Genomic DNA, 72,089 nt, shown 5'->3' on the forward strand with positions numbered 1-72,089 from the left:
GTTCAAAATTTTAACTTCAGAAAAATGTAAACTCAATTAAGGAGATGTAAACAAGGAGAAGTAGTGACTTTTAGCTTTGAAAAAGAAGAAAAACAATGATTGCTGCAAAATCGGATGCCCCTTACATGTATTACAAAAAATATCCGATTTACCTACGAATAATATCCACGAATCTGAATTAGTGGGTAATTCAATATTACCGACAAATATTATCCACGGATCTAGATCGTAGGTAAATTCAGTATTACCTACAAATACTATCCACAAATATGATTTCGTAAGTAAATTCAAATTTACCTATAGATTATTATCCACATATCTCCATCTGTAGGTCAATTTTACATTATTCACAAATTTTACCCACAAATCTATATCTAAAAGTAAATTCAATATTATTATTAATTATATTATAAATATTTTTATTAACAATATTAATATATTAAGAATATAAATAATCTTTATAGTTTTGATAATATAAATAATATTATTAATAATAATTATATATAATATTAAAAATATTATTATAATATAAATAACCATAAAATGATAACTAATACTCATAAAAAATAACTATATATAAAAAACATAACTATTAAGTTTGCATACTATTAATAATATAAAATTAATAATATTAATAATATAAAATTAATAATATTAATAATATAAAATTAATACTATTAATATTATAAAATTAATACTATTAATATTATAAAATTAATATTATTAATATTATAAAATTATTAATATTATTATTAATAACATTAATTAATGATATTAATAATATTAATGATATTATTAATGATATTAATAATATTCATTAATGATATTATTGATATTAATAATATTCGTTAATGATATTAATAATATTCATTAATGATATTAATAATATTCATTAATAATATTAATAATAATATTAATGATATTAATAATATATAATCATATTGATAATATTTAACAATATTGATAATATTTAACAATATTGATAATATTTAACAATATTAATAATATTTAATATTATTTATAATACTTAATAACATTTAATAATATTAATAATGTAATATCCCTATATTTTTCCACATAAAAAAAATAAAATTATATAAAATATTAAAATAAATATATAAACATAAAAAAAAAAATTCACAACTCTTTCTTAAAATGTTTCAAAACATTTTAGCTTCATAAAACTTTAAATATTTACAAAAATAATCATTAAAACATATGCTCACAAAGAAATAAAATTTTTCATCTGAGAAGCTATGTCACCTGCAACATCTAACATCATCTGCTCCCGTGTAAATACACGATCAGATAAAGAAACAACATAAACAAATAATAGGGTAAGCTAGCTATATAAAACAATAAAATTTCAATTTGATATCAGACTTCCACTGATACATATGACATAGACACTTGACTCTACTTTCGGAAGACTCGTGCGATGACTTAGACTCAAAGATTTGCACCTGCCATACTATATCACTGTGAAATCCACATAGCTATGCGCATAAATAATCTCAATATCATCTCTCTCCTAGTATGACAGGGTTAACTCATATAATAGGTCAAGTTAGTTATCTTTCAAACAACTTACCCATTCATACACTACAAGAAAATCATGAAATAGAAACCAATTTTTAGAAACCAAAATAATTAGTTGCAATAGTAACTAAATTAGAGACCATTTTAGAAACTAAACAAAATTTGGTTTCTAAATTAGTTTCTATTATTGTTAAATAGTTTCTAAATTGGTATCTAATTAACAACCAAGGTTTTTGCTACCAAATTTAGAAACTAAATAATTGGTAGTTAAAACCTTAGTTGTTAATTAGATACTAATTTAGAAACTATTTAACAATAATAGAAAATAATAGAAACTAATTTAGAAACCAATTTTTTTTTTAGTTTCTAAAACGGTCTCTATTTTAGTTCCTATTGCAACTAATTATTTTGGTCTCTAAAAATTGGTTTCATGATTTTCTTGTAGTGATGTGAACCTCTTTCGACTCTCACCACCTGAATAACGTCATCTATATGATTCCATTATCTCAGTAGAGTCAAGATATCTCCTTCTAGATGAATCCCTAGTCAATGCACATCCTAAATAATCTTAACACGGTATTTCCTTTCCTGAAAATACTATGTCTTGATCTTACTTTCACATCATTGCACACTTCATTTAACACATCAATACACCATACAATCATAACATATAATTTAAACTTTCTAACAATCCAAATATATCCAAAAAGTTATTTAACAATAATAATCCAAAATAAACTATGCTAAAATAATAATAACAATAATATATATATATATATATAATTGGAATGATCGAAAATATTTTAGTGTGAGCTAAATGACACCAGAGTGCATCTCGTACTTTTGGATTGATCGAAAATAGTTTAGTGTGAGCTAAATGACACCAGAGTGCACCCAGTACTTTTGGATTGATCGAAAATAGTTTAGTTTGATCTAAATGACACCAGAGAGCACCCGTAAATTTTGGATTGATCGAAAATAGTTTAGTTTGATCTAAATGACACTAGAGAGCACCCATAAATTTTGGATTGATCGAAAATATTTTAGTTTGATCTAAATGAAACCAGAGAGCACCCATAAATTTTGGATTGATCGAAAATAGTTTAGTTTGATCTAAATGAAACCAGAGAGCACCCATAAATTTTGGATTGATCGAAAATAGTTTAGTTTGATCTAAATGACACCAGAGTGTACCCAAAAATAACAAAGTCCATGTTATAGCTGAAAATTACTCTAAATCAACATCAAACAACCAATAATCAACAACATTATAATTTTATAACAACAACCATATATCAAATTTCACATTCAAATCTCAGTCAATTTCTAATATACTTAAAACAAACAATCCTGGAAGAAAGTTTGAGACTGGTCACCACGTAACCCTCACACCCAGATCTTCTAGCCTAATGTTCTATTGGAAATTAAGGCTAACTTCCCTTACCTTAAATTTAACAGATATTCGCTAAGAGCTCCAAATCCACCAAGAACTTAAAGGTAACTTAACCTGTACAACAAAGTTCTAATAAAAAATCTAACTATATCATTAGGACCCTGAGCTAACCGAGATTAACCCTGAAGTTAAAAGGGTCACATTCAAAGTAAAGACCAAAAACAACCTAACAAGTTCAAAATTTGACTCAAAGAGAAGAGCAAAAATGAACTTACTCTATCTGAGATTCTTATCGGGCAGTCTTGTAGTATTCACTGTCAGGAGTCTTATGGTGAACTCCAATCGTCGAACTGATGAGCGAGGAAATCAAAATCTTAGAGAGAAGGGAGAGGAAAGGAAAAAGAATTTTCTAGAGAGATGGTGGTTCTTTTTAAAATGAAACCTGAATAACTAAATTTCTATTTATATTCTCTTTTAAATTTAATAATAAAATATTCAGGTGTTATTTTAATTGTACCACTTCTACTCTAAGACTATTTTTTTTCAATCCTTACAAATAATATTAACAATAATATTACTAATAATAATATTAGTATTATGAATACTATTATTATAATAATTAATAATATTATTAATTTGAATAATAATAAAATTAATAATATGAATGATATGAAATATATGAATAATATTAATAATTTTTATATTATTAATATTGATAATCATACTTCTAACGGTGTAAAAAAAAGAGCCAAAGACACCCCTCGACACATACATTGTCTTTTCTCTCTGTCCATCTCTCCCAACTTCTCTTCTCTCCCAAATTCTCTTATCTCTTAATTTTCTCTCCCAATTTTCATCTATTTTAGAATCTGATTGCACCATACTGGAGCTAAGGAACATTTCTACCCGATCAGATTTTTAAACAGAGTAAGTTCATTTTTGCTCTAAAGATCCTTTATTATCTATTTTTCCTTAGGATATAGTCATCAATTTTGATGGGGTCAGTTGAGAAGAGTAATTCTCTCAACTTATTCTACTATATATTGAATTTTTGTTCTGTTTCGATAACTTGCATTAGACCCTTATATCTTGAAGCCCATCCAAACCGAGGGGATAAAATTCTATAAGCTGCTTGTAAACCAAGCAATTAAGGTAAGAGAAACTAACTTTAATTTTTAATAGTACCCTGGACTAGAAGATTTGGATATGGAGAGGATGTGGTCCCAATATTCAATTTCTCTTCCAAGGATGTTGTTTGTTTATATATTGTGTTGTTTGTTTATATATTATTTAAAACTTGTAGAAATATTAGATTTTGATGGTTTAGTATTTTAACTGTTTTTTTTTGTTAAATAGACTTTTGAATATTGTGGATCGCGTTTTTGAATAATATTGTGTGATGAAAACACTATGAATTTGAAGTCATACATTTGGGATAATGTATGGACTGATGTTTGTTTGTGTATTAAGTAATGATGTCCATGTGGTAACAGAGATCTCCGAACTTCATTGATGATCTAAGTCACATAGACTAAGATATTAGGTGGTGAGAAGATCATGGGGAGCTCATGCACTCCGTGACATATGAGATGCACGGCTTGAGCTGTATTGAACTTACCTTGATCCTTTCTCTTGGGTTTGCTAGTAATCTAAGTCTTAGGTATTGGATCAGGTTTTAGTCTCTGGTAAGTACTGGAAATAAGATTGCAACAAAGGTTAATTTACTCAGGTGCGGGGTTACGGTCAGAAACGGTTTGTGCAGTTTTTGCGAGGAAAGAAAGGAGGAATATTTTCATTTGTTTTTTTATTGTAGGTTATCTTGGTTGACGTGGAACATTTGTTATGCGTGGTTAGGTATTACGACGGTTGTTCCTTTTCATGCTTTCTCACACTTTTTGCAGTTCAGGTTGAGTAATGCTCCGGAGTCGATAAATCTTGGCTTAGGTAATATATGGATAGCAATGGTCAGTGAAATTTGCCGTCATAGAAATAAGATAGTTTTTAATGAGGGAGTTCTAGACTTGTCTGAAATCTTTTCTTTGGCTCAGTTGAAGGTTTGGGGTTGGCTCACGTCTAAATTTCCCTCAGCTAGTTTTTTGTTTTCTGATTGGTTTCTTGCCCCTTTGGTTTGTTTGTATTCGCTTTAGTGGGATGTCGGAGGAAGTTTCTGCCAGGTTATGTCAGGAGCTGCTTTGTTTTTTAGATGTTTCAAAGGTGTTATGCAGTTAGGCTGCTCATACCTTTTTGTATAAGGGTTGAATCACTCCTGAAGTGGTTTTTGTGTGTGTGTGTGTGTATATATATATATATATATATATATATATATTCTTGATTTCTGATAAAAAAAAAAGTCTTTGGTAAGACTTACTTAATACAGGTCTTCCGAAAGGCGCCAATTGTTATTCTGTTTGTTGAATATCCTCGATGTGTATATCTATGTGAAATCTATGTGATTGTTTTAAGTTGGGTTTTGAAGAAGATTGAATAATTTAGAAATTGATCAACGTAATTTGGTTTTATCTTTTGATTTATAAAAAATTATTTTCACTAGCTTACCCTTGTTTTTCTTGTTGTGTTGTGAACTACGATGATTGTACTATGTACATGAGCAGATGATCATATAGGTGTCGGAGGTTCTAGAGGGCTTTAGGATGGATTTTTGAACCTTATATTATAAACATTTGTATTTTTATAAGTCGTACTCTTGTAATAGAAATATTTTGATAAACTTCAAGTTTGTATAGAGACCGATATAACTTTATTTTCTGGGGTGTTACAATACTAATAAGTATAATAATAATTATAATATGACAACAAAACTTGATTGGTATAATGCTTAAAACTTATTTGATTATTCAAGGGACTTAGTTGAGTCCCACTCACCGGTACTAAATGTACGTGATTCAATGTAGTCTCTAAATTTTTTAGTTTCTAAATTAGTATCTAATTTAATCAATATAATGACTAATTATTTTTTGTTTCTAAATTTAGTTACTATTCAATGATTTTCTTGTAATGGTAATTATCTAGCTTAAGTGTGATCATGTTTAAAAAAAAGAAAAAAATGTATGAGAAAATGAAAAAAAAAAATTCATATTTAGGTTTGACATGGCAAAACTTTTGTAAGAATAATCATATCTATCTATAAAGAAAGGCATAAAACAGGGAGAGGAGGAGGTAAAGAAGGAAAATGGGTTTTGAAAAATATATAGCCTTTCTTTTCTTCAAAAGTTTGTCTCCCAAAGGTTTGTTGGAGCTAGATGTGACTTTCATACTCTTCTTCCACATTTTATTAAATATTTTTCTGAGAAAAAATTAACTTTTCAATACTTTTCTTCCTTTCACATTATTTTGCTTTATGTAAATCTCCTTTGTTTCCTCTTTTTTACCTTTTTCTCACTTCATTTTTTTTATTTATAAGGATAAGTACGTATACACATAGGGTTTGCATAGGGTACGTCTCCAGTTATATTCAGTGCATGTCCTGTGCCTCTCACATTCTCACCTGCTCATATGTACTAGTATCATGCTACAAATTTTAATTATTTTTTAACATTAATTAGGTGTTTAAAGTTGTAATTATTTTTTTATCAATAAAAATAAATAAAATAATATAGATTACTTGATGGATGTTTCAACCCTATTATAATTACAAGAGAAAGTCCAATCAAAATTGTAATTATTCAATATCTTTAAAATTATTAGTTATTACCTGTATTTAACCAGAAAATTTCAACTTTTTTTCATCAGTGTTTAAATTATAAAAAATATTTCAACCACTACAAGAAAATCATCAAATAAAAACCAATTTTTAGATACCAAAATGATTAGTTGCAATAGTAACTAAAGTAACTAAATTAGAAACCATTTTATAAACTAAAAAAATTGATTTCTAAATTAGTTTCTATTATTGTTAAATAGTTTCTAAATTGGTATCTAATTAGCTACCAAGGTTTTAACTATCAAAGTTTTTCTACCTTGGTAGCTAATTAGATACCAATTTAAAAATCATTTAACAATAATAGAAACTAATTTAGAAATCAAAAATTTATTTAATAAATAAAAAAAATAATAAGAAATAACTATCCACCATCCTAAAGTTGTTTATTCATACACTTTACTATAAATAAACCTATTAAAAAATAGAATGATAGTGTATAACTCAGTTACCATTGCATAATCCTACAATTAGGCATATATGTTTGACTTCCAACTCATTATATCAGGATCTAAAGGCATAAAAGATCTTAAAGCACAAAAATCTCTCCCAAGACAGAATTGCAACACTTATAAACTTCAACTTTGTGCTTTGCAATCTAATACTTAATTATTATTCTGCTCTTGAAAATAAAGGTATCTATCATATGCATACCAATCCATTAATTAAAAATGATTTATTATTCACCACCAAGAAAACTATTGGTTATTGTTGAAAACCTTGGTTTAGATATAATTGCAACAAATTGTACTTGTTTGAAACGTGTGCTAGGTGTGTTTGAATTTGAGAGTGATTTGAAGTTATATCATATGCACAGTTGAAGACAGCGAATATATACAAAGACAGAGAGGGAAGACAAGGAAAGCAGATATAAGTAGTTTGGGATTCTCAATCTAATCTCATGAATGTCACATCATTTATTTTATTTTTTAAAAATAAATAATAAAATAAAGTAAAAAACATGATTTGTTTATCTTGCTACATCTGAATGAGAATTGAAATGAAAATCTTAAATAAGAAAATTGAAGAGATGTTATTATGATAATGGTGTTGTAATTTGTGTAGAAGTAGGAAAGGAATTCACAGCTGTGTAAAGTGTAAGAAGTAAACAAAAAGGTTGAAAATGGAAGATGAACCTGACACCTGTTGTTTTCGTTGTCAACCCTAACATTCTATTGGTGGCCATGTTTTGACAGGTAAAGATTCTCTTAAAGATATAGACAATTCGTAGATCAATCACACACTGTAATTTTTTCTTTCAAATCACACCTTGTGTTATCAACATTCTTCTTACATTTGTTATTGTTATTAAACTAATTCATGCAACATTTTGAAATTTCCAATCACTCAAAAAGAAACATTTGGAGGATGTAAAGGAATATATAAACTTTTGTGACTAGTAGATTTACTAGGTAGATTAAAGACCTGTAGCAGGAAAAGTATAATTAATTTATTGTAATTAAAATAAGCAAGCTTAATTACAAATGATGAAAATATTTAATAATTAATTTATTATGATAATATTACTGTTTTTTACGCTATAAAAGAAAAAGAGTTTACCATGTAACCCTATCTTTTAGGTTTTTAAGTGGAAAGTTAGTATCATACTTATGCTAAGTAGAAATGACAATAGAACAAAGAATATGTACACATTTGGGTGCAAAAAAAATTAGGTTATAACAATTAATTGTCCTATGTAGATCCATATAATGTAAGTTTGTTTTAGTTTCTATTTTTTCTTTCATATAGAACATAAACTTTGAAATGCTCCATTTTTTTATTCTTTTTCAAGTCATTTCTCTTAAGGTATAAGAGTGTTACAGTGTTGATATATACTATTCTAGATAGGTGCTGGTAAAAATTAAAAAAAAAAAAAAAACTATTCTATGATAGGCACAAGTATATGCAAAAAAAAAAAATTCTAAATACTATTACCAAAATATTTTTTACTACTACTATTCTATTATAAACACAAGTGTTAAACTATCATTTCTTTCTTATTCATTGTATACTCTCTCCTCCTTTAACAAGTACAGATATATATTATATATATTTACTTTATTTTAAAAAAATTATAATTAAAATATCTTTTAACACTTTACTACTATCTTACTTATAAGATATTTAATTTTCTATTTTGATAGAAAAAATACACCATAATTTTAACATTTTATGTTCATAAAATATAACAAGTTCTATTAAATAATTTCTCTCCTGAAATATCAGTTTCAAATATATTTTTGTATTTTTTAAAAATATACATGTTACTAATTTATTTTATATTTATTATATTTTTTTTATAATAAATTTTTTCAAATAAAAGGTCATTTTCAACCATTTTATGTATCACATCACTAACACCAAATTTTGATTAGATGTTTTATCACTTTCAAAATGTTTACTTTTTCTGAATGTCTTGAAATCTTAGGCGTCACATGAGTGTAGGATAACTCGAGAAATTAAATTTATTTGAGTAAACATACATTATTAAATATTTAGAAAAATTTAATGGTGGTATTTAAATTAAATAAACTGTATATTTTAGTCTTTAATTTATTTTAACAATGTTTAATCGGATGGACAAAATAAAAAATAAAGAGGATATATATGTAATATCCATTTTCTAATTATATTTAATGCCCATTAATTATTATTTAAAAGTTTTAAATACAATATTAATTGTTTCATAGCTTAATCATTATGATTTTTTGAATGTTTAGATAGGGTGAAAGAGAAAATGAAAGATAAAAGTTACTTTAAATAAATGAAAGTTAAAATAATCTTTCCCTTCCCTTTTCTTCTCTGTCTAATAAGTAAAAAAGGTACTTTTCATTTTTAATTTATATTACCTTTTATTTCTTCTCTTGAAACTAATCAGGGAAATCATATCTATAGCATTTATATGAAAGAAAAAATACATACAATTGAGCAGACATGTAGAGTGGTGAAATTAGATTTTTCATTTTTTTGCCATGAATGATCAAAGAAAAGAATGCATGATAAAACACATTTTTTTTTTTGCTAATGTAAAAAAAAAATAGAATAAACATTTTCACTATTTTATTTCTGTTTATACAGTACTTATAACGTTTTATGATTTATTGATATGGTGTGACTTTATATGCTTTTTACCGTAATTTTTGTTGTTATTAACAGTGCCACTAAAAATTAGGGTAGGGTCTAACCTGACATTATTATTTTTATATTAATTTAGAATAATTTGATATAAATTTCCCCGTATTCTAAGCAGGGTGATATGATTGCCCTCATGGGTTGAATGTTTTACTTTTCCAGAACAAAAGTCAGTCAAAGTGATAATTTGTCAAAAATTGTAGAATGTGTCTATCAACTTATACACATACATTATTGCTTTTATAAAGCACTATGAAAATTACAATGGACAAAATATATAATCCTTTTTTTTAAATCACATCATCAAGTCCTTCTTGTCTCCCCATTCCTCCCTTTCCTTTCTCACAAGTCATAACCCTAATTTCCAATTTTAAGTTCAATTTTCCTCAAATAAATGTTTTCTAACTAAAGCCAAATAATTGTCTTCAAATCAACATTTAAAGATAGAGCTTAATTACTGTGCAGATCTCCAAGACCTGATTATTTGCTTCAAAATGCAATTATATTAATTTTTAGCCATTATAAAAAAAAAAGTGCAATGCATAACTTTGTTCAAACAGGGTAGGTGTCATTAAAGAGACAAAATTTTGTTCTAAATATTAAAAGTAGTTATGTATTGAAATTCAAACTTTAAAACTAATGATTAAGTGGAAGAATTGATGGAGATATTTTTAGTAGGATATTTATTTGATTTTATGTGTTATATGGATAGAAAGAAGGAGAATGGGTTGAAAAGATGAAGTTTTGGTATAGGAAAATAGTGATGGAAAAGTGGGGTAATAAAACACATGTGTAAACAAATGTAGCATGTTAGAGCAAAAAAGGGAAAACATGGAATTAAAGGGGTTAATATTATGTGAGTGGAGTAGAGGGTAATAAAAGTGGTGGAATTAGGTGACAAGATTGGGGGCCTAGGAAGGATTATTCTAAAATGTAAACAAAAAAGGGTTAGTGCAAAGCTGTCCCTGGAAGGAAGTAGTATTATAATCAATTGGTAATAAAATATGATTGCATATAAAGTAAAGTGGAAAACTCAAAAAAAAAAAAAAAAAAAAAAAAAAAAAGTAGATAAAGAAACATAGAGGTGATGGGGGAAAAGGAAAAGGAAAAAGAAGGCACATTTTGGTAATACTTCCCCTCCTTTATCTTTCTTTAGCTTTATTTTTATTTAAAGAAAGTTGAGTGATGAGGAATCCATGTCCTCCAAGCACTTGCAGACAAAATGAGCTTCAGAGAAGAGCAAAAGCACACTTAGCTTTACGACCCAGAAAAGGAGATTTCAAACAACATAAGTCTAGCTTAGGAAATTGCGTGGTTAGTAACCCAACCCCATTCCATTTCTCTCTCATAACTCTTCCTCTTACCCCTACCTAGCTACCTTTGCTCCTTGTGTTGCTCTCTATATTTAGTGGGGGAACTTGGCTTCAGGGTGCAACCACAACCCCACATCTTCCTTCTTTCCCTCTCAAAACCACACACAAACCCCACTATTATTAGCCACACCTTAATCCCCCTACGTTTAGCCCATTGGTTTGCTTGTTTTATGCCAATTCAGTAGGGTTTTTGTGGGGCTTTCAACCCCATTTGATTATGACTTAGTTCCATCCTCTATATCATCTCCCCCACCCTCCATATATACTACCTCCATCCCCTTCACTCTTACTCTCTACTACTCTCATCCCATCCTCCAATCTCTCTTTTTCTCCCTTTCTCTCCCCCTCCCTCCCTCCACATTCATCTTCCTCCCATCAACCATCTATACACCTACCTTTCATCATCATCCATCATGTATTAATCATATGGCTAGGTCTATTACTTTGCAAGCTCCTTCTACTCTCAAACACTCTTTTTTATGTATCATACATACACTCATGCATCATACATGCCTTCCTTATCCTTAGGATTTGGTGAGGCTAATTAGAGCTTAGTTAGAGGAGAAACTTGATTTTGTGCATGTATGTGTTTAATTACCCACATGCATCTTATTATTAATTAAGCAATTGATGTTTGTTTGTCGCATCATGCATACATATGTGTATGTGCCTGGCTCCCTGTATGCCATTTGCAGAGCTCATCGAAGCATCAATGACCTCCGTGGATGGCGTATGAGGAGCCAAGCATATTCCATGTAGATACATGGAGAGGATCATGATCAAGTTTAAATTTATGTGGGTAAAAGAGCATGAACAATAGTATGAGGTTGAGTTGTTTTGTTTGATAGTTGTTTTTCCTTTGGTTTGTTATTTTAATCATGAATTGTACCGACTATTGGAGGTCATATATACAGTCTATATATACATATAGGCCAATTATTCAAGAAAAGCACGGCATTGTCATTTTCAAAGGCACAGGTTGTGCTTCCTCAGGACTGAACAAAGGTACATCTTTTTTTATCTTCCTTTTTCATCATTGCAAAAACCTTGAATCGAAGAGATTTTTCTAGGGTTCTTGCGAGTGATGCATATGTGATCTGCAGAGTGTTAAGTTGGGGAAACATATTCCCTCATTTACCAGCTGGGGGCTCACATGTGGGTGTATTTTTTATTTTTCTTTTCTTTTCTCTTTTTCTTTGCATTCAATTTGATAATCATTTCACTCCACTTGAAAAGAGGGCATGGGAAAACAGCAAGAACCCCAAGTTACCGTAAATTATAACTATTCCTGACAATTAACATGGAAGTTATAAAAAAATTTACTTCCTCACCCTTCTTGTTACCATGCTTGTCTGTCTCATGGACATTTCATATGACCTCTGATTATACCAACAATAGCCTCAAAAGAAGCAACACTGTGTCATATAGTATACAGTTACACACAGTCATCTATTCATATGATTATTCTAATTATTTTATTTTAATAGCCTTTAGCCATTAAATATATTTATATATATGGAAGAAAATTGCTAGCTACATAATCTCTGCTAGTTTTTTTCCAAGATAATCATAGTTAGCTTAATATGATTCCTTACATTAACAAGGGCCTAAAAGTAAGCACTGCTCATCTCCTGAAGAACAAATTTTAATTCATTCTACTTTCTTCAGGGTAAATTTCTTACATTAATAAGGGCTGTTTATGATTTGAGGGTATATTTTTAATGGATGTCAAATTAATCCTAGATAAAATCAGGCTTTTATTGAGACTGTTGTTTCACTCTTATCTCTCTGGCAAATTTTACTAAAATGACCTATGATTCACTAATTTAATAGGTTAAAATGAAGTCACATTGTTGTATTATAAACACACACAGTAACAAAATCAACATGCTTATCCTAACGAATATTTATACTGTTAATTGGTCACTTCCTTTGCATGGTCTATGTTGTTTTTAGCAGCAATCTTGTCCTTAAATACATTTTACCTGGCTCAAATATTGATTAATTACCAGTTGATGAACAACACTTTGGAGTCGTAGCCCGTCTCTAACACACAGTGAGAACGGAAACATAACTGTTAATTGGTCATTTGCATGATCAATGTTGTTAACAGTAGTCTATTTATTCACTTTGTCCTTATAGCTACGCTTAACCTCGCTCAAACATTGGTTACCACTTGATAGATATATGTCATCTGTCACACTGTTAAACGAAATTTTTCTAAGGTTAATTGGTTGCGTGATCAATATTGCCTTGTATTCTAACAGTAATTTATTTCTTTATGTTCTTTGATACTTTTTACCCCCTCAAACATTGGTCACCACTAAGCTAAGAAACCCTTTGGAGTAATGAGAAGCCTCCTTATTATATATATTTTATGCGGGTAGAAAAGAATCTGGATAATGAAGAAGAGAGAGGTGGTGTTATTTTAACCAAATGTATGATAAATCGACAACCCTTTTTTAATAATTTATTAACCCCATTGCTGAAGAAAAGTGTTTGATTTAAGATATGTAGATGAAGAAGAAGCATGAAAGTGTTGGAGGTAGGAAGAAATTGTAGAAGGATGGTGTGAATGAAATAGGAAATGGGAAATGGGAAATGGGAAATAGTTGGAAGAAGAGAGGTTATTATTGTTATTCTTGTTGCTTAGCCTTATATGTGTAATGTGTAATGAAGCAAAGGTGTATGGCCTGTGAAAGTGCAGGTATGAATGTATGTATAAGAGAGATTGAGGTTGGCAATGGGTAGGTTCTCCTACTAAGTAATGATTCACACTGAACTGAGTTTCACTCTTTGAGCTTAGGTAGGTGTCTGTGATACACACGCATGTCTGGCCAGGGCTTGAAGAAAGTAAAAAAGGCAAGGATCCTGGGAAAAGTAAAAGCATGATTGTAGCAGCTGGAGGATTATCATTATAGCCACTGGGGAATCTCATACAAAAAGGAATGGACCACTCTCTCTCTCTACTTTCAATTGGTTTGCAGGGAATATGGTATACGGTCAAAGCAGGTCAAAAGCTTACAATAGGACATTATTGGTCAGGCTATAGTGGGACCACCCACATCCTAACACCTCCTGGGGAAATCAATTCTAGGATTTTGTGTTTTTCTTCTCCCCCTCAACATTTCACTGCACTTCCCTTCCCATCTATTTTTTATTACCATAATCCTAATCTTCATTTTATTCACTTAGCTTTTCATTCATGCAAAACCAACTCAAGGATCTTCTAATTGTAACTAGTTTATCAGCAAGATATATAGTTTGTTAACATTTTTTTTTAACTGTTTGAATTTGAAAGAGCATAGATTGAATAATTTGAAGCTTAATAATGGCATTATCCTAATCCTGTGAATCCAATCATAATCAAAGATTAGAAAAGAAAGTTAGGCAATGAAGGTTGCAACTGCAATGTAACCTGCGGTTACATTGGAGAAAGAAAGAGATGTTGAGAGAATAAAATTATTAGAGTAATCATATGATGTAAGATGATGGCTTGGCCCGCTTCCTCAGTGTTTGATGCCTCTGCTGGCAGATTAATTGTACTCTTCAGTCTGAGAAAGTAGATTCTATACTATTCCTGTCTCACTTTCGCCATGGGAATATCATTTGCTTTTTTTACATCTAAGGATGAATAATGAATTTCACTTTACATCTTTCTCTATGATTCTTCTTGGTTTGGTTTCTTTCCCACCCTTGAGGTGAATTTTTTGTTAGTATTTATTCATCACTCAAATGCACATCATTATGAACCTCAGCACACAGACACTCTCTAATTCACTTAATTTATTAAGAGGTGTTTCCAGAAGCTAATAACTAGCGTTGTCCTTTAAAACGGGTATGATGATTGTGGAGAAAAAGGGTTTCTGTAAATTTTTCTACTAGAAAAAGCATTTTGGTCATGTGTGATGCTAATTAAAAGTCTCCAGATATGGAAAATGTTATAAGATTCTTCACTGCTATATGCAAACTGCAGTGTCTGGCCTCCTGTCTTGTTGTGTAAGAGTATCATTATGTTGCTAGCTAAATGGTATAACACTCTTCCACATTCTTTCTTTTCTTTTTTCAAGCAAACACATCAAAACAAAACTAACAACACATTTACAGACTCTAAGGTTGCAACCATTCATCCTTCAAACTAATCCATGTGCTTTCTTAGTCGCTTTTATTATTGTTCATAATATGTACATGAAATCATGATGGAAATAGATAAACTGACTTGTAAAAACTAAAACCCTTTCATAATGTCAGGATCAAAACCTGTCTAATTAAAATAGATTTTAAGCATTTCAAAACCCTTTTTTGGTAGTGATTTAACAACCTTTTTAACTCCGTGTTTAAACAGATATAACTATATATTTTATTGTAGTGGTATTCATTTTTTACTGCTGGGTCTTAAAAGTTATATATTTGTACGCGTTGCATTGCTTGAAGGTTTAAGTACATCAACTTATGTAAATAATCAGATTCATTAAAATAATAGTGTCTGCTAATTTATTTATAAAACCTTATACTATAAAATATGTTTCGAAATCTCTTGAGAAATATTTATATTTGATATAAAAACTTCATGTTACACTATACTCACTTGTTTCCTTTGGGTGTGATCCCTTTCTTTACATCTCTAATACAAATACATGACTGACTCCTAGTTCTGTGAACATGTTATTTTGGATAAATAAGGAAAGAAACATGATCTATCTATCTATAAACTGAGTTCATGCCGAGCCATATATATAAATATATTTATTACAATAATAAAAGTAATATCATTTTTAGATTCACTTTTTTTATTTTTAACTATTTAACTGCATGATCTAACACTTCTTCTGCTAATGCACATAAGATTCCAATAACAGCATTATAACTTTACATTTACCATCAAAGTTTATTACATGTTATACTAAATTTCAAATATAGCATGAAACTATTAATTGATCCTCTCATTGCCTCCACACTTTTTATGTTGAAGAAAGTTAAAACTGTATTTATTTTATCTATGGCATATTTCACTCTCATCTCTTCTTATTTCCTTTATGATGGTAAATAATTGCAAAATATTAAAATAATTTCTTGATAGTAAAAATACTATTTTCATAATTGGATGGCGACTACATAGAGAAGCTGACTTTGAATATTTTCCTATTTTCTATTTTTTGTTATATATATAATGTGATATTGTGGTGTCTGGGCTATATGTTATTTGTCTTGTTTTAGGAAGAGACATGGAACTGATGCACAAGGGAACCCTTATAGGCATGTGTCACTTCACTCTTAGTTGTCATCTGCAACTATGTTTATCTTTTAATACAACACTTCGTCTTTTAGTTGCATGCACTTCATTCTAGTATATTTCTGTTTCTTATATATGCTTTTCATACTTTTATTTATTTATTTATTTATCTGCTTTATTATAAAGCAAAATATATGAAGCTTGTGGTGTTTGGATCCAATGTAATTCTAAAGAAAGAGACCTGTTATCTTTCACCAAACCTATTTTAAAATGTTTTATTTCCATGATATATATAGATAGGTTCATATAAAAAAAGATGGTTAACTACAAAACCAGAGATGTATGAGTATGATATGAAGAATCATGTGTACGATATGAATAAGGTGTATATAGAATAGGTTTGTCAAATGGATAGAATCTATAACAGTGGTTGATGTGATGGTCTGCAATAATCTATACAAAACTTGTTGACCATAATGCTTAATGGAAACAAAAGCTGAGATATCGAGTTCGTATGGTATCAGATTTTTTGTAACGGACATGCATATGTTCAAGTTCTGAATAGTTAGCAATTCAAATTCAAAATTACCTCTCTTATGTAAACAAGATTAATAATATCTGAATATAGTGTGTCATCTTTTCATGGATATAACGTGGAAAACTTCATAGACAACAAAAACACTCTACTTTATACAGTGTAATGTATTAAAACATGCACCAATATCAGACAGAAATAAAGGGTTATGACAGGAACCAAAATACTTATTCAATTTTCATTTTAATATGATGTCGAGTATTTTTTTTTTCCTTAGTTACATGGATAATGTAGTACTACTTTTTTTAATTCCTCTATTTATTTATTTGTTCTGTGCTGATAAAACAAAACTATTTTTTAATTTAGGGCTAAAACTTATCAACTATCTTTTTAAAGTATTTTTAATGATGTTCTTTTTTTATATTATATATGTGATAAGAAAACATTATGTATTGTTACTTTGAAAATGAAACAAACAGTTACTCCTGAGATAATAAGGAAATTTTAATTATATTTATTTTATTTTTAAAACATTCATTAAAAAAAACATATAGTCTAATATATTATCAGACAGTGTGTGTTTTTTACTATTTCCAGTGTGAAAGAAAAGTTTTCCAAAATTTTATCTCTGATATATATAAACATTCATTAAAAAACATATAGTCTAATATATTTTATTTTAAATATTTACAGTTTAATATTTTACTATTGATTGATCAAATATATATTATTTCTTATATGAAAACAATTTCTCTTTATAATTAATTTATAACATTAGGATATAGTTTCTCAAAGGACTATTCTGAGTGTAGTTGTAAATCTAGTTATCCGCTTCATGCAGATTGGACTGGTTTTTTTGAAATGATGATCACTACATAGAAATGCATTTTATAGGACCACCAAGATTTTCAACCTTTCTTTGTTCTTTGTTGAGATTTTTTGAATAATGAATGACCACTCTCTCAATCTTCTCTCTTGTAAGGCCCACAAACACAGGATCTCCAAAAACGAGGATAACGAAAAGCTGAGTTTCGATCTTTTATTATTTAAAAACTATGCTTTAACATTTATTGGACCTAGTTTATTTATTTTGGATGATTAACAATACTTTCAACTTTAATTATAATATATCTCTCTTCATTTTTCTTCTCTATTGACAAATTTTCGTTGTAGTTTTATTTCTTACATATTACATTATGTTTCTTTTTAAGTTCATATCAGCCTCTGGTTGTAGTTTTCTTCGACTGGTGAGGGTAGTTGATTTCTGTTGTGAAAAAGTTGATAATTTTGTTTGAAGTATAAGTTTAGGAAACATAATGATTTTTATATATTTTTTTATGTCTGTATGGTGTATGATGTAATGTTATATTTTGTTTGTTGTCGCTTTTGTTCTTCTTTTTTTTTTAAGGAATTCTTGATAATTTTTATTGGAAGTTTGACATAAGTTGGAGAGTGAGGTTTTATCTTTTTTTTTTTTTTTCTTTCTTAATTCTTTTATAAAGGTTGATCACCCTTTAAGTGGTCTTTATTTAATTATTGTTTTTTATTGATAAAAAATGTTGATAATTTTTGTTAAATATTATATTTTTGTTTATTTTGCTTTGAGACTTCAATCTAGCTCTTTGTATACGTGTTGGATATTTTTAATTTAATTAATTCACTATCAATAAAAAGAAGGATATGATGTTTTTCATTAATAGAAAGAAGGTTATGATGTTTTTGATTAATTTGATATTGATAGTATGTGACTTTTCATAATATGATGTTGTGCATGAGATTATGAGATACGCAATGAACGTTAGATTATTGTGTTGCATTTGTTGATGTTCATTGTGGGTAAATTCTTTTAATGCGACTGAAAAATTACTTTTCACAAAACATTCACCTACTTTTATAAAACAGTTTTGGACATAGCTCTTCAAAAAGAAGCGTGTATATAAAAAAAAGTCAATTTTGGATTTTTTTTAATTCGAAAGAGAAGATTTAAAAAAAGTAAGTGTTTAAAAAAAAATCAAACTTCTAAAAGAAAAAATGGAAAGGAATTGAGGTAAAATAACAATATTTTTTAACAAGGTTCAACAAAACAAAACATATGAGAAAAAAATATAAGAACAAAAAAGCAAAACGGGGTAAATTTTCATATAAAAAAAATAGGGAAGGAGCAATCAATGTAAATTGAAAGAAAAAATAGCAAAAGTTAAAAGTTAAATTCTAATTTATTTTTAAAATTTAAAGTTGAAATTCTAAGTTTTACATTGCACACTAAAAAAACAAAATTAAATAAAAACTAATTTTAGAGATAAAAAATAATTAATCGCTATATTAACTAAATTAGATATTATTTTAGATGATACTAAAAAAATTATTGGTTTCTAAATTAGTTTCTATTATTAATAAATAATTTTTAAATTGTTATCTAATTAGCTACAAAGGTTTTAACTACCAATTATTTAGATTCTAAATTTAGTAGCAAAAACTTTGGTATAATTAAATACCAATTTAGAAACTATTTATCAATAATAGAAACTAATTTAGAAATCAATAATTTTTTTAGTCTATAAAATGGTTTATAATGTAATCAATATAAAAACTAATTATTTTTTATCTCTAAAATTAATTTTTATTTAATAATTTTTTATTTTTTTATCAGTAAAATAAAATAATCAATAAAGATGAAGGATATCTCAACCTTTATATAAAAAAGAAATCTCCACCTAACTGAACGCAAGAAATCTACCATGGCATATTAACCCAATAGTCCTCAAATAGTCAAATATAGTCAAAACTGGTTACTCACAATTTAAAACATTTTAATTACAATATCAAAATTCAAAAGTTCCACAAATATGTGTAAGAAAACAGTTAGGTAAAGACAAAATTAAGTATGATAATACAAAAGTTGCACATGTATACAAAGATAATTATGTAATGAATCATGTGCATTTCCCAATCTTGGTGGAAATAGATGCCCATAAGGGTACCATATGTTCATTGTTCGAAGTCAAATTTCCAGCAAACATAATTACACTGTATATTTTGCACAAACCAAAATCTGTTTTAGGGAAACTTTTTTTATATGAAAAGCAGTGAGGTCAATGACCAAAATTGGCCCTTATATAACGTAGCAAACTCAGGAGCTAATCACGGCACTTAAATATAGGTATTTGCAAACTTATTCATTTTTCACAATGAATTAAATAATTGTGCTAGTCCCCTTTCAAAAATGTTAGATTGATTTCTTTATTAACAAAAAATAAATCAAATAAATAAAAATATTTAAAGAATGTCCCTTGTACTTATACAAAGCAAGTTAACATTATAAAGATTTTATGATATACTCTCTCAAAACAGTAAAATCTTTTAAAAAATAAAATAAAATTACTGTTTTTGGTTGTCTTTGGTTTTATGTGAAAGTTGGTGTCCCTCTTAATTTAATTTATTGTTTGAATGGAGTATTACAACCACCACTAAATACAAAATTGTCACTCAATAACATATTATATAAATATTGACAAAAAATAGTCATTATAAACTTTAATTAAAGGATTTGGCTGATATTTACTAAAAGATAGTTTGGTTGAGATTAATAGAGAAAATCAACAAATATCAATTGAAAATTAGTTGAGTTACATTAATGTATAAATAATCCTAATAATCTTAATGTTGGCTAAAAAAATCTTAACTTACATCAATGGAAGAATAGTTTTATTAACGAAGTTAAAAAAAACTTGGTTTATTATCAGCGAAACAATCTTATTAAAGTTATTTGAGAAATATTATTGACCTACTATAGTTAATAAAAATCCTGACTTACATCAATTAAAAATTATCTTAATTGACGTTAATAAAAGAATTGTATTTGACACTAATAAAAGAACAATATTAATTAAAAAATAATATTGGCTTGTATAGCGAAAGAGTAATCTTTGATCACCAAAATAATAATCATGATCAACTTTAATTTAAAAGTAAATCTAAATATGTTGTGTCGGGAACACCCCAACCTCATCTAAAGCCACAATACCTGATTTTAACCAAGCTGAAGAGAGAATATAGAAAAAAATGGACATGAAATTGATAAAAAAAAAGTAGTAAGAAGAATTTTAATTTTTTTAATTTTAAATAGTTAAATTACTCACATAAATTTATTGAAAATTATTTTTTTAAGTTTTTTAAAAATAAATGAAATAAATTATTCAACGGTAGTTATGAAAATAGGAAAAAAATTAAATGAAATATTTTCAAAGACTAAAATTACTTTTACCAATATTTAATAATAAAATCATAAATTAAAGCTTCAAAACAACGGTTGAAAACAAAAGTATTCACACAAATAACAATAAGAAACAAATCCCTAAAAAATGATTAAAATGAAACATCTCTCTCCGTAGTGTTCACTATAAACGCAGCTTAATGATTGATTATCATGCCTAAACAACGACTATATTTGTCAACAGTGCCATGCTTTATTGGATGTAGACATGCACGTTTTGCTAATAAGCCATGAGGCATGCAAGGGAACTTGCACAGTTTAAGATTGAATCAAACAAATTCTTTTATACCCACTATTAATTGAACAATATATTAATGCACTTTGAGCATAATGAAATGCCTTCTATGTTGTTCCAAATTTTCTCTTCGCTTATCACTTTGGGGTCGTGGATTATAAAACATTTTCATTTCAGATACAAACTGCCATCTAAACAAAAAGATATCACTATTGTGCAGCAACATAATAGCAGAACCATGCAGAAAGGATATCGAAGAACAACGGGTTACCAATTTCACCACCAAATGAATGAATACAATGAAAACATCGGGAATTCATTCCGAATTACATTCTGAAAACCCCTGAAGTACAACCAGCACAACCATCTATGCATAAAGATTGCTACAACAATACATAAATCTATGTTTCTATAAAATTTGAAAAGGAACCCTCCTGTTTGGAAAGAAAACCATTTGATTTCTAAGCCAAAAAACAATTGAGCCTTACTATAGTACAACATTTTTTCTATTCTATGAAAATATATAAGGATTAGTAGGATGAAATGAATGGTATTGTTTCTGACCTTTGGCCTGTTTGACTTATACTGAGCTCTAATCAAAATGCAGCACAGCCCTTGATGGGGCTTTTGCTTTCAAGACCATCTCTTCATACTCGTCGTCAGGGTTTGACAGAGCAACAATTGCCCCTCCAGCCCCTATTGAGGCTTCACTCTCATGTATAATGACTGTTCTTATGACAATATTTAGATCAAATGTCTGGTTGTAGGAAAAAAATCCAATACTGCCTGAGTATATACCCCGTGAACAACTTTCAATAGAATCAAGAAGTTCCATTGATCTCAACTTAGGTGCACCTGTCATTGAACCACCGGGAAATGCAGCTTTGACGCAGTCTACAGCACTAACATCTGACCGCTTCTTCCCACAAATTGTACTCACCATTGTGTGAACAGTTGCATATGATTCCACATCCATGAGACGCGGCACATGAACAGAACCAGGATCACATACACGACCAAGGTCATTCCTTAGAAGGTCAACAATCATCAGGTTTTCAGCCTGATCCTTTTCGCTGAAAGAGAAAGCAATTTAGTTCACCATAGACTTACCCAACTGAAAGTAAGCTAGACTACTTTCCTTCAACATGTTACAATTCTGGATATCAAGTATCTGTATCATTTTTGTGTTAGAAAAACCGGTTGCTAATTGGACCTCAAATTCTCCTGAACATCTAAAGTTTAGGTAACAGATTCATAATAAACATCACAACTAAATTTCCAACCAAACAGGAGTATAACACTTTTTAATGAGTTTTGATAGCTTTCAAACTATTAAAGCATTAACGACAAACAATGTCTTAAGAGAAGTAACTCCAAAATTTAAAATGAAGCTGTAGAAACATTTGTTGAGATAGTGATGTGTAAAACTAAATATAGGTCACCTGAATTGTAATTTTAATTTGAGTTGTTCATCTTCCTCTTTCGTAGCACCACGAGCTATTGTACCCTTGATGGGCTTAGCTTCTAGTGTATTCTTCCTATCCAACTGCAGGAACCTCTCGGGAGAAGAACAGCAAATACACAGGTCCTCCTTTGAAAAATTAAGCCAAGCAGCATATGGAGCTGGATTCCTTTCTCTCAAATGCAGATACAGGCCAAGAGAATTTAATTCCTTAATTGGTTTCCTCATCTGAGTTGTGAGGCATAACTCATAGCTTTCTCCATCTTTAATGTAGTTTAGACACTTCTTAACATCCTCAATGTACTGCTCTCTAGATTTTTCAGCAGCAAAACCAGGCTTACTTGAGGAAAGTGTTAAAGAATGAGAGTCATGTTTTCCCAAAGGCATTTTCACAGAGCCATCTAAGTTCAGAAGTTTCTCCTCTGTGTCGTCCAACCACTGTGTAACACTTGAACTTTCTTCGTGTATAGCCAATATGTAAACATCGTCATTTTTGTGGTCAATGACTACAAGATTATCAGCAAAGAAAAAACATGCATCTGGAGTTTTAGATTTGTGACAGTTAGATTTGACACCACATTCTACTTTGAGGTCATACCTGCAACATAAGAAACCGATTATGTGTCTAGTTACTAGTATTGGTTCATTGAAGAGATCATGCTGAAATTACAGGGTTTTAGATGGTTGAAGGAGGGAATTTAGAGGATAGATAATGAATACAGAACATAAACACTAACCTTTATTTGATTTGATACTAAATCATAATCTTAAATAAAGCTTGGGTTATTGTTTGGAGAAGAATTGAAATGATACTTGGTTATGAAAAAATATTTATACTCTTTGAAAGTTGGCGGTTCTTGGTGGATTAACGAAGAACTATATATAGTTTGCGGTAGAGATAAATCAGTATAAAAAACTCTTATGCTTACTGTTTTTCAAAAGGTTTTTGAAAATCAAACCTATAAAAAGATAACTTTCACATATTAAGAAATGAGGTGCTACCATGATACAGAACATAAAGCACGTGCTCTTTATTTGTATTAATACTAAACTATAGTCCTTATTAAATAAGGAAATAAATCAAAAGATAATAAAGAAATATTAAAATTAATTCTGAGAGATGATCTAAAATACTCTAAATTATTCTTATAGACTGGTAGAATCAATATAATAGATACTTTTCATATATTCTAGAATAAATTTACATAACAATACTATGCAAGTAAACATACTTAGCAAGAGGAAGCGTAACATCCAAAATATCAAAATGAGGATCCATAATATTTCAAACTCAAAATAAATGTAAACTGTCATATTATGACAATTAGAGATGCTGATAAAAAAAATGACAATTAGAGATAATTATATAACTGAATATAAGATTCAAACTAAGCATAAAATCAGAGAAACAAGGAAGGACAAGAAAGAGCAGCAATAATACCCACAAAGCAGAAGTAATAGCATAAAAAATAAAGATAAAATTAGGAGCAATTGTTTGACAGATGCTTAAGCGTTTAGGTATATTCAATATAGACATAATTGCTTATCATTCCCACCTACCCAATGTAACCAACATATCCACCGTGAAAGTCAAATGGTAGGCCTTCATATTCATTTTTATCATAACGATATGATAAAAGCTCCTGCAACATTATGAAGACAACATTTTTATGTGGGAGAAATGAATAAAAGGAAAAAATATTGAATATATTGTTAGGAAAATGAATATGATGTGTATCATGACTGGGAAGATCCAAGTAGTTGGGAAATCATTTAAGTATGCACCAACAAAATATACAAATGATGGAGGTTCAATACACACAAAAAATCAACTTTTCTGATATCTTAACCCTGTATACTTTATCGTAAATCCTACCTCATCCTCTTTCCTTTCTTAAATTCGTCCCTAATCAAAGCATAAATTATTCAAAGTGATACATGGCATTGCATTGGTCTAGATAACCAGGAATGGAGGATAAGGATCTTTTTTGTATTATCTTCTTTATTAGCATATGTGATGTTTAGAATAAATCATTTTGGATTAAAAAATCATAAGAGAAGTTCGGGGCAGCATAGCTTGGGAAGGATCTCCAAACTACAGAAATTATACGTAAGTATTAAGGATTAATTCTCTCTAAAGCTTGACCTGTTAAGTAGAAGGCCAGTAACTATTTTGTATCCAAAAAGTCCCTTCATGCAAAAAGCCTTTTAGGCTTGAAGCGTAGACATGACTAGGCCAGTTTTTACCTTGCGATATTTCAACTGAATAATGAAAAATGGGGATAACAAGAATAGAACTTCTGACAAAGGTTTGTATCATGTCGAGGACCAATTCTCCTAGAAACTTTAATTGTTAGGAAGAAGCCCAAGAACTATGTCTAAGTTTAACAATAAGGTGTATCCTTGTTGAGGAGTGTTATATGCAAGAATAAATCATCATAAGGCCAACACCTTTCAGTCTGTATGTACCTTGTTCAAAAAATCAAGAAAACCTTCTTTCAAAAATATCGTTTCCGTAGAACCTTGACAATCTTCCAATGACAAATAACCACCGCCTTTTGAACTCCCATCACTGGAAAAAGGTTAAATAGTGATAGAAATACTTATTATCATGTTCATGCATCAATAAAGAAACTAGTACAACTCAACTCTTAAAGCATACAACAGAACACTAGCAGACCACTTATTTTTAAGAAGCCCATTCACCAACCTCAAAAAAAAAAAAAAAAAAAAGAATGTAAAACAGAAAAAGAATTTAAGAAATTTAAGAAATTTAAGAAAAAAAACTAACAGTTGAGAGGATTGATTTCAAACCTTTGATGAGACAATCTGAACGTTAACTGCTTCCAAAGTGATCCGCCTTTTCCTCCCATAAATGAAAAGCGTGCTCTTCCCTAAATAGGAAGGGAAGAATAATAAATATTTCACAATTAGTAGCAAATAATGAAGCTTTTATCTCAATATGACGAGATGCTATATCGCTTGTTTATTATCGTTTGAAGATCCAAATGAAAACATTATGTATTGTGTATTATAAACATGAGATAATAAAATGTGTCTCTAAACTTGAAAACATTGGAATACCTTCTCTGTGGAGGAACTATCCAACCAAAAGGTGTTTTCAGTTTCATGTCCAAACAACTCACAAAATATACTTTCTGCTCCACCAACTTGACCAGCCAAGTGACCAAATTTCCTCCATTTCAACTTCAAACATGTATAACCAGTGGTTGCATGATGAGTATTTACCATGTTGGACATTTCTAAATGCTTCACCTCAGCTTTATTATATTCCAAATGTCTCTCTGCGTGAACTATTTTTTTTGAACTGATCCTCTGCATTGTTCTCTGCACTAATACTTCTGCTAACCTCTCTGTAGAGTCTATTACGCTTGAAAACTGCATGCATGCTAAAGAAAGTTTACTGCTCAGGTAAATTACACAGAACCTATTTATTTGAAGGTCAATGAAAATTGAAAACAAAATTATGGAGCATGTAAATAAAATGGCAATCAATCACAATATTTTTTATTTTGAAAGATGGGATTTAAGCTAATACGAAGAACAACTTGATTATCACATATAAATGTCATTTGAGTAACCTCTCCAAATTGAAATTCTTTCCGTAACTATTCAAAAGAAAACTAGGTATAAGATTAATTCCCCTTGTATATAATGATCGTATAGGGTTATGTATTTATAGATACTAAGCATACAAAATATATGGGCTAAACATAAGCATCTTTCATGTATTCACAACAAAGAGAATAAATTTTAATAACAAAGTTCTTCAGTTTACCATCAGAATATGCACGTTTTTCCTTGAAAGATGACTTAAATCTCAGCCAATAATCGTCTGTAATATCTCTAAAATTCTTGAATATTTGACTTCCGTAGCAGGTTGCAACACTTTCTGGATGAAACTGATGATCAAAATTGTTGAGTTGAACACATTTAACAAATAATGAATTAATATAAACGCAAAGGCAATCCTATAGGCAGATTATTTATGTATTAGACACCTGCACACCATAGTGTGGTCTTGTAGAATGCCGGATTCCCATAACAACTCTTGTACTTCTAGTATTTCCATAATCAAAACGGTTTGAACTTCCATTTCCTACTTTAGCTAAAAAGGGGTCAACGAAAATGCTTGGATCTGTTTGAGCTTCATGAGTGTTGGACTTGCCAAAATCTTTGGACCCAATAAATGGAAGTGTGCTAGTGGAAGAGGTCCATGCTATTGGAATGAGCTCTTTGGGAAGTGATATAGAATCTATAACCAGTGAATGATATCGAACCGCCTGAAATATGCCACGAACAATTATGACTATGATAGTAGATCAGATACTTTTAAAATTTTGACAAAAAAAAGAAGAAATTTAACAAGAAAAAATGGATAAAGAAACATTTGCAAGAGATCATTTAGCATTTTGTAACTTACGATGAAGGATTGTCACTGCATCAATCTCTTCGGATAATATCAATTAATTGTTCACTTGCAAAGCCATTTCTTCTAAATACAAATTACGATATGGACTACAAATCTAATAAAGGGCTTTTAGTTTGGAAAATGTTTTAGAATTGCTAGGAATGCCTCCCTCTTTTGATTAAATTGAATTGAACGCAGGTGATTTTGGGCAAATGGCAAAACACTTCAATAAAAAAATCATAGGAATTTCAGCCAACATTACAAAAGATGAATTTGAGGAATTAGAACGTGTAATATTTCAAGTATGTAGTGGTGAACAAACCTTGAAACCATAATTTCTACCAGAAGGTATATCATGAAAAAGCTGGCAGCCATTGTGCTCAACTTCACTGTAAAGTGCAAAGAGTTGGTTAAAAGAAAAGGTAAGGATAGATACGATAACTTTAAATGATACTTTTTAGGTATATTTATGTTCATGAATGTTGCAATTTCGTAATAAGTACTAGAAAAACAACAGATATGGTTTTGAAATGTTTAACCGTACCTCAAACGACCATGGATTGGTTCAGATGCATGGACTATTTGAGCTCCATGCACATATCCTAATGCCTATCAAATCATAGCTTAACCAATTAAGAACATACAAAAGGATGAATTACAACAGGTTTAGTTTAAGTCTAATATAATACTTGATAGCAGCCAAGACATGACAACAAAAGTTATGAGAGCCATTTATGAATAAGTTGATAGTCAACATAAGGCATTTATGAACAAGAGTTGGTCCACCATATTACCAAACCATTGACCAACATCAAGCATAATGCAGCGAGTACACTGTTTGCTTACTGCTGAAAATATCATCTTAACAGAGTATCATTTATCAATATATATAGGTAAAACTACAACTTTTTTCAAAATTAAAAAGAGTTTATCATCTTAATATTCTTTAACCCAATTATATGATCATCGAAATGCTGTTTTCTCCATTTTCTTCTTGATTCTGTTTCTAGCATAACAAATCGGTGAATGGAATAAGAATTTCTTGATCATCGAAATGCTGTTTTCTCCATTTTCTTCTTGATTCTATTTCTAGCATACAAATCTGTGAATGGGATAAAAATTTCATCCCGTTTTAAGTTAAAAATCATATTAACCAAATGCGTATTCCATTCCAATCTTTCCAAACTCCATTCCACCAAAAGACTTTGAATACTAATTTATCTTCAGAAGAAACAAGAAAAAGGGAAAACATTGTGACACAGACCCTATCCTAGTATGATTACATACTACAAAGGAAGGCTAAACAAAAGAAATAAAGGGATAAAACTGTTGTACGTTAACGCAAGATTGGAATTCAAGAACTCAAGTGAACTCTGCATTAGAACTTGGGCATGCTATTAACAGTACAAGTTGAAACCTTAAAAGTTACAAGATGTTCTAGAAATGAAGGAAGCATGGTCCATGTAAGGTTTGTGCAGAAAGAAAGCGAGTACAAGTAAACATAGGAGTAGGGGGAGAGAGGAGGCAACAATCTTGCTTAAAAGAAAAGAAAATACCTGGTGTCCTAGGCAAACACCCAGAATAGGAATATCCCAGCATTTAAGCAACAGCTGAAGACAAATGCCTGAACCACATAAGGAACCATTTCCAAAATTATTAAAGTAAAAAAAAAACTTCCACGCTTCACGACATAAAGATCAGGGTAACGTATCAAATTAAATAATATTATTAAATTTTGCAAACTAAATTAGGTGTCCTTTTAAAAAAAATATGATTAGACATCTATGAGTAGCCCAACAACAAGATCGGGGTAGGTTCCAAAACCAAATTAAATGAAGTGAGCTTAACTCAATCCCAAAAGAAGCTAATGGGAAAAGGACTGTCCTTACTAATAGTATTTTATCCATATTCCTAACTAAGATGGGACCTTTTAACACAAATATTGAAATCCGTAACAGAAGCAACTTAGTTTTCTGCTGCCTCTTTTGGAGCAATAAGTAAATGTAGTGAAATTATCAAATCTACAAGATCATCCAAGATTTCACCTATATCTTCCGGGCATGCTGGAGAACCAGGTCCAGGTGATATTACAATGTTATCAAAAGCATTTTCTTCATACAAGTAATGACAAAGTTCTTCCCACGTCCACTCGTCATTTTGGATCACCACAGGAGGGACTGGCAAAAATGATTAAACCAAACCAGCTGTTAAAAGGACATAAACACCTTACAAAACTTCTTCATCCAATGACTGGCCATTATAGCTGTATTTGGAAGGCACCAAGTTAAAACCACATTATAGTGAACAGAGAGCTTTATCAAATCAAGATGACCAAACTGAACTCTACATTTCTAGTACCACGTATATAAAAAAAAATGAGCATAATAAATTTACTCCAACATGTTGCCTAATGCATTTGTTCTAAGACCTCAAAAGCTAGTACTCTTCTCAATTGATTGCTATATATAACATGCAATAATGAGCAACTCAAATTGACAAGCAGGTTTACTTACTGCATTTCAACACATGATAACTTTTTTACAAATTATTTGCAGTTCAATATTGAAGAAGTTAATTTTAGGACTAGAATTTATTTTAAAGAGTCTTTATTTAGAAAAAGGCACTTCCCTGTGAGATTTTACTACTACACTAGCAAATCAACATTTTCCAAATTGTCTTCTACACACATCCACATCAAAGTGAAAAAGATAGAACTTACCTCCATTAATAACAGAAAGTTCCTGGTATATATTGTAAGTGTAACTGTCATAGTTGTCAATCAACAATGTCCTCACAAAATCTGCCTTTTGTAGAGGCACCTGCAGCCTTCTCTTTCTTTCATACGACTCCTCTTTGTGGCTATGCATCAATTGGCAAGAAACCGCTGCGCTCACGTTCCTTCCATCACGATTAGAAACTCCCACATCACCACCTTTCTTAATAAAACAAGAAACCCTTAACGATGCTCTGGACAGAAGAAAGTTCCCATTCGCGTATTGCATGGATTCACTCGCAGGACATGTGAGCTCGGAAGAAAACAAACGCAAAGACGACGAATTCATGTTTTGCTAGGAAAAGTGCCCAGACACCTTCTGCAGACAAAGAGGCATAAAATTAATTACTAATCATGTGGTAGTAGTTAATTATATGCAAACAAAAATCCTCCCGAAACGCATTTGAAACGCGGAAAACAAAAACGTAAGGTTTCAACGATCACCAGTGATTCTGAGAGTGATTGTGTGATTCCTCTAGTGATCAGTGGCATCAAGAAAAGTTAGATCTGAAAGAACAAGAGTTACCAATTAGCAAATTGGATAGAAAAAAATGGCATGAGCAGAGAAAGAAGGAGACAGAGGCAGCACGTGTAAGCTTGCGTGTATATTGCTTTGATTTTGAGAAAAAGGAGTTGCGAATTCAGAGATAAGAAGAGGTGGAAATTGGAATGAGATGGCGGGAGAAGAAGGAGAAGAAAAATGGTGTTAGTGCCGGATTCGGAGCGGGTGGTGGAGATGGAGTTTGTTAGTGCTTCATAAGGTGTAGTATATATATATAATATATGAAAAGATTTCTCCAAACCCAAAAACACATATCCTTCATAATCATTTATAATAATATAATAATATTTTAAATTAAATATAATTAAAATATTAATTGAATCCTTATTCAAAAAAAAATTAAGATTAAAAGAATTTATATTTATTAATTAAAAATATATAGTTTAATTTTGTGTATACATGTATATGTTATTTTGTCTCACCATCTTACTTATTTACCTTTAACATGTTAAAAATAAGAAATTTTTATAGTTGATAATGATTGTTACTTTTTGTCTTACATTAACTATGTCACTATTTAGATAACAACTATATTTTTCCTTAATATTATTTTACATTAACAATAATAGTTTAATTTTTTTATGTTAATAGATTGATATGTATGTTATCTTATTTGTCTAAGAAGATAAATGACTATCATTATCAATTATAAAATCTCATATTTTTAATGAAAAAAATATAAAAAAGAATTAATTAAAAAATATAAATTTTTGAATATTTAATAAAATAAATTTTTAAGTAAAGATTATAAAGTATCTACTTTATGAGGACTTGAAATTTAATTAAACCTTGATTTTATTATTAAAAGATGATATTATGTTACTTTCATCTTTCTCGATATTTAATTCCTCGATTATTTGAAAAAATAAATGATTTGATTATCTGAATTACAAGAAATTGTAGAGGAAATAAATCACTTCATGGATAAGTTAAAAATAAGAAGAGAAGAATGACGACAACATTTTATTAACCACAAAAATCAAATGATGACAATGTTTTTAAAAAGAAATAAAAGTATTTTTGGTACAGGTTAAAATGATTTTTTTAATAAAAAATATATTAAAATACAATTTTTTAATCTATAAATAAAAATTAGTTAAGCTGTATTTTCAAATAATTTATTTATTTATATTTTAATTTATTTTAAATAATCTTCTATGTATAAGTTACAAATAGCAACTAGCTTGTTTATATGTCCTTCTTCAACAAAATATTTTCTACTTGTTTTCAAGAAATCTTCTTGTTGTTTCTTTTAAGCTAGTGATTACAATACATTTGGTTTTCATTCCAGTTTTAACCATTTTAAAGATAAATTATTAATAATAAAAACACTATAAAAATCATTAAATATAAAGTTTTTTAAAAACTAAAAATAATTAATTAATATATTAATTAAGTTAAATAATATTTTATAAATAAAAAATTATTAATTTTTAAAGCATTATTATTAATAAAAAATAATTTTTAAATTAGTATTTAATATTAGTGACTAATTTAGAATCTAAATTTTTAGTAATTAAAATATTGATAGTTAATATTTTAGAAATCAATAAAAATTTTAGTTTATAAAATAGTATTTAACTTAATAAATATAATAATTAATTTTTTTATTTATAAAATTATATTAAAATATTGATTATAATATAAATTAATTATCATTTATCTAAAATATATTTTATATTTCAAAAATATTTATTTACTAAGACTTAATATAATATAATTTGAGAAAAAAGTTCTTATTGGTACATAATATTCACATCACATCTTAAAATATAATAGTATGCGCTAAGTTTGTTGACTTTTAAGAAAAATAAAGACCATGTTAACAATTATTTTAAAATTAAATAATAATGTAAATTTATTTTATATAAACTATTAGTACATTATCAATAAACTTATATAATTTATACAAATTATCTATTTAAAATATTTATGTATTATAAATTTTAGCTATATAGAATAAATATTTATTTAGTGTACTATATATATATATATATGCGTATTAAAATAATAATTTACTACTTTAAAACACTTCATAAAATGAGAGGTAGTGTAAATAAATTTATATTGTGATCTAAATGTTTTGATAGTATGGGTATAAATAAGTTAATTATCAATGAATATTGTATACAAATAACATTATTATTTACACAATTATATTTCATGACAGTGAGAACTAAAGAGAAACTTCGAAAGTTTAACATTAAAAAAACGATTAAAAACCTAGAAAATGGAGGAAATATAATAAAATATGTGCATGAAAATGGGAAAAAAATTATAAAAAGTTAAGAGCTTGTCAAAATATATATATATATATATATATATATATATATATATATATATATATATTACGAGATCGACTACCATATTCTATTTTATTGCATATAATAAAATATCCTTATTTTTTTATAATAACTACAGGTGTAAAACCTAAGTTTATTATATTGGAGACAACATTTTCTTTTTAAGTAAAAAAAAATAAAAAGTAATAAACAGGTTTATATAAATAATTGTTTTTTTAATTTAAATTTTATCTCTTTATAATTATAATTTCTTTTCTCTTTTTTTTATAATTTAGAATTTTTTATATACATTTCTTAAATCTTAAACCCAACTCCTTTATAAAGGGTTTATTTACAGTGTTTATCTTGCTAAATTATAAATGTATCATAAATAATTTATTTATAGTGTTTATATATATATATATATATATATTGTATAAATATTTAAAATAATATCCTGATTTATTTTAGTTGTATTATTAAGCACAGTAACTATATGTCTTCACTTAATTAATAATCTAAAACATATATATATATATGTTAAGATATTATATAGTGAAAAATTAAAAGAGGTTCATATATATCATGTTTTTGAAAACAATCTTAACGTAGGGAACTTTACATTATATATTATTTAATTATACTTTGTATGAGCATAAATAATATTATAAATAAAATATCAATCTCATACATGCACAAGAGTCTAAATTAAAAAAACTATAATATATTTATGTGTCAAATATATAAATAATAGATAATCAGTCCCAATAATCACACGTAAAAAAAAAAAATTCTACAACCAACAAATCAAACTTAATAACCTTAAACTATTGTATAACTCTTGAGGACAACTTCACAAAAAACTTTATATTCCACCTCACTATTAATTATATATATATATATATATATATATTCAATTTTTCCATTATCAATCACTCTCAACCAACCCACTAACTTTATTACACTTTTCAATATCTTAAATAAAGTTCCACAATGCTTACCCGCTAAATGTATCTGATCATCAAGCCAAAGCAGTTGAACAATTACTTTCACTATTCCTAATAATATCTATGGTTGATAATTGTGTATATAATTATAAGAATGTACCACTAATATGTAATAATTTTTGGAGCACTACACCAATATTGTGGGTTATGATTCACTTTTAACTGTTTTTTCTCATAATTAGAAGGTTAATTGTCACAATTAATTATAATTAAAAGGAGATTACTTATCATAATTAATTATAAATTTTTAATTAATTATTTTTATTATTGTTGTTGTCTAGAACTATTGTATATAGTGGTTTTCTTTAAACAATGTAATACACAACAAACAAACAACAACAATTGTTTCCTCTCTATTTTCATATACTCTCTTTTAATATACTCTCTATCTATTAGTTTGAGAGGAATTCATTGTACTCCCAGTACCATTATAGTGGGAGTTTTGAATCTCTCGCCAGTGGTTTTTTATCTCTATTAAAGGGGTTTTCACCTAAAAAAATTTGGTATCATTCTCATTTTCCTTGTTACTTTAATTTCTCATAATCTTTGGTTGAAATTATCACGCTTTCACACACAATATTCCATAATATTGATAAAATATTAGAATCAACTACATTTTATTTAAATTTTGTTTGTTATACTTTTTCTATAACATAATAACGTTTTTCTTAATGAAATAAGTATTATTTTATTACATTGAAAATTAATGAGAAGATGGGTGATATTAAAACCATTTATTTATACCCCATATGGATATCCCATATGGATATTGAAAAATGAAAGAGTTTTGACGAAAAAAATACCTATACTTCATACCACTTTTTATCTACATTATTCGATATGTTTTAGGAAAACAAAACTTACACGACACCTTCCTCGTATGAAATTTAACTACTCATCACTTTTTTTGCTAATAAAGATTTAAAAAATAGTAATTGTAATAATAATAATTAAAGCACGCGTAGTGTCGCATATCACTTCATTGGTCATTATCATGCCGCCTCCACAACTCCCAATGAACATCCATCTTCACTATCCTATGCCATATGACGGGCAAAATAAGAAAATAATAATAATAACAATCAAATGTAAGTGATGTTTGTAACATTTTATGGAATTTTTATTTGCTTTCATATTTTGGAGTTTGCATTTTGCTACCTTCCTTCAATTTTTAAAATGTCGTCTAGTTTTTTCTAAAACCATTAAGTATAAATATTTTCCTGACTTTAATAAAATATTTATTAAAAAAATCATATTTTTCATTTATATATATATATATATAAACTATTAAAGTCAGATAAAAACAATGATATAAATAATAAAAGAGTAATTAATATTTTTTCAACTTTAAAAATAAAAGTTAAATAAATAAATAAAAATTATAAAATATAACACTTAAAATGAAACCGATAAAATAATTTGAATTTTATGATTATGCTAAATTATTATTGGTGATATGTGTTTTTCAAAATAGTAAAAAAAATATACGTACTTCAATTTTTGTACATTTTTTACATACATGTATGTGGGTTTCATCATTTGTTTTGTGGACCCTTCAATTTTTTCAAGAGAGATTAAAGGGCAATTTCTTCTTGCAGTCTATCAATTATTATTGGTAGTTGATGAATTTTTAAAATTGTGTAATTTTCTTTTTTACTTTAAAACATAGTGTATTTTAGTGTATGGTGAGGTAGCGGAAGTTTATTATTGTGGTGAAGCTTTGCTTTGAGTGGAGAAGAGAAGGTTTACATTCATTGTTGTGCACGAACGTTCAGTGTAAGGTGCGGTTGCCAAGTTAATGAGGTAAGTATTCATTTGAACTTGTTTCTGGTGTTTCGTACGAACTGAGCTGGTCCCGGATATCGACATCCGGAAGTCTGATTTTTACATTACGGATGTCAAAATGTAGAATTCGAGTTTTTCCATTACGGATGTCAACATCCGGAAGTCTAGTTCGTTGCTTCCGGACGCCCTTGTTCGTAGGTGAAAATTGGCTTACAGATGTACATATCCGAGGTTGTTTTGATATTCGGATGTACATATCTGAAAGCTAAGTGTTTATTTTGTTTGCCTTATGGATTTATTTATCCGGAAGCTAAGTGTTCATTTTTTTTCAGCAGCCCAATGGATACAATAGAGTCATACATGGGAGTTTTAGGGGAGATTGATGTGTGGGATGGATTAGATGATGTTGATCTAGAGCAGTCAATAAGTTATAACGCATTAGATAATGAACACAGGGCACGTGAGTGTAGTGAGGCATTTTCTACAAATGAGGTATGGTCAATGTTAGGGTTGTGAATGCTTTTTTTATGAATTGTTTTAAAATTTGGCATATGTTATTGTAGGTATTTCGTGATCGAGATGAATTGTTAGAGTGGGCCAACGAGGAAGGATGACCTACATATTGTTAGGTTGTGAGAGAGGAGGTAAATACAGACGGTATAAAAAAGAAGTAGATGTCAGTCGAACGGGAAGTAGGAAGTGTGAGTGTCCTTTCAGATTGCGAGGCAATCCAGTCAAGGGTGGATGGTTGAATTAATTTGTGGTTCTCACAATCATGACTTGGCAGAGACAATGGTGGGAAGCCAAGAAATGGTTAAGTATAGAGGAAAAGGTTATGGTTGAGGATATGGCTAAAAATTCAGTGAAGCCAAGAAATATTTTACTAACCATGAAAGAAAGAAATGAGAAGAATGTGACGACAATTAAGCAGATTTATAATGCAATGACTATTCACCGAAGATCACAACAAGGTCACATAACAAAAATGCAACAACTGATGTTGTTACTAGAGTGAAACAGGTATGTGCATTGGTGTAGGTGTGATGACGTCTTGAATATTGTGCAAGATATATTTTGGACACACCCAGATTCAATAAAACAAGTGAGCTCGTTTAATATTGTCATATTAATGCATAGTACGTACAAGACGAACAAGTATAGGATGTCGTTACTTGAGGTTGTTGGGATTACGTCAACTGGTTTGACTTTCTCCGTTGCATTTTGTTTACTAGTAGCAGAAAAGGAAAATATTTTTTTGTGGGCCATTGACAGACTTAAAGGGTTGTTTTTTAGAGTTCATTCATGCTCTAGGGTGGTGGTATGTGATAGAGATGTTGCCTTAATGAATGCAATTAAAATGGTGTTTCCTAAAGCTTATAATTTGCTCTGTCGATTTTCACATTGATAAAAATGTGAAAGCAAAATGTAAAATGTTGGTGCATCCAAGAGATGCATGGGATCAAGTAATGGAAGTGTGGGGATTTGTCGTGGATTGTGATATTGTTGAGGCCTTTGAAGATCGTGTCAATGCTCTTCGAGTTGTTTGTTCTCCATGGCCAATATTTTTTTATTATGTGATGGATACATGATTACGTCCACATAAAGAAAAATTTGTGAAGGCATGGATAGATAAGGTGATGCACTTAGGAAACACAACAAGTAGCAGAGTTGAGGCGACACACTGGAACCTAAAGAGAGTTCTTCAAAATTCGATGGGGGATTTATGTTTCTGCTAGGATTCTATCAATAAGATGATTATTTTACAACATAATGCAATCAAAGTTTCATTCCAAAAGAGTCTGCATGTGGTTGGACATCGGTTTAAGGTTACAGCTTACAAAAAATTGTTAGGTTTTGTGTCTAGATATGCTTTGAACCTTATTTCGGAAGAGCTTGATAGGGTTAAATCAGTGGGGTTTGATAAAAGAAGGTATGGATGTACTCATGGTCTTCCTTGTGCGTGTCAATTGACTTCGTTTAGTGTTGGTAGCATACCACTTAAATCAGTACATGTGATGTGAACTCGTTTAAGCTTTGAAGATATTGCAACTGAACAATCTTCATTTGAGTTGTCAATTGATAAAGAGTTTGAGGTCATCGCGAAGCGGTTCAAAGAGTTGGATGTTGCAGGTAAGGTTAACATCAAAAGTAAATTGCAGGAGATTTCCTTTCCATAAAAGACATCTATTTACGCACCAGATCATAAGGTGAAAACAAAAGGTGCTATAAAGATGTCCCGTCCTACCAAATTCATGAGATCAACTAAGCGAATCCCTTCTTATTTTGAACATGTGGATTTCTTACACTCACAACATGATAGTTGTGCAAGTAAAAAATCTAATGAAGGAAGCTTACCAGAAATTGTACCAGCAAAATGTATTCCTTTCCTTGATTAGTTCCCTGTAGGGTATCATCCATACATTGTTGATGTTGTCGACGTTAAAGCTGATGGCCATTGTGGGTACCGTGTTGTTGCTGCCCAGTTGGGAAAGGGAGAGGATTCATGGGCTGTTGTTCAAATGAATTTGTTAAAAGAACTAAGTGAATGCAGACAATAATATGTTCAACTCTTTGGTGGTGATGATAGATATGAATACTTGAAGAAGTCACTTCTAGTGGAGCACATGTCTATGGTACCAACCACTAACACCCTTTCATTTTTACATTGCATTTCTTCATTTAACTTTGTTTCTCAATTGTACTTGCAGGCAAGAACAAATAAGTGGATGAAAATTCCAGACATGGGATATGTTATTGCAAATCGGTATAATGTCATTCTTGTTTCTTTGTCCATGTTACAATCATTGAGTATTTTTCCTTTAAGAACTCAAGCACCAAGTAACTTCCGTCATCACCGAATCATTGCAATTGGGCATGTCCACGGAAATCATTTTGTGCAGGTATAAACTAAACCAATCAAAAAGTTTCTCATACTGCTAAATTAGGATTTATGTACCTTATATTTATTACCTTTATAGGTTAAGCTCAAAGATGGTTTTCCAATTCCACCTACGGATATATTGTAGGCATCACATCGTTATCCTACGACTCAAACTTGGTCAACATACTACACTAGCCGAATACAAGTTTATACACAACTAATGTCCATTAGACGATATTTGTAATCATAACATTTGTAATATATACTTAATGTTTAGGGATGTTTAGCGTATTTGAATGTACATTTGCAATGTTTAATAGCTTTTGGAGCTGTCCTACACAATTATGGAAGCCATCTTCGGATGTCAAAATCCGGTATTGAATCAGGAGCCTGCGAATGAGCATATCCGGAAGTCACAATGGTGCCTGCGGATGAGCATATCCGGAAGTCACAGTGGTGCCTGCGGATGAACATATCCGGAAGTCACAGTGGTACCAGACAATTCTACAACAACTTGTATGCTCCTAACTTATTTATCTTCCTCCCATGTAAAACGACCTTCAGCTCACCACGATCCTACAATAATCAACATATATCATCAATAAATAGATACATACCAAATACAAAAAAAATATTTTTCATTACTTACCAAACCATCCCACAACTGTCTGGCTACATGATGTTCATAATTAACGAGTAAGGACTTATCCAATGGTCCTCCTGGATAGCCTTCATCATCAACTTCTTCTTGTTCAATATAATCTTCAAAGTGTTCATTTGGAATTGAAGTACTAGGGCCACCCCGTTTTCTTCTCATTGATCCAGTTGGTCGCACACGGTCCAAATTAGAACTTCCTCCACCTCTAGTCCTCACCATCTTACATTTCATAAAAATCATTTAATCCAACATATATAAAAAATTATAACACATATAGTATAAAAGAACAAATGAAAAATTTCATAGAAGCCAAGTGCCTTAACTACCTAACACTAATACGAATATTAATATCCGCAGAATAACAACAAATTTCGGATAAAAATATACGCAAGTCAAAAGTCTATTATGGATAAAAATATCCAGAAACCATTAATCAACTACGGATAAAAATATCCAGAAGCCACTAATCAACTACGAATAAAAATATCTGGAAGGCAATAATGAACTACGGATAAAAATATGCGAAAGGCAATAATGAACTATGAATAAAAATATCCGGTAGGCATGTCAATGTACCTTGACTTCTTTGACGATGGTTCCTTGTCCGACTTCAGAATCTGACCGTGGCGGCTGTTGCTCTGCCTGCGATGATGAAGGTCACTGACGGTGAAGCAAACGAACGGAGACGAAGGTGGTTGACGGTGGCTGCGACTGCTGGTTCACGCACAAATGAAGAAGAAGAAGAATAGGGTTGGGTGCATGACATTGGGTGCAGATCATACTTTAGGTATTTTCAAATTCATTAAGGGCAGTTTAGTCTTTTCCTATATGCGATTGGGTGTCAGTTCAAAATGATTGAGTGCAGGGAGAATCAGTCGAGATTAAAAGGTTAATTAATAGATGAAAAAAGTTGGCTTTCATAAAAGAATGGAGGCCCATTAGAAATAATTTATTAATAAATTTCTTAAATTTGTCATTGGGCATAAATCTCAATATGTATAATCGTATTGGTTTTGTGTACAAAGGTAAAAATAATGTCTTCTTTGATATTGATTGAAAAGTTGTATGATAAGACCACAACACTCTGAAAATTTCAACTGTTCGTCCTCTTTCATCCTCCTTTTGCTGCTTGCAATTTTCATTGTTTTTACAAGAATATTTGATTAGCTACTTCAACTTGTCCATTTGCTTAGAAATGCTTAACAGATGTGAATATTTTTTTATTCTAAGATCATGATACATCTGCTTCACTTGATTGCTCACAAACTGAGTACCATTGTATGATATCAGAATCTTTTAAACAGTAAATTACACAATATTCTTCCATAAGAAACTTTAAATATTTAAGGTTAATATTATTGTTAATGGTTCTGCCTTGATCCACTACTCAATAACCCTTACCAAAAATTTGAGTTGTCAGATTGTTAGTGGGAACGATCCCAAAATATCAGTTCTCCATGTATGAAACGGTCATGGGTTGATGATAGAATGCAATTATTTAGTTGGGGCCCAATGCAAATCAACATCCTTCAAGCACTGATCACATCTTCTTGTGTACGCCATACTGTCTTTTCTCAGGGTCAGCCAATAATAATCTACTTTGATGAAATTGTTTGATAAAGTTTGTTCTCTAGTGTGACTTCCATAAATTCCTTCACGGAGTTCAACCACTACACAATCTGTTGCAAATAAGATCAATCACAGTAAAGCGGCAAGAGATCTTCTTCAACTTCTTAGCTTTCCTAGGTTCCTTTGGTACTGCTCTATCTTCCAAGTACTGTATGTAAGGCATCATCCATGTGTCTCCTTTTGACATTTGCAAAACCAAAACATATCCACCTTCACTTTCACCCATGGTCAATCTAAGTGCTTTCAACTTTCTTGAATTATTGGTCGGTAATTTCATGGCTTTGAAGAATTTGGGAGTTTGGATAACAAATAGGCTTGAGTGTTATGGTCCTTCGATTCATGTAAAAGTTAAAAAAAAATTGAAAACTCCAACTAGGGTCCGAACATACCTCAGATACCAAGCCAAGTGAGGATCCTTGGCCTCGAATTCATTGAAAACCTATCATGTAGCCAACTATGAATCACTTTTGGCCATTAGCTTATGAACTCATATCTCTTTGGGCAAAAGCATTCATGTTATTAGTTTAGGGTTTAGGGTTTAGGGTTTAGGGTTTAAAGGAAAATCCAAGTGACTATTCAATAAGGACACCATCAAGGTCCTCTAAGATTGTACCTACAACACTACCTTTTAAGTTGGTTGCTCCATCTACATACAATTGTTGCAGGTGACATAAATTGTCCCATAGTGTAGGCTAGGTGAGCCAAGTCACAATTAAATCGTGACACTTGGACCGCTAAACTCTTAAGTAGAAAGAGTTATGACCTGACTATAAGCTATAACTTTTGGTCTAGTGGTCTAGTTATGACCTCTTCCAAATCCAATCAGTGGTTTTATGTTGCTTTGAACGTGACTACTATGTTGTCAACATAAGCTTGTACATTTCTTTTGATCATTGGTTGTAAATATTCGATCCATTAAACACTAGTAGGTTTCCCCTAACATTTTTCAAGTTGAAGGGCATCCTGACAATACATTTGGTTTTGTCTTCATCCATAGGGTGCATATGTATTTAGTTGTATCAAGAATAACCATCCAATAAGTTAATGAGCATGCATCCCGACACGTTATCTACCAATGTGTATATGTTGGGAAAAAGATAAGAATCAGACAACCATTGTTCAAATTTATAAAGTTGACGCACATCCTCTATTTGTTGTTCGTCTTCTTTATCATTACCATATTTTCTAACCACTTTGGGTATTGAATCCACCAAATATGATCAATCTCTAATAATTTCTCACTCTCTTTTATTATCACCTTTCGCTTCTCATCACCAAGCTTTCGTCGCTTTTGAATGAAAAACTTTGCTTTTTGATTGATGGATAGGTGATGATATAAAAAATCGGGATCAAACTCTAGCATTTCGGCAGCTAACGAAGCAAAACCATCCATGTTCATTTTTAACACTTCAATCACTTGCTCATCCAAAGTTGATCCCATTTTTGTTGTCTTCCCATTCCTAACATCTACTTCTTTTATGTCACCAATTGGTTGTGGTCATTGATATTTGTAGATTACTCCATTATCTGCCTCTAGAGCATGTGTCTCAACAGCAGTGGAAACAGAATAGGCTCATCGTCGGTGCGAAGATTATTTTTGTAACATTTCCTTGTCACTTTCTGATAGACCTTTATGGTTACAATTTTTCCTTCTAGGGTGAGGAACTTCATTTTAAGATGCACGAGGAGACAATAATTCCCAATATGTCAATAGAGGGTCTCTCCAATAGTAGATTGTATGAGGAATGAGCATTAACTATAATATACTTTAACACTATACTACTTGCCAACAACCAATATGAGAATGTAGTCTGTAACTAAATGTGGCTCTGGACATCAACTTGCTCGCCTGGTATTTGAAGTTGGTCCCATGGTATTTGAGTTGGTCCCATGGTATTTGAAGTGTCACGAGTGTATCCCAAAACATGATGTCAGCCAAGTTTCCTTGATCTATTAAGACTCAATGTACATTGCGTCCTATCATGATGACCAAGAGGATAATGGGATTGTCTTTGCGAGGTGCAGCGTCATCAAGATCGACTTATAAGAAGCTAATCGTTGGTGTTAAGAGATTTCCTAGTCCTAAGGGAGAAAAAACTCGAGAAATATATTTTCTGACTTGAGCTGGTCTTCCCCCACAACAAATTCTTTTGCTATTGTATTGAAATATCCCAATATAAATGTTATGCTCAGTGACAGTTTGAGGATGAGGACGAGGACTCGAGATAAGTCCTATTGCTCGGGACGACTCTTCATAATGCATAAAGTGACCTTTCTTTGTCAATTTTGGTGAGTTGGGTTGTCAAGGCATAACATCTCTCAATATCATGTCCATAGGCTTGGTGGAATTCGCATCATGCATTATGGAAATGATTGAGAAGTCGATTTGTCCTTTTTTAGAACTAAAATTTACTGAATATCTTATTGTCTTTAAGGATTTGTTTCCAATATATAGTTAAAGTCAAACATTTCAACCTTTCTTTTTCCTCTCATGGCCTTTGAGCCACACAAAGCATATGATGTCGATCCACCTGCCTACCTTGTTGATGGTCATCTTCTCGTTTCGACCTCCATTCGTGGCTATGGTCTTTGTACTTCGGAGGCTATTGACGTTTTTCTTCTGACCTTTTACGCCTCATTACTTCCTCAACCTCGATGTGGGATGATGCCCTGCTTTGGATTTCAACCACTAAGTCAGTCGTATTTCAAATTAGTGATTGACTAAAAAGGTTGATCCGTAGTCCTTTGATGAACGCATCAATAAACATCTCGTCATCGTATAGAAATGTTGTAAAAAAAGATTAATGTAATTCTTTAGAGGTTCACTCTCGTACTGTTCAATATAAAAAATCAACACTTCGAGGAAGCTTAACCTTATTAATAACAAATTGCATAATTTTGTTATTTATGATAATAGTTAATTATCCTAACTATTAATAAATATTTTTAATATATATATATATATTATCTAAACTAATGAAAACACAGACGCTCTTGCACTTCAGCATTCACAATTTTTATTTTTATAATTATTATATATGCATATATATATATATATATTTATTAAAATTAACTATAAATTTATATTGATAAAATAATTTTATAATAAATTAAATGTTATGAAATATATAATTTATTGATTTCTTTTCATGAAGTTAAAAAAGAAAAAAAGAAGAAGGAAGAAGCAACACTTGACGATTACACTTTCATGTATTGAAAAAATTGGTCTCATAACTAAAATGTTATGAATTAAGAGACAAAAAAAAAAAAAAAATACAATGTAAGATTAATAAACTACTCTAATAGACAAATAGTACAACACTAGAGCACTTCCTCCCACAATGCTAGTTTGGATAGTTATATCCACGACAATGGTAGTTTCCATCGGTGAAAGTTCCTCATGCCTAGGCTCAGATCCATGATAAATGAACATGCACATTATTAAGCTCAGTCATTGTTATCGTTTGGTTATATTCACGGGGTATATAGGGGTGTGAGCCTATCCAACGACGACCAATTGTTTTGCGGTAACATTATGTGCTGATGTGCCTGACACTTCTCTATCTCAGTCTATGTGTTTCTTCTGGGTTGCCTTGTTCTCTCTCTATATATTATCTAAATTATTTACATAATATTTTTTCTCACTTTTTTATATTATTTATTTTAAATGATAAAAAAAAATCACACACGTATTCATCATATATCATATAGTCGTTTGTTACCATATATATAATATCTCAAAATTTATATTACAATATTTCCAAATACAGGGTTTTAAATCAAATTACTATGTGTGTGTTTGGATTGGGAGTGAATGTGTGAGGATTTGAGGGAGTGGATGTGTGAGGATGTGAGAAGAAAGTGAGGTTGTGTTGGATTGGGGTGTGTTAGAGTGGATGTGTGAGGAAAATTTATGAGATTTTGTGAGTGATATGATGATTATGAGGGAGTTTTAATTTCTTTTTAAATTGTTAAATGTTACTTTACAAATTTATCCTTGCCTATTAAATTTTTTTTAATAATGAAATGAGTTATTTTTGTTTAAAAATAAACAACTTTCACATATTTCTTAGATATAAAAATTAAAATTAGAAAATAAATATATATTAAATATAAATAGATATAATTTAAAAATTATAATTAGAAAAAAATGTATTCAACAAATTAAATAAAAACAAAACTTTAAATAATTTCTTAAAATATTAAACATGCATTATAAAATTAGAAAATAAATAAAATCTTATATAAATAAAAGATAATATTTAATAGGCAAGGATAATTAAAAAAATACTAAAAAAAAATATATAGCATAATTAACAATAGAAAATAATTTCATAAAAAACTATTATCAAATAAATTACTAACTCATAAACATAATAATTATAAAAAAAATATTAATATAAACACATCAACAAATTAAATAAAAAGAGAACTTCAAATAATTTCTTAAAATATTAAATATATACTATAAAATTAGAAAATAAATCACATCTTATATAAATAAATAAAAAATTATTTTTTAATATTAAAAACCCTTGTAGATGAATGAGGGTAAATTTGGAAATAACATATGTTGATGTGGCTTTCCCTCTATGTCTTTTCATTTTGAGGGGAGAGGATATTTACTGTTCACAGGTATACCCTCTCCTCCTCTTTCCTGCAAAACCGATCCAAACCATTGATATCATCTAATTTATTTTCTTGTGAACAGTACATCCATAAAAGCAAACATAGTCTTAAATAATTTAAATATTTTCTTAGATAGCAAATGGTGAAAAGATGTTGAGTTTTGAGTAACTTATTTAACTATTTATATTTTGTAAATATTTGAACCAAAACATTTTGAATTTTTGAATCGCTAAAGTCTAAAACTCACTTTTAAATTATATTATTTATATTAAAATATGAATTTATAATAAAAATATTTGATTAAATGGTTCTAGACTATTGTCAATATAATAATAACACAGTCAATTTTTATTAATTTATTTTACTAATTACATTTTAGATATGTTATTGAACTATTGGTTTATACTGTGTATTTGTTAGTTTCTGTACATTTAAAAAAAAGAGCTTATGTACCTTTTAGAAAAAGAAAAAAAAAGAAAAATGGGATGGAAAATTTTAGCCGTTGCTAACATGTTTAATATGGCAAAGAATTTAAAAAGTGAGACCTAATTTGTTTTGGCTTTCAACTTGGAACTGGAACTGATCTAGGAGATACTGAAATCTAATCAAAACTCACTGTAATTTAATCACTAACATGGAAAACATATGAAAACTAATTAAAAGAAAGTAAATGTAATTATATAGCTGTAAATAAGGGTGAAAGGAAATTGATAGTATAATATTTCTAAATATTATTTGACAAATATAAATATAATAATTAAAAGTTAAATGATTAATATTTATATTCTTGAAGTGAACGTATTATATTATATATTATATATATCCAAATATTTTCTTAAAAAATTCCTTATCCAAGCATGTAGTAATTAATAGCATAACTGATAGAGTTGTATTAATAATAATAATAATAATTAGGAATGGCGAAGTAAGTAGTAATACTAGAATTTGTACCAAACACGAGATGGACGTAGGCTGGTCCGTGCCCGCACACCAAACACGATATCGAAGGGCGAAGGGTGGTGGGTAGGTGGTGCCACTTGTGTTTCTCACCATTCATTATTACACCCATTGCCACCAAACCAAACCATACACCAACCTCCCTCTATTCTTCTTTTTCTCTCTCAACTCAACAACCAAACTTAGTATCACATCATATCACTGTGTTTGCTTTTGTTCCCCATTCAATCTAATTCTCTGGCGTGTTACCAATTCCAATTCCAATTCCAATGGCGTCTTCTCTCTCTACCAAACCATTCTCAACCGACGCTCTCTCTGCCTTCGCTTCTATCAATTCCGATCTTCGATCTCTCTCTCCCGGTTATCTCCGACTCTCGCTCCGTCCTCGTCTTCCCAAGAGACTCCGTCAGTCCTCTCTCTGTTCGTTAATAGTTTCATTTTCAGCTAATTCTTTGTTTTACGTGTTTCTTCTTCATCGCTTATATTTTAATTCTTATTGTTTTTACGTGATCAGCTACTAGAATCTGCTCCTCGTTATTTTCCGTGATTTTCTTTTTCTGTTCGATCCTTTGCTTAGCTGAGTTGATTTTATCTGCTAAATATTTCAATTCGTTCGCTGAATTCGTGTATCTAGGTTTCCGGAATCGGTTGTACTTTGTTGTAAGGAATGTGTTGTGACATTGTTATTAAGCAATTCGTGTAAGAATCTCTGAAGCAAATCGTGTTAAATGAAATTGGATGTCTCTTCTCAAACCTCCGTCGTTTGTATTGCATATCTTTTGGCGACGCTGCTATCTAGCTTCTATGCTCACAGGTTGATGTAGGTGTGGTCTGAAAACCGTGTTTTTTTGTTGTTGCATGTCTTCTTTTAGGTGCTAGGAACTAAAATTTCATAAACCGTGTTTTTTTTTGGTTTTCATTATGATTTCAAATTCAATAAACACGTAGGATTAGTGTCTATGATAAATGCAACGAATTAAGGAAAATATATGGTTCCGATGCCAGTTACATTACATGTTAAGAATTTTAAACTAATGGAATTGGGATGGATGGTTTTTAATTTTCTTAGAGTGTTGACATATTACAGAGATACAGGCGGCTGGAAGTACTTATGGGAATCACTTTCGTGTGACTACATACGGAGAATCCCATGGAGGAGGTGTTGGTTGTGTCATCGATGGATGTCCACCTCGTATACCTCTCTGTGAAGCTGACATGCAGATGGATCTTGACAGAAGGTACTTGCCTCTGAGATCATCTATTTATCTTCATTGAACCACTTGCACTGTGTGACAAAACACTCTGGTGTTTGGATTGAAATCTGTGCTAAACTGCTAGTTAGGGAATATGACATTTATGAATGATAGGTAGTGATTGCTTCTGATGCACCATGTCTTCAAAAAATAACTGCGTGATTTCTCATGTATAGGAGGCCAGGTCAGAGCCGAATTACAACTCCTAGAAAGGAGACTGATACATGTAAAATATTTTCAGGAGTCTCCGAAGGTCACTATTTCTTCTGACTATTATTAGCTTGGAAAATTGTATGTTTCATGAAAAGATGTTTGAAGTATAATCTGTTAATTGCAGGACGTACTACTGGAACTCCAATTCATATATTTGTGCCCAATACGGATCAAAGAGGAAATGTGAGTATCTAATTCTAGAGCTTGTTTATGACAAACAAAAACTATTATCATAATTCAGGGATGCTGATAAAATATTGTACTCTGGGGAACTTTTTCAGGACTATAGTGAGATGTCATTAGCTTATAGGCCTTCCCATGCAGATGCTACCTATGACATGAAGTATGGTGTTAGATCAGTTCAGGTACTGACTTTTTTATTGTAATGAGTCCAACATTTTTTCAATGGGATATTTATATGTAATAAGCTCATACATCTGAACTCTATTATGTTTAAGGGTGGTGGTAGATCTTCTGCAAGAGAAACAATTGGAAGGGTTGCTTCTGGTGCTGTTGCTAAGAAAATCCTTAAAGACTTTTCTGGAACTGAGGTGTTACTTGTCTCTTGAGTTTATTTTTCTTTGTGGTATTCCTTTGTGTTTTTCTGTTTTATAACTGGCCAAGAAGAATATTTTAAGAACATCATAGCCTTTCTATATCCCTGTTTATATTCTAATTTTACATATTCATATTTTGCTTCTTTTGTTTGCATCTAGAACTGCATAAACCACAGATTGCTATAAGTTTTAGCCGTTAAAATTAATCATTATATAATTGCTCCAAAGTTAGAGGATGCGCACAGTGACCACCAACATATGAATTTAACCTTCTATGCAAAAATAAGAAGCATTTTAATTCTAAATTAGATCTACACATAGCTTGTCTCTCGGTGAGGCCTATTAGCTGCAGATGTCATGTGTGGTAATCCTATTAAACACTGCTATTAAAGTGAAAAACTTGGCTTTAAAGGACCTCTTGAGATGCAAATACACTTGTAGTTTTACAATTCATATTTTTGCTTCTTGGTTTTTGGTTCTTTTGTTTGCATCTAGAACTGCATAAACCACAGATTGCTATAAGTTTTAGCCATTAAAACTAATCATGATATAATTGCTCCAAAGTTAGAGTATGCGCTCAGTGACCACCAACATATGAATTTAACCTTCTATGCAAAAATAAGAAGCATTCTAATTCTAAATTAGTTCTACACATAGCATGTCTCTCGGTGAGGCCTATTAGCTGCAGATGTCATGTGTACTAATCCTGTTAAACACTGCTATTAAAGTGAAAGACTTGGCTTTAAAGGACCTCTTGAGATGCAAATACACTTGTAATTTTACATATTCATATTTTTGCTTCTTGGTTTTTGGTTCTTTTGTTTGCATCTAGAACTGCATAAACCACAGATTGCTATAAGTTTTAGCCGTGAAATTAATCATGATATAATTGCTCTAAAGTTAGAGGATGCGCACAGTGACCACCAACATATGAATTTAACCTTCTATGCAAAGAAGCATTCTAATTCTAAATTAGATCTACACATAGCATGTTTCTCGATGAGGCCTATTAGCTGCAGATGTCATGTGTGCTAATCCTGTTAAACACTGCTATTAAAGTGAAAGACTTGGCTTTAAAGGACCTCTTGAGATGCAAATACATTTGTCAAGAAGGAAGTTTTAATGATTTTGACTTAGAAACCTAAGAGATTTTAAATAACACCAGAAGAATCCAAAGTGCTATACCTTCCCTCTGGATCAGTTGTAGATTCACGTAGAAGTATAAGAGATTTATTTCTCAAGCCTAGCTATCACACGAGTTTCTGCTCAAATGAAAGTTCCAACTTCCAAGTAAATTTGGACCCTGAATGAAACAAAAGTTCTCAATGGTTATTTATGTATGGAAAACAGATGAGAAAGGTGTCAAAAGCTTCTAACAAAACGAAGAAAACATTCCTTACCCTAAATTCCTTCTATAATGCTATATTACTGTTATCTCCTAAATTAATGGAAATGATGACTAAGAAACATTATCCTAAGAAATAAATTACTAGTATGAGTTGCAGTGATCACTGAGTCAACATCATATCCATATTGATCTTGATGTCATTTTCATTTAAAACACATATACTTGCCTGAGTTTGAAGATTTCAAAGATTATTACCCCAAGAATTGAACTTTCAAAGACTACCATAGATTGCATTGACACTGGGTTGGCATCCTATCCCTACTGATCATATGTAAGGTCAGCTTGTACTTGTCTGTTAGGGCCTAACTTTGCCAGATCAATCTCTCTCTGTGCTGACATTCTTTTTACAAAATGCAAATCTTTAGTCACCACTGGATGGTTGATATAGATATAATAACGTACATACCTGTCACAAGTTTTATTTGCCAATTCCTTAAGAAACATCCTGGCTAAAGGTTCCTTATTTTTCAGATTCTTGCATATGTGTCTCAAGTCCATAAGGTTATTCTTCCCGAGGACCTTATCAATCATGACGCTCTGATGCTTCATCAGGTATTAAAGTTAATATTCATATTTGTGCGTGCACTGGTGGCATAGTGCTTCCTTTGTAAAGTTGTTTGAAGTAAATTTCGTGTATTTTAAACATGGAAGTGACTATCTGTTTTATTTTTTATGTTTTCTTTAATGGTTTTTGAATATAGCCAAGTATTAAATATTTTGATTGAGTCTGCTTATTGGCAATGGAATACATTTTACAATTTATGCTTCTTGTTTGATTTAAACTGAAACTTCAACATTCTGAGCATTACCCATAAATATTACTTAGGAAATGACTTTTACCATTACTAAGGAAATGGGTGATAAATACTTTTACCATCTCAAGGCCAAAGCTGAATTTCAGGTCAATATGCACTAGCACATATATTGGTCTCGTAAATTTTGATCTTACAACAGATTATAGAATACAATTGTATAATTAGTGCTTGATAAGTTATTGATACTTACATGTGAAATCTATTTATTTTTAACTATAACGAGTTAAAAGGGGGGGAGGACCATTCCTATAAAATGGATAAATTTTCATTATCTTGAAAACATGGTCTAATGCATTTAACTGGAATATATATGATGTGAATCTGCACTAGACTTCTGTTATTTACCAAATAACTGTCTATCTGCTGCTAACTTCTCCTAGAATTCATACAGTGACCTATCCAATGTGTTATGCACTTGCAGGGAAAATAAGTAAACTAATACTAATTTAAAATAATCAATGTATGAATATCCTATTATTTATTTTATTGAACCGGTGCTATCATACTGTCGTGTAAGGATGTGGTCTTCCAAATTGATTGCTTATTGTTATAACTTATATCGACAATACTTTTTATTGATGTTATCATTATTATATTCTTGCAATTCCGAAGCCAAATTCGTGGTTTGCCACTTTTATTGAACAGGTGCCATCATACTATCCTGTTCAGAATGCTGTCCTCCAATTTAATTGCTTATTGTTATAACTATTGAGATTACTTTTTATTGATGTTATTATCATTAATTATGAAGCTAAATTCCTGGTTTGCCAATATTTTTTGGAAATTTTCCAGATTGAGAGTAATATTGTTCGATGTCCAGACCCTGAATATGCAGAGAAGATGATAGCTGCAATTGATGCTGTGCGAGTGCGAGGTGATTCTGTTGGTGGTGTTGTAACATGCATTGTTAGGAACTGTCCTCGTGTAAGTCTTTCCACCTGTCTCTATCAAGCTGAAATAATTTGGCAAAATAGCAAGTAGAGATAAAAGCGATAACAACTGTACAGGTTTTTATTAGTAAACTCAGCTATCACATGGTTAGTTGGCTTTAAATAGAAATACAACTACATTATTTTTTTCGGCTCAAATACAATGTTGCTCAATATCGGGTTATAGTGATGTAACATAAGTGTCTTAGTGTTGCTAATGGTCTCTTTGTTTTTTATGTCATTCATTTTGGCAAATTCTCCCTCCACCCCCATATCTTTCCCCTGCACCTCCATATTAATTTTGAATAGTTAATTTTAACCTTTTTAAAATTTTTAAATAATCCTAAATGAAGTATAAACTCACATTTTTAAGTAACCTCAATTGCATCCCCGCACCCCATACCTTTCTTCCAGCTACAACACTTCCATTCTTCTCCAGCTGCAGCAGCATTTGAGTGAGCAGTTCCATTATTGACGTGTGTGAGAGGGTTGATGAGAAGATTCGTTGTATTTGACATTTATTAGTGTGAAATTAATTTTTTTTAGTTTTGTACTCCATTTTTGCACCTCGCTGGTTTTCTTTTTGGGTTTTATGAAAACGAAAACACAACCACCACTAGTAAAAACACCACAAAGCTTACTTCAACCACCAACATTTACCACCAGCCACCACAAGCAACAAGCACCACTTCAAAAATGAAGAAGACACCACACTCTCCATCATACTAAGAAGGATATTGTTGGAAATAAAAAGAAGTATAATTTGCCTTCATTTTTTACATTCTACTGATTAACTTGGGCTTCCTTACTTTTAAAATAAACCCGACATTAGCCTTTTCATTTCCAGGCCATTAACCTTTGAGTAGCACCATTCTATGACCTAAATTTCTTTTCCTCCTTTTAAACTTAGACATCAACCCTTCTCTTCCAATACTCAAAACACTCATACATTTTCTTCCAGTCTAGCAACACCTGCGTTTTTACATGTAAAATACCCTTCTTTTACATTTTGCTTTCTCCTTTCTTAAATCTTCCCCTTCTTGTTTCTATAATATCTTCCTCCTTTTGCTTTTCTCTTTTTTTTAAACCCGTCTTCTTCCAAATTTGAAGTTGTTTTTTTCTTCTTATTCTCTCTTGTACAATAAAAATGTGCTTACTATGTGGCTTCTGCTATTTTCCCGTGACGCTATCCACTGTATGACACAATGGCTTTTAAGCTTTTTGCAATTTTCTATTGACAACTCTGCTTAAATGTGTTTTTCATCTCAACAGATTAATCCATTTTGGTTCTTTTCTTTTCTTTGATGCAATCCCTGATTTTGTTAAAAATAACATGTTTTTAGTCCCTGTCACTAGATTTGCTTTGTAAAGTGATGCGGAGGCATAATCAAATTGTGCCATATGTCATTGATCCGTTTGTCATATCATCACTTTAAGGGAGTAAATCTAATCATAGGGGCTAAATGCAATAAAATCTGAAGTCAAAATGGAAACAATTTTTTAGGTAGCAAAATCAAAGTTTGCTAATTTTTATGGGAAGATAAAACATATTTAAGCTCTTTTTTTTCTGTTCTAAGAATATTTCTAACTTTTTATCTTTGACCCTGCCTGTAATAGTGCTTGCTTAATGAATCTTGTGCAGAAAATGGTGGAAATTTGGCCATAACTAGACTCTGAAAGCTGTACTCTTTAGTCATCTACGAGTTTTAGAACTTCCCTTCCTTGCATAGCATAATTTACTTTTAAAAAAATTAAGTTGTAGCCCATGCCCATAAATATCAGATTGCTCTTTAATAATTAGCATGAGAGAGAAAACACTCTGCTTTGAAACCATGCTTGCTGTTTTGCAATTTTGAATCTCCCTTAATATCTTGTAAAGGCACCTCTTAGTTCTCATCCTAACTCCAGCTAATTTTTATTTATATTATTCAGTTTTTTATATTAATTTTCCACTTATAATAAAAATGATCTTATTATTTCTCAGGGTCTTGGTTCACCAGTGTTTGACAAACTTGAGGCTGAGTTGGCTAAAGCTGTTATGTCTTTGCCTGCAACCAAGGGCTTTCAGTTTGGTTCTGGGTTTGCAGGTACTGAAGCATACTTGTCTTACTGATACCAATTAAACAACGTCATTTTCTTTGATAACTTGAGTCTGAGGTGTGTTCTGATGGCTTAATGAAATCATTATAGGCACCTTTTTGACTGGGAGTGAACACAATGATGAGTTCTATATAGATGAACATGGAAAGACAAGAACAAGAACAAATCGCTCTGGTGGGATACAGGTATTTATACTTGTTCTATAATTACTAATTAGTTGTTTCTAGATGTTCACGATGATGGTCATGTGTCTATATTTGTTTTACTTAAATTATCTGTATTGACAATCAGGGTGGAATTTCCAATGGGGAAATCATTAATATGAGAATAGCTTTCAAGCCAACATCGACTATTGCAGTAAGTTTAATCTCTTCTCTTTCTATCTTCATCACTGTCCCATTCATCCATTAAACACACATACTAGCCAATCTAACATGTTCACGATATCTTTCACAATGCTTATTCTTGTTAGACTATCTAGGATATTTTAGAGTAACTTTAGTAGTCTCTTGAGATTGATTTTTGTATTTCATTATTTTTGTATTACCATATGTATTTTACATTAAGTGAACATGGTGTTACACTTTTGCAGAAGAAGCAACATACTGTGACACGGGATAAAAAGGAAACAGAGCTGATAGCCCGTGGTCGCCATGATCCTTGTGTTGTTCCAAGAGGTTAATAACCGTGCTTTTTTTGTTAGAATGCTGTTTGTATTATCTTTAGTTCACTTTTTTCACTTCATCTCTAATATAATTCATCTAAGTTGCTGAGAGGACAATCTTTAGAAATGTTAACATTGAACTGAAGGGCAAGATAATTCGTTACACGACAACTTTTCCTTAAACGACATCTAAATCTAATGTCAGAAAGAAAGGAGAATTGAGTATTATGCGTGTGTGCATGGTTTTCAATCATGACAACATTTCAAGTTTTTGACTCTTGCTAGAATTTAAATCACTAGAAAATAAAATCTCTGAATATTTTGTTGGACTGGGCTTGCAGCTGTACCCATGGTAGAGGCAGTGGTAGCTTTGGTTCTTGTGGACCAGTTGATGGCACAATATGCACAGTGTAATCTGTTTCCCGTAAACTTAGATTTTCAAGAACCCATGGTGGCCGCATTATCGCCAGAAGAAGTACCTTTCTGAAGAATATGAAGAGGGTACGTAAATCAGTATTTGTCTGCCTTCTGGCTAGTTGACGGTTAATTCATTTTGATGAAAGTTCTAGTTTCCCTCTGGCGAGGATCCGTCTCCTAGTCATGTTCGCCTTGTGGCAGATATTTTTGCGGATGCAATTTATCTTCTTGTATTAGTGTTAAGTTAATCTGTGTTTCTTTTTATTTTCTCCTTTTTCATTTCGAGGGTGAACATTGTTTATAGAAAACCTGGTCGCAAAAGCACCGCGATGTATCCTTAAAGTGAACTGGAATTATATGCTGTGAGAAATATATAATAGTTTTTGGTCTAGCAAGTGTTGCTATGCATTTCAATAAATGAAAGCGTTGGGATGTTTAGCTGGCTCTCAATAATATATATTATGCATTGTGATTACGAACTACAATGTCAATGTTTTACTTTTATGCCTTTCTTTTTGCTTGTTTACATGTTCTTAACTTCACCAATTTTTTGGCGAAGTTTTAGAGTAGGGGTGTGACAGATTCCTTAACTGTTAAAATATACTCGGGACACAATACTTTAATTTATTTGGCATGTAGAAATAGTAATACTGTAAGTGCGTACCACAAATTACCTCACTAAATCATAAAATATAACAAAATATAGTTTACTCAAATTTACAAAACGCTCCCTTTTTCTTTCACGTTGTCTGAATTATGGACATCAATAGTGGCAACAGAAGGTTTCGGTGATTCTTGTTGTATCCATGCAAATGTTTTCAAATTGAAGGTCTCTTTTAATTATTTTTATTTCACTAGGAATAACTTCATAAAATGAAATAATGGTCATTGTAGGAGGGAGATTACTTAATATTTCTAAATAATCATTCTGAAATGAAGGCAAAATGGTTTTTTGTGATCAAAATTCCATGCTTTTTTAAAAGAGAAGAATAATGATGACATTTTAGCCATAAATTATTTCAACAAGAAAATTGGAGGTTGAGATATCTTTCATAGGGGTGGGTAAATTCTCTATCTAGCATCATTTATACTTTTATTTCCCTAACTAGCACTCTTTTGTTTTTATTTCCCTATCTAGCACTCTTTTGTTTTTATTTCCCTATCTAGCACCATTTCAAAAATAAATTAAAAATAATAAATTAATTTTTTTTTATAATTTTAATTTTGAATGCATTAAAAAATAAATATTTTAATGTTTAAAATAGTTAGAAATATAATTAATGAATAAAGAAATGTGTTTTTACAAAAAAAAAAAAAAAATTTAAAATGTTTAGTTTAAAAATTATTTTTCTAAGAATGAATAAAATAAAAAATTAAACTCTACAACAACATAAAAGTTGAATATATAAACATAAATTAGTATTTATTTTTATTATTATTGATGATGTAATTATGTTAATTTCAAGTAAAAAATACAGGACATAATTATAAAAAAACAAAGTTAAATAAGGACTGATATGAACATAAAAGAACAACATGATCCAAAAAAGAATGTTCATATTGTCAAACACCAAAACACACATAAAGAATATGTCCCAACATTACTGGATTGTGCACTTCTCGTCATTAATTATGTTTCATTTCGCACAAACTATTTAATGTACCATTGAAGAAAATATTAAATGAATTATAATCTTTCATTTATTTTCATTTTTATGATCAACATATACTTATTTAGTATCGCCTTATATCTCTTATATTTATCTTATTTGGATTTATTTTTATATCTTTTATCTTTATCTTAATTTGTTTTGCCTTTGTTTTATATCTTTTATGTTTTTAGTAATTATTATTTTTCTACCATTCCTTTTTTTTTTATTGTTGCTGTTTTTATTTTCTAGACTTTTTTTTTCATTTTTTGCTTCTCATTTTTAAGCATTAAGTGTAACATTTGCATTAGTTTTTTTTTAAAATTTTGCATTTAGGATAGACACTTCAATATTACTTGTGTATCCACTATTAATTAATACTACTTGACTTTGGTTTTTTTGTAATTATGTCATGTATTTTTTACTTGAAATTAACATGATTACATCATCAATAATAATAAAAATAAATAGTAATTTATGTTTATAGATTCAACTTTTATGTTGTTGTAGGGTTTAATTTTTTATTTTCTTCATTCTTAACAAAAATAATTTTAAACTAAACATTTTAATTTTTTTATTTTATTTTATAAAAAACTCATTTCTTTATTCATTAATTATATTTCTAACTATTTTAAACATTAAAAATATTTATTTTTTAATGCATTCAAAATTAAAATTATCAAAAAATAAATAAATTATTATTTATTTATTTATTTTTGAAATAGTGCTAGATAGGGAAATAAAAAATAAAAGGGTGCTAGATAGGGAAATAAAAACAAAAGGGTGTTAAATAGGGAAATAAAAACAAAAGGGTGCTAGTTAGGGAAATAAAAGTCTAAATGGTGCTAGATAGGGAATTTATCCCATAGGGGTAGGTTTTTTTAGTAGCAATAAAAAATAAATAAATGTGAATCACTTTAGAAGTGATTCAGTCTTTATAGAGAGAAAGAAACCTTAATCTCCCAAAAACATGAACTCCAAAAAACCCTTCATCTAACAACACACGAATCCCTAACAAATCTCAGAAACCACTCACATAGCTACCCAACAAGGCAGTTTAATCAAACCATCTTCATACAAACCAAATGGTCAATACACCAATCTGAATACGAGAAGAAAACAGAGTGTAACTTGTAAGTTAGTCAATACCATACATTTAACTAAATCACAACAAACATTTTCACATTATCGACCGCTTTCCATTTGAAAATAATATTGTTCCTGTGCTTCCAAATTTTACTAACTACTGCAATCAAGAGGGGTAGGGTGATGCTCACATCTTTTTCGTAAAAAAATTTACAAGATATTCTTAGTATTTTTTATTTAAATAGTAGTTAACATGACTTCAACGGGAAATTAAAAGTGAAATAAGGTATAGTGTAGTTTTGTCCAGAGAGAGGGAACATGTATTTTTAATATATGAAAGGAGAATTTAATACATCTTTTAGAAATAAAGTTAATTTACCCTTAAACATTATGATATTTTTAAATTAAATGAATGATCTAAGTATATTCAGTTTTACTTTAATACTTTACAGGCAGATTTATTTTAAGCCGAGCCGAGCCGAATCCAATTTGTTTCTTAACAGAGGAGTAGGAGCAATATTAAAAATCCAAAAATGGTTAGTAAAGGTAAATTTAGAATACAACCCAACTTATTTTAATTTTAAAGTCCTCCCTTGACGGGTTTTACCGTTCACTCCAACTTAAGTCTTAGGGCAGCTTTATTAAACAAAATAATAATAATTTTAAGATGTACAAAATGTGGTTTACATTTTACATATTTTATGAAAATTAAAAACAATATTTTATTTGGTAACAATTCCAAAAAACACTTTTTATTTCAAAAAAAGTAGTTGTAGTTTCTGCTTCTTTAACCTAAACAAAAACAAAATAGCTTCTCCAAATAATCAGAAATATTGGTTAAACAGTGGATTTTGACTTTTCTTCAAAAAGTTTAAACAAACACATTAAACTAGGATACCCAATTTAGAGAGTGAGACTCTGGGTATCTCACTCTTGTCAATTACTTCTTAAACATTTTCAACATTTTGCTATCTTCTTTCATTTTAATGTCTATGACTATCTCTGCAACAAGTTAAAAAAAAATCTCTCAACTACCTTAAACTACTTTTCTTTTACCATTATTTTCTGTAACTGTTCTTTTAACTATTTATCGTTTTCCATTTTTGAACCTTATTCTAAATTAAATCTCAATGATATTTTTTTTAAAGAATTCGTTAAAATTTTAAAATAATTTTACATCACAATTTAAATCATTCATTGTAAATTTAAAATATAATTTATATATATTCTATAATATAATTTATGAGTTAAAAATTATTTTCTAATTATATATATAAAAAATATGCTATGTGCAATTTACAATGCCAATGGTTACATATACATATGTATTTTTATAATTTTTCTTAATATTTTTGTTGATTCGTGGAAATTGAACACAAATAAAAGAGTTTTAAATAACTTACACACCATGCTAAACCAATTAAGCTAGATTCCCTTAACAACATAATTGTATGTATTAATACTGTAAATATAAATTTATTATAGACTTAAGTTTAACTAAATATACGTTTATTTTTACTGTTTGAAAAATTGATAATATTATATTTTTAAAAAATAATAGTTATGCCCTATTATTATTATTATTTATACCTATATATAAAGGAAATTTTATTTTATTCCAATTTTATCTTTATATTTTATTTTATTATTTTAAAAATATATCAGAGGAGATATTTGTAATATTTTGAGCAGTTTTAATTGTAGGAACTAATTGGAGGAAATAAGAGAAGACAAAAGGTTGTAGCAACTGATTGAAAGTAATTACACAAACTTGCAAAACTAATCTTATTCATTTTGATTCACTCAATCATATATATAATAATTACAATTACTGGAAGCTATAAACTAGGAATACTAACATGGCCTGTAAATTGACCATTAATGCAATATAACGGTTCTGATTCTGCAAGAAAAGCAAAGTGAACCAAATCTCCATTGTCATCAACTTCATCATCAAGATTTACTTCGCAATCTTGAAGATGTACAGGTTGTCGTTGTTGCCTTCTTGGTCGCTCCATCACAGTTGCAATTGGAGTTGCAACTTCAGGTTGAATTACAACTTCAGGTTGAACTGTAGGTGCTTCAAGAGTGACTCTATCTTCCACATCATCGTTCAAAACGTAAATATATCGTTTTTTCGAATCCATTTCAGTTGTTGCATTCCATTGCCATTCCTCATCTTCGACAAATGTAACATCACGACTAACAATCACCTTCTTTGTCATTGGATTGTACAATTTGTATCCCCCATGCTTATATCCAATGAAAATGGTCTTCACTGCCTTATCATCCAACTTTGATCTTGTTGCATTGGGAACATGAGCATAAGTAATTGACCCAAATACCTTCAAGTGTTGCACATTGGGTTTGATTCCACTCCATGCCTCAATCGGAGTTGTGTTAGGAACACTCCGAGTGGGTGATCTGTTTATCAAATATACCGCACATGTTACGGCCTCAGCCCAAAAATAATTTTGCATACCTTTCGCTTTAAGCATGCTCCTCGCCATGTCCATGATTGTTCTATTCTTTCTCTCAGCAACTCCGTTGTGTTGAGGTGTGTAGGGGCAAGTTATGTTATGTTGCAACCCAAGTTCTTCACAGTGTCTCTTGAATTCATTAGACTTGTATTCACCTCCTCCATCACTACGCACCATCTTAATTTGTCTACCACTCTCTCTTTCAACAAATGCTTTAAATATTTTAAAGCAGTGGAATACCTCATCCTTGCTTTTCAATACATAAATCCAAGTTTTCCTTGAAAAATCATCAATAAAGGTTAAAAAATACTTATTACCTCCAACTGATAATATGTTCATCGGGCCACAAACATCTGTATGAACAAGCCCCAAAGGAAATTTTGCACGCCAAGGCTCCTTAACAAATGGTGTCCTGTTATTCTTTCCAAAAATGCAAGCCTCGCACAATTGATCAGGGTGATGAATATGGGGTAAACCATTCACTAAGTTTCTTTTGGAAAGATTTTCCAAACTCTGAAAATTTAAGTGCCCAAAGCGTAAATGCCATAACCACGATTCATTATTCACTATTGCATTCAAGCACTTGAAATCACCCATTTGAATATCTACCGGAAACATGCAGTTTTTTGATAAAAAGGTTTTAAGAATCAAATTACCTTTTTTTATCAAAAATTGATAATTTATTTTCAACTATGTGCATCTCATAACCCTTCTCAGCTAGTTGTCCCATACTCAACAAATTACTTTTCATATCAGGTACATAGAAAACATCATAGATGTACCTGTGATCACCATTCTTCAATGTGATAAGAATTCGCCCTTTTCCAGTCACCGGAACGAACCTGCCATCACCGAATTTCACTTTTGTGCGAAATGAGTCATCCAAATCTGCAAACAACTCCTTCTGACCACACATATGATTTGTGCAACCTGTATCCAAATACCAAGTCTGATTGTTTGGGGTTTCATTTGATGTGGCTATCATTAGTACTGTATGATCCTCTTCATCTTGTACGTGATTATTGTCTTGAGCACAATTGGCAGCTTGATTATCACCTTTTGATCTGCACTCATTTGCATAATGGCCACGTTTATGACAATTATAACACTCAATATTTGATTTATTATAAATGCCTTCTCGTCCTCCGCGACCACATTCCCCGAGCCAAGCGCCTCCATGATTCTTGCCACCACGATCTTTGCTGAAATAGCTACCATGTTTATGATAGGAGCTACCAATTGAGGCTTGTGCTTGTAAAGCCTGTTCAATTGGTTTTTCAATCTTATTGTCATTCATCCGCTGCTCATGCGCTCGTAGAGAACCAGACAATAACCTTACTGTCATTTTTGAAATGTCATTGGCCTCTTCAATTGCGGCAACAACATGTTCAAATCTGGGAGTTAAAGACCTCAAAATCTTTTCCACCTTTGTCTGCTCCGAAAGTGTTTCACCATTGGTCTTCATTTGATTTGTCAAGGCAATAACTTTATTTATATAGACATGAATAGTCTCTGTGGTTTCCATCTGCAAAACAGTTCATATTGACGTCTTAGGGTTTGAAGATGCACCCTCTTAATCTTATCATCACCTTTATAATTGGTTGACAAAATTGTCCAAGCCTCACTGGCAGTTGTTGCTCTTTCTATCTGCTCAAACGTCTCGTCATTCATTCCTTGATGAATGAGATACAAAGCCTTATTGTCCTTCTTTTTCTGGTCACGATGCGCTACTCGTTGCGCCTCAGTTGCATTAACAACTAATGCAGACACTCCACTTTCAACGACATCCCATAACTCATGATAATCAAACAAAACTCTCATTTGCACACACCACCGATTGTAATTTTTTCCATCAAGGATAGAGACTGATAATTGGGTAGAGTTCATAATAACAGACTAGCTCTTGATACCAGTTGTAGAAACTAATTGGAGGAAATAAGAGAAGACAAAAGGTTGTAGCAACTGATTGAAAGTAATTACACAAACAAAATTGCAAACTAATGTTATTCATTTTGATTCACTCAATCATATGTATAATAATTACAATTACTGGAAGCTATAAACTAGGAATACTACCTGTAAATTGACCATTAATGCAATATAACGGTAAAATAGTTTAAGGGTAATAAAATCTGAATTAATAATAATAAAATCTGAATAATAACCAACATTAATTTCATATCTCAAAAGGATAACAGAAGAGATAACACTGTTTTTAAATTCAAAACTAAACATTGCAAAGTGAGGTTTGCTAAGCAGCATTGCATAATTGTATATTTTTCTCCTAGCAAACATCTTTTCCGTTTTCTATTTTCATATTCAAAATTCAAAATATGAGAAGTCGTAGAAACCAACCAGTAAGTGTTGTTTTTCAATTATAAAGTAGAATATGAAAATGCAATGTCTGAATTTACCTTTTCTTTTTTATTCATTTATGCATGTTTTTGGCATTGTATGACAATATTGTTATTATTCTGCTGACACAAATAACGCCATAAAATACACACACGAAGATAACAATTTAATCAAATTTATAACATAACTATTAAAGAAAACAAAAACAAAACAGAATAGTAAGATTTTGTTCATTGAATACAAAATTGAAAGAGAAAAAAATGTATAAGATAAAAGTGCGCCGATGGGAGTGAGAGGGGTTAGTCTATGAGAAAAAGAGGACTTAGGGAGAAAAGGAGAGACGCGTTAGTCTATTAGCGAAAGGAGTGAGAAAATGAATTGCGAGAGGTTAGAACAAACAAGCGAAACACTTAAGTTTTGAGATTTGATTGAGATGATTAAGAATAAAAAGGTGATGGTGATGGAGGATATGGAGGGGAAGTGGTTGACGATGGTGATAAAGGATAAGAACGATTTGACTAAGTCTTTCTGCGAGTCCAAGATAAAGAAAAGAGAAACATATTTCATTATATTTTATTTTTTTGCATATAATATTTTTCATGATTAATGTTGATTGAACCATTGAGAATGAATTTTTGGTTTATTGCTTAATAATGTCACATGGGTTACAATGATAAAAATAAAAAATACTGATACGTCAACACTCTCCCCGCTAGTTATTATAAAACTGGTGTACTATTAGCTAATAAAATAGTTTAATGATATCTTTAAGATAAATAACTGTAAAAAATAAAAATCAACAAATATATGACCGTTTATAGTTGGTTGGTGGGGTGAATTATTTTTAGCTTATCAATACATATATATTATTTATTCTTATCTCAATTCTGAAATGCTTCATAGATTCGTGGAATTTGGAATTATGGATCGGAATATAAATTACCCTAATTAAGGTGGAAAAGGAGACAAACAATGGAGAATATCGGAATTTCAGAAACGAGGAAACAAATCCCTTTCCCAGTTAGTGGCATATGTGAATCTCTGAGATGATATTACAAGTGTCTTAGTCAAATATTAAATAATTAGCATAATCATTTGGGTTAAAATTTGATTAAGACTAAGTAAGCCAATCTAATATAGTATAGGTTGTTAAAGTATCTTAGTTGGTTTGCCTTTAATTAGATATTATGATATTTAATCCTTTTCCCGCAAAGTGATGTCTACTTTGATAATTTTAAATTTTAAATATTTCTAAATTTCATAACTAAATAATTTGTAAAGGCATAAAATAGATATTTTTACATTTTTATCAAAAATAAAATAACTAAGTTTCTGATGGATAATTTTAAGAAAATAATTTATTTTTAAAAATAATTTAAAATGCTCTACCATAAACTATATTCTTTGAAAAAATATTTTAAAAGAAATTAAAATATTAAAATTTATGAGTGTAATTTTACTATTTAAAATTAGATTATTTTAAGTTTCATCTAAATAAAAAGTAAGAATATGGAATTATAAATATTCTTTTCTATCTCAATTTATTTATTTTCTTTTGATATTCTTTTTTGGGTCAACTTTGATTAGACATGTGAATTCAACTTCAATTGAAATATTATCAACTTATTAAGGTTTAGGCATCACTTATTATCTATCATACATCACTAATTTGATATCATTTATTGATTGATGTTTTTAAGATTCAAATATGATTATTTTTGGTCATTTTTACCAAGGTTATTTTTATTTTTTTTTAGTTGATGTCAAGATTGTTTTTGACCAAGATTAATGAGAACATGGGATTCTTTAATCACTAACATTAATTAGGGTTTCCTCAACCAATATTAATATGACTATTTTTTTTTGCATTAGATCTTTAGGATTTAATGTTTGCATTCGATAAATATTTATATGATTTTTTTTATAAGAAAGTAAAAGACATTATTTTTAAGCATTAGATTTCAACACGTGTAAATCTTCTAATAAGATTTGATAAATAATAGAAACACATGATCTTAAGCACAACATGGTATGATTATAATATTATAAATGCTTATTTTATATTATAGAGAATATTTTTTTATGTCTATCTTTCAAGAGGATCTCATGAAGACATGTCAACATCAAGATCTCTTGAAAAAAGTACTAAAACTACTTCACACCAATAATTTTTCTAAAAAGGACTAAATGTCAAGTTTGTGAAGACTATCAATCTTGTATGGTAATGCTTTTTACTCTAGTTTGGGTAGAAGCTATCTGACATATGTCTAATAAGTCGTGTTGTGTATCAAACTATTTCTTGAAGAAGAGATATGTATTTAATGTTACACGAACGACATTTAATGCATCTATATATTTGAATGTGGACAAACACAAACTTGAAGAAGTAGAAGACCTTTTGTGGATATCTCAATGGCTAGGAAGAATTTGCAAATGATTCTTTCTTTTCAACCTCTATGTATAAAATATCCCTTGAAAAAGAAAGGTTGATAACTACGAAATACTCTCTTGCAATCTTCAAACAATTGTTGTATCTTAACTAAAGAACTTAGTAGCCTAAAGGAGTATTTATTTTAGGACATTGCCCTATTTTAATTAGCAATGTGGTTGATCGTTTAGATGTCATTTTTTGTAAAAACAAGATTGTCTTAACTAAGAGTGGTTGTGTTCAAAAGATTAATCAATCTTAGTTAAAAGTGATTGTGTTTCAAAAAATATTTAGTTTTAACTATGAGTGATTGTGTTCCAAACAATATTCGATCTTTATTAGGGGTGACTTTATTTCAGATAATACTTTGTCTTAATCAAGAGTCATTGCACTCCAAATAAAACTCATTTTTATGCAAGAAGTGATTGAAGTCTAAAGAATATTCATCTTGTACTTTGTAGTGTTAGTCTATCAGCTGAATTTGATTGTGTTGATTAAGAATTGTACATAGTTTAAATTTTTAGATAAATCAAAGTAAAAACCTTAATGTATTTTTTTTCTCTAATTTAATATCTTTCTATTGTATATTATTAATTTACATCTAACTAAAAAATAATTTTTTTGTTAAAATGAGCTTTATGAAATTTTCGGACCACATACTCTTAACTTAAAGTTGCGTTTGACTGTCTTCATTATAGATTATTTTTACCAAAATTTCTTGAGAGAGCATCTTTCAATTTTGATCACTTTTTTCAAACATTGATTTTTCAAAAAAAATTAAATAAATAATAATTCAATAATCATATATTTTTTACTTGTTTTCACATAATTCAAATCCTTAAAACCTTTTCAACCAAGAAGTAATGTAAAAATCTAGAGTGATATTGGAACTTTTCTACAATCAAACAAATCCTTATTTATTTTTAAATATTAATTAAATATCAATTATCAAAGTATTGTAAAAACCCTTTAAGAATTGAATATATACTATTATCAATGCCCCTTAAAAACTTAAAATCAGTAAAAAAAAAAATATAAGACAATTATGAACCTCAATTAAAGAAATCTAATTAGAATATTAAAAGAAATAATAAAAAAAACTCTGAATCAAGAAAATCACACATTAGTACTGAATCTTTATCTAAACTCTTAACGAAAAATCAATTTAAATTCTACATATTTAAAGCTTTTAAAAATTATAAAATTTTCTTTACAAACTTAAATAAACAAATTATATAATAAAAAAATTCTTTAACATGTGTGCATATTTTTTTTATCGGTAATAAAAAATAAATTAAATATGAACTACTTGAGGATGACCTAACATTTATACATAAACAAAACCTTTGACTTTTCTTACTAGACAAACTTCTAAATATGCTTAATAGAATACTCCTAGCTGAACTCAGAGATAATCACTTAAGGCGTCTAAGCCTACATCTAAAAAAAATACATCACGGAACCATTCTCATACAGATTTATGCATAAAACTAACCGTAAAAAAATTCCATTAAATATATTATTTTAATATTTATTACTTAAAACATAATGTTTGTCCTCTAATAAGAAGATTCTCACGACATCACTAAAACTGTCAAACAAAATTTTATACAAACCAAAATGGGTATTTTTTTTATATAGATTAAAATCATATAAACCAAATATGTTATTATTTTATCAAGGAGTTAAGGACTCAAATATTAACTATTATTACCTTGTTTTTTCTTCCGTCTTAAATTATTCATTTATAATTAATTATTTCTCTAGAGATTTGGGATCTAATCTCCTGTAATTGATTGAGATCCACAAATTTTAATTTTTGGGTAAAATTCCTAACATTAGAATTATAAATACTTAAAACATAACTAATCTTAAAAGAATATTTTCAAAATCTATCCAATGTATGAGTCATCACTATCTTTGTATCACATTCAAGAATTAATGATAACTAACGACCAATAATGTTTAGCAAAATAAATTAAATTGAATTGAAATTGTAGTTTTTGTTGGTATCCACAATGATGATCCATTTATACGACAGCTTATAGTTTGTGATATGTCGTATTTGCATGATTTGACTTTATAACATACTTTTTCATAATCTTTAATAATATAGTTGTTGAATTTCTTTTAGTTCCATGCTTGGTCTGTTTTAGATACTTATATTCACTATATATTCTCTTTATCAAATTCTTCATTAAATTTAATCACATGTCACATTACAACAATTAATGTTTATCTTTTTAACTAATCCGGTTGTTCAAACTGAGGGATCTCCATGGAATATATGATTAGATATCCCTAATCAATATTTTATTTTTTATTTATTGAAATTATGTGGTCAATTTATTTTATTTATGGCAATTATATATAAATAAACCATTCCTTTCTTAATAGTTAAGTTAATGGGACCTTTCTTTCATTAAAATTAAAATTGAATAAAATATATTAATTTTTTTTAAGTGTAACTCAACTTTATAAAATTAATTTATAAAATAAGATTTATATTCATTTATATATTTTAAAATATTTTTATTAATAAAACAACTTACTTTAAAAAAATAAGTGTAATTAATAAATAAGCTTTTAATAGCTTATAAAACAAAAATAACTCTCCAATAATATACAAAGTTTAGGATAAGAATACAATTAGTTATGTCTAAATTGAGAGACAAATTTTAGGGGCAACCAATGGTGTATTATTACGAGTCTATTAATTGTCAACAATTTTACTCTTTTGTTAAGAGATCTATTTATTATTAGTTATAATATAATATTTTTTGTCTATCTCTTTACATGTCTTTTCGATCTATTAAATTATAAATTTATTTTATTTACTATAATATATAACTAATCATAATGTCATCATTAAAAATGATAATACTTATAATAAAATATTAATATAATTAAAATTTGTTTTTCTAAATAGTTATTTCAAATAATTTGTTCAAAAAAGTAATTTAAGTAAAAACAATTTCCATTTAGTTTAATAGATCTTAATAAAAAACATAATTTTTTTTTTAATTTTGATAATTTGATTCTTAATAAAATATGTAATAAAAACCACTCACGTAAATATTTGCTGGTAAGATTGCGTAGTACTCATAACATATTTTTAACAAACGGATGAGTAAAATATTCGTATATATCATCCACAAATATTTTTATCTTCAAATATTTTCGAGTAGATATTATTTTGTATTTTTAATCACAATCAAGAATATTTGTGAGTATATATATAAAAAATGGGATGAGAGTAAAATAATATTTTAGTAAAAAAGTAATTCTTAGTCATAATCTAATAATTAACATATCGAACAACGGTAAAGAAAGAACTGTGTGAATATTCAATTTGACCAATATGTTGGCTTGATCAACAACCAAACTAATGAATCTCTCATGCCACTTAAATTTATAAATTGTAATTCTGCTCATAAATCTAAAAATTCTGGATTTTTTTTTATATTTTTTAAAACGACTAATACTATATATATTAAGGTTATATTATACACAAACATGTATTAACGTTAATATTATTTATGTGGTGTATGTTGAAATTTTCTTCATGAACTTTAAATTTAATTTAGTTTTATAAAAATTAATTCATAAAGTAAGATTTGTAATTACTTATATATTCTAAAATATTTTATTTTCAAGAAAAGTGGACCTCTAACATATTACGAGCCTAATTAACACAACAACCAGATGTTATACACATCTTAATTAGCACATAAAAGCAAGAAATTGAAGAAAGAGTTTCATATATAAAATGAATAAACGCATGTACAACTAATCATAAAGTTTAAATTCTAAACCACAATGGTCTCATGCAAGTCCTTCAATTAGTACTTAATCAGTTTGGTCCTTGTCTGTTAATCGGAATTAAGAGGCTCCATCAATTATTGGTAAATTAATCAAGCACCTTACGAAATGGAGGTACACATCATTCTCATTTCAATTCATGGTGGTATGTGTTACGAAAACGAAATATCACTGTATCATATTTTATAGAATACAGGAAAAAGATAGATGGTACAGAGGCAAAATTGATGTTGAAGTTGAACTCTCTAATAATAAACCAAAAATAACAAGTTATTGTAAGCACGGCACCTAAATAGGGTCTTAATCTCTCTCATTTGCATCATTTATTTGTGTATTTGTGTATTGTTATTTTTATTACAATATAAACTTTAAACCTAATTCAATCCCATAAAATCAGTTTATAGGTGAGATTTGCACACATTTATATACAATGAAATAACTTCTCAAGTTGAGAGTGAGAATAAATCCAATAAACATTTGCTATGATAGACTTTAAATGACTCTGATATCATATTACGAAGTGAACTTTAAACTTAACTCAACCTCATAAAACCGACTCATGGAATGAAGTTTACACCCATTTATATACAATGAAATATTCTCATCTCTAGTCGATAAGAAATTTCCAACTGTTTTTGGTGTAATCACTTTATCACTTTAAGTTAGCAATCCTTCTAATCCAATAGCAACAACTAGAGCCATATATATATATATATATATATATATATATGATTGATTGAGTTTTTTCATGGTATTTCAGCTCACACATGATAACTCAAGAGAAAAAAAAAGCGAGACCAAGCAATTAGTGACGTAAATTATATATTAGCTTTATCATTTAGTGGAATTTGTCGTTATCGTTGTCATCATTCTGTGTGTTATTGTAATCTAATTATATTAATGGAGTTTAGTAGGAAGTCGTGTTTGGGGCCCTATGAAAAGGGGTGGGAACAAAGATAGGGAAAATGGGCAAATGGAAGAGGATAAACCAATAATTTTCAATTATATAAGAAAGATTCCATTAAGAAGTTTGGTGATCCATAACATAAAGACCAGAATAGTATTAAATTTATACGATACCTTATGCCAAATTAGCCATATTAAAGATAAGTAGCCCTGTGGTTGAAGCCACTACGAAACAAAAAAGCATCAATATTAATAAATAAATACATATATGCAGATGATATTAGTAGATTATGAAGACAAATGGGATATACACGAAAAAGATGAATAGCCCCAATGAACATGACAAAAAGCAACGTACCCACTTTTATTTTTCTTGAAACAACGACTCTGCACCAGCTACAATCACTTTAAAACTCCCTTATTTTATCAATACATTGAACTCCTTTAAGCTATTTCCAAACGGGAAATTAAGTACGAACTGCCACCAATTGATAATTTATTTATGTGTTAAATATGTTTTTTATCCGTATGCCAAAATAGTTTTCATTCTTAATCTAAATTTCAGAAATTTTTGATAGTAAGAAAATTATTAAAATGTGTTATGAGAAATAAACAGATTTTCAGTATGAATTAGGATATGTTTGTAGATGTTATAATTATATAATACAATTCATACTTTGTAATTTAAAAAAAAATATTAGTAAGAATTTATTTTAATAATTTTCTTATTACAAATATTGAGAGATTTCTTATTACAAGTATCAAGGAGGGGATGTCGAAGGTCGGGCTAGTGTCTGGAGTAAAGTCGTAACAAGGTAGCCATACTGGAAGGTGCGTCTGGATCACCTCCTTTTTAGAAAGAGCTCATGCTTGTTGGGTAGTTTGATACTGTTTCATATCAAACAAGAAAGGAGTTTTGTCTGAATCAAATTTAGGTTTAAGATTTAGATCATGGAAAACTTTATATAATAGTATTTAACCATTTATTTTTTAAGACTTATAGCTCCACCGATTGATTAATAAGATGGTGACCTTGTTGTAATGATGTATGAAAAATATTGTTGAGGCTGTCTTTCTTGAAATCTATGGTTGTGTAGAGAAGGTGCTTTAGCCCAATACAAGGTATCTTTGACGTTGAATAGTGGAGGAGATGGAGAAAGCATCCTCTTAATTATGAGATGCTAAATGCGATCAAAGCAAGACAAAAATGTCAAAAAAAGCAACAATTGACAAAAATCCATGAATTTATCTTTATGTCTGTTTGATTAGCAGAAGGGAATTTAATTAGGTGGGAAAAGTATCTTTCTGAAAGATTGGAGGTAAAGGATGAAACAGTAGGGGTGTAGGATTTTGCTGCATGATTACTTAAGAACTGCAAAAAAAACTGTTGAATAGTTGGTATAAACACTGTCAACGTTAACTTTTTCACTGGAACAGTTGAACATATTTGTTGTCTGCTCATGCATGTGAAACAATGGTAGGGTCATGCTTTAGTCTTTTACACCATCTTATTAGATGGATTCATATTGGTCCAAATTGAATTTAGAGAGTAGTTCATCTTAGAGGTAAATGATGAATCATGTGTTACCACGTCATTGATATCTTGAGAGAAATTATGATTCTCTTGGATGATGATGATGACACATGCATGAGGTAAATTGGTTATTGTCATTTTCTTTGGAAGGATTTTGAATTGAGTTTACTTAGTTAGGGTATGTAGAATTGGTGGTTCAACTAATTGACTAGGATGATCCAACATATCTACAAATGGCATTGAATTAAAGTATATTTTGTAATCTGTGGTTCATGGATCATTATCTCAAAATCAAGTCTCTACATGGTTTGTAAATTAAAAGCCTCCCAAAGTATAAAGCAAAAATTGTATGGAAAAGAATGAAAATGGCCAAGAAGTCCCTAAAAGTTAAAAGGTAGGGTAGGTTACCCTCAATTACGGGGAATGGAAAGTAATGCCCACCAGATCATCTTCTCAGTCTCTCATGCTTTCACTTCTTCCTTTCTTATCTGCTAGTTAGGCTTTCAACACTATTGCTCAAAATTATATTAAATTATTTTTTTACATTTTTTAACTTTACATGTAATATGATGTAAAATCCAGCACTAATTCGGTCTCATTTCTATTTAATGTTTGGAGTTTGTAGAATCTATGCGTTTGGTTATTTAATGTTTTTAATTGACGTTAGATTATGTTTTCTTTACATATAAGTTGTTGTACCTCTAAACTCTAAAGTGATTCGTATTTATAAAAAAAAAAAAAATTCTTCATCTAAATTAGATATTTATACACTTCTAGAATTTTCACCATTATATATATAAATAAATATATATATTATTTTAAAAATTTTCCTGAATTTACAATTTTCATGCTGTGTTTATACAAGTGAAAATGAAAGGAAAGCATCAGAAAATCTAGAGGATTTGACAAAAAGATTGAATAGTAATTCAAAAAGTTTGTGCCGACTGCCATGTTATGATTATTGAATTTTGTCAATATACGACTA

General features: G+C 29.8%; 3 protein-coding genes and 1 long non-coding RNA gene across 4 annotated transcripts; 3 read left to right on the top strand and 1 right to left on the bottom strand.

The window, feature by feature from the left end:
- The first annotated feature begins 11,215 nt into the window (after positions 1 to 11,215).
- Positions 11,216 to 14,439, top strand: LOC137828619 (uncharacterized). Its single transcript, XR_011083922.1, has 2 exons — positions 11,216 to 12,160; positions 13,962 to 14,439. It is a non-coding gene; the product is annotated as an uncharacterized lncRNA (long non-coding RNA).
- A 7,244-nt stretch (positions 14,440 to 21,683) lies between these two features.
- LOC137827887 (aminodeoxychorismate synthase, chloroplastic) lies at positions 21,684 to 30,846 on the bottom strand. Its single transcript, XM_068634246.1, is given in 16 exon segments — positions 21,684 to 22,504; positions 22,874 to 23,491; positions 24,454 to 24,536; positions 25,363 to 25,465; positions 25,708 to 25,787; positions 25,978 to 26,199; positions 26,201 to 26,292; positions 26,693 to 26,816; positions 26,916 to 27,197; positions 27,648 to 27,714; positions 27,870 to 27,934; positions 28,882 to 28,949; positions 29,371 to 29,502; positions 30,045 to 30,417; positions 30,543 to 30,605; positions 30,688 to 30,846. Coding segments are annotated over 14 exon segments (2,760 nt in total). The 5' UTR covers positions 30,388 to 30,417; positions 30,543 to 30,605; positions 30,688 to 30,846; the 3' UTR covers positions 21,684 to 22,023.
- A 5,663-nt stretch (positions 30,847 to 36,509) lies between these two features.
- Positions 36,510 to 39,085, top strand: LOC137829019 (uncharacterized). Its single transcript, XM_068635814.1, has 6 exons — positions 36,510 to 36,705; positions 37,586 to 37,664; positions 37,767 to 37,864; positions 38,141 to 38,247; positions 38,443 to 38,634; positions 38,936 to 39,085. Exons 1-6 carry the CDS (start codon positions 36,510 to 36,512, stop codon positions 39,083 to 39,085), a joined length of 822 nt encoding a protein of 273 aa, XP_068491915.1.
- Positions 39,086 to 46,471: 7,386 nt separating this feature from the next.
- LOC137827678 (chorismate synthase, chloroplastic) lies at positions 46,472 to 55,282 on the top strand. The gene is made up of 13 exons (XM_068633923.1): positions 46,472 to 46,893; positions 47,576 to 47,726; positions 47,918 to 47,994; positions 48,079 to 48,137; positions 48,236 to 48,319; positions 48,413 to 48,505; positions 50,391 to 50,471; positions 51,527 to 51,658; positions 53,648 to 53,750; positions 53,854 to 53,948; positions 54,055 to 54,120; positions 54,356 to 54,440; positions 54,769 to 55,282. Exons 1-13 carry the CDS (start codon positions 46,758 to 46,760, stop codon positions 54,912 to 54,914), a joined length of 1,308 nt encoding a protein of 435 aa, XP_068490024.1. The 5' UTR covers positions 46,472 to 46,757; the 3' UTR covers positions 54,915 to 55,282.
- The last annotated feature ends 16,807 nt before the right edge of the window (positions 55,283 to 72,089 follow it).

The sequence above is a fragment of the Phaseolus vulgaris genome, chromosome 7 (genome assembly GCF_000499845.2).
Source record: "Phaseolus vulgaris cultivar G19833 chromosome 7, P. vulgaris v2.0, whole genome shotgun sequence".
NCBI lineage: Eukaryota > Viridiplantae > Streptophyta > Magnoliopsida > Fabales > Fabaceae > Phaseolus > Phaseolus vulgaris.

Coding starts and splice junctions, on each gene's coding strand:
- LOC137827678 (XM_068633923.1), top strand. CDS start 46,758: ATGGCGTCTTCTCTCTCTACCAAACCATTCTCAACCGACGCTCTCTCT. Junction 48,138..48,235: donor ATACGGATCAAAGAGGAAAT/GTGAGTATCTAA, acceptor GAACTTTTTCAG/GACTATAGTGAGATGTCATT. Junction 48,506..50,390: donor AAGACTTTTCTGGAACTGAG/GTGTTACTTGTC, acceptor CTTATTTTTCAG/ATTCTTGCATATGTGTCTCA.
- LOC137829019 (XM_068635814.1), top strand. CDS start 36,510: ATGACTTGGCAGAGACAATGGTGGGAAGCCAAGAAATGGTTAAGTATA. Junction 36,706..37,585: donor TCACCGAAGATCACAACAAG/GTCACATAACAA, acceptor AAAAATTGTTAG/GTTTTGTGTCTAGATATGCT. Junction 38,248..38,442: donor GAGAGGATTCATGGGCTGTT/GTTCAAATGAAT, acceptor TTGTACTTGCAG/GCAAGAACAAATAAGTGGAT.